This window comes from Giraffa tippelskirchi, chromosome 5 (assembly GCF_054371585.1).
Source record: "Giraffa tippelskirchi isolate mGirTip1 chromosome 5, T2T-mGirTip1v1.2.pri, whole genome shotgun sequence".
Classification (NCBI taxonomy): Eukaryota; Metazoa; Chordata; class Mammalia; order Artiodactyla; family Giraffidae; genus Giraffa; species Giraffa tippelskirchi.
In genome coordinates this window covers 95,395,735-95,451,489 of record NC_137279.1, presented here as the reverse complement: position 1 = coordinate 95,451,489, position 55,755 = coordinate 95,395,735, and the positions used below count along the sequence as shown (strand labels likewise).

At 48.8% G+C, this 55,755-nt stretch overlaps 5 protein-coding genes across 7 annotated transcripts; all 5 read right to left on the bottom strand.

Annotated features, from left to right (window-relative positions):
* Positions 1-19,459: 19,459 nt before the first annotated feature.
* S100A6 (S100 calcium binding protein A6) lies at positions 19,460-20,134 on the bottom strand. The gene is made up of 2 exons (XM_081494913.1): positions 19,999-20,134; positions 19,460-19,637 (listed from the first exon to the last, which is right to left on the bottom strand). The coding sequence occupies exons 1-2, from the start codon at positions 20,132-20,134 to the stop codon at positions 19,501-19,503; spliced, it is 273 nt and encodes a 90-aa protein (XP_081351039.1). The 3' UTR covers positions 19,460-19,500.
* Positions 20,135-22,467: 2,333 nt separating this feature from the next.
* Positions 22,468-27,452, bottom strand: S100A5 (S100 calcium binding protein A5). 2 transcript variants are annotated; one of them, XM_081493875.1, is made up of 4 exons: positions 27,369-27,452; positions 26,063-26,150; positions 24,458-24,616; positions 22,468-22,745 (listed from the first exon to the last, which is right to left on the bottom strand). In XM_081493875.1, the coding sequence occupies exons 2-4, from the start codon at positions 26,063-26,065 to the stop codon at positions 22,602-22,604; spliced, it is 306 nt and encodes a 101-aa protein (XP_081350001.1). In that variant the 5' UTR covers positions 26,066-26,150; positions 27,369-27,452; the 3' UTR covers positions 22,468-22,601. The 2 variants fall into 2 exon arrangements, with proteins under 2 accessions (XP_081350001.1, XP_081350002.1); XM_081493876.1 differs by having other exon boundaries at positions 22,602-22,742; positions 27,369-27,422.
* Positions 27,453-28,309: 857 nt separating this feature from the next.
* On the bottom strand, positions 28,310-31,750 carry LOC145507682 (protein S100-A4). Its single transcript, XM_081494912.1, has 3 exons — positions 30,711-31,750; positions 29,695-29,850; positions 28,310-28,608 (listed from the first exon to the last, which is right to left on the bottom strand). The coding sequence occupies exons 1-3, from the start codon at positions 30,945-30,947 to the stop codon at positions 28,444-28,446; spliced, it is 558 nt and encodes a 185-aa protein (XP_081351038.1). The 5' UTR covers positions 30,948-31,750; the 3' UTR covers positions 28,310-28,443.
* Positions 31,751-32,112: 362 nt separating this feature from the next.
* S100A3 (S100 calcium binding protein A3) lies at positions 32,113-35,485 on the bottom strand. The gene is made up of 3 exons (XM_081494911.1): positions 35,474-35,485; positions 33,086-33,225; positions 32,113-32,616 (listed from the first exon to the last, which is right to left on the bottom strand). Exons 2-3 carry the CDS (start codon positions 33,218-33,220, stop codon positions 32,452-32,454), a joined length of 300 nt encoding a protein of 99 aa, XP_081351037.1. The 5' UTR covers positions 33,221-33,225; positions 35,474-35,485; the 3' UTR covers positions 32,113-32,451.
* Positions 35,486-42,244: 6,759 nt separating this feature from the next.
* S100A2 (S100 calcium binding protein A2) lies at positions 42,245-43,939 on the bottom strand. Of its 2 annotated transcripts, none has more exons than XM_081494909.1 (2): positions 43,754-43,939; positions 42,245-42,489 (listed from the first exon to the last, which is right to left on the bottom strand). In XM_081494909.1, exons 1-2 carry the CDS (start codon positions 43,892-43,894, stop codon positions 42,337-42,339), a joined length of 294 nt encoding a protein of 97 aa, XP_081351035.1. In that variant the 5' UTR covers positions 43,895-43,939; the 3' UTR covers positions 42,245-42,336. The 2 variants fall into 2 exon arrangements, with proteins under 2 accessions (XP_081351035.1, XP_081351036.1); XM_081494910.1 differs by having other exon boundaries at positions 42,245-42,486.
* Positions 43,940-55,755: the final 11,816 nt, after the last annotated feature.

The window sequence follows — 55,755 nt, the reverse complement described above, 5'->3', positions numbered from 1 at the left end:
TCCTCCAGGGATAGAGAAAAATGAGAAATCAGGTTTAATGGAGAATATTTGGAGGGAATAGAGATTCGTTTTCATCTATACTTCGCTGAGTGCAGTGCATTCCATAAGCTGGTTATGTTTCGTGAATCACCTGCTCTACACCCCACATGGTGCTGGGAACGAGGGCCACAGCAGTGAACATATCCAGGGTTCTTCGTGGTCCTTCTGGCATTTACATGAGAGTGGAATTCCAGGCCTATGCCCATCCATAGCTGTGTTTCCCCACCACCCCTCCACAGCACGACTGAATCCTTACCATGTTTCTGAAAGGGTAACTCATGGATACCCTCTGCTTAGTATGTGCAGATTCAGGACCCACATGTTGAGCCTAATCTTGACTAATCAATTCCTCCATTCCCCTGCCTCAGAGCTGAACTTGTTCTCCAGCTTCAAGATGTGTGGCTCTGAGTTCTATGTAAAAAGTCTTATGCAGTCCCCCATTCCTAGCCCTTTATCCCACAACTTTCCAGAGTGTGCAAGTGTATTCATCCATTCGACAAAGATGTATGGGACACTTATTAGGTGGTGGGCTCTGTGCCAAAATAATGAGGATGACATGGTCCCTCGCTCTGAGTGGCTCCAAGTGTGAGTATCAGGAGAGGGGATGGAAGGAAGGGGAAACGAAGGAGAACAGGCTTATAGATAGGTGTTTACACTAAGGTGTAGGCAGGACTAGTATAGACAGGTGTAAGAGGTGCTATGGGAGTTAAGAGCAGAAACCTAACATGTCACAAAACAGGTGACATTTGAGCCTGGAGTGGATTTCCCGAGAGACAGAAGAAATGCCTGGACAAATCATGGGATGGACATGGCAAGATCTAGGGCCCAGGGCAAGTGTCCAGCATGTGTGCAGTGCTCCTTTCTACCAGCAGAGGGTATCTTCATAACAGCACCAATCCCATCCTGAGGGCTCCACCCCCATGACCTCATCCAAACCCAATTATTTCCCAAAGGCCCCAGCCTCCAAATATCATCATGTTGGGGATTAACATATGAATTTGAGGGAAAGAAACATTCAGTCCATAGCAGAAGTCAATATAGGGTTTTAAGCTACAGAATCAGCTTTATCAGCCAGAAAGACAAATTTGACAGCAATGTGGAAGACAAACTGGGTCTAACTCAATTTTTCCTTAGACTGTAGGGCTGCCCATTAGCAGAGCTGTGTGACTCAAACGTAAAGAGGAAGGGTCTGGCTTCTGATCAAGACATCTGGCCATCAGGTTCTCCCAGGCAATCTGTTGGCAAAATCTCACCACCCCAGGCCTCTCAGGCTTCACCGTATACAGGACCACACTGAGTGGAGACTGAATGGTCAGCAGGGGGCACCAGAGGACTGGTGATTGGACTGTCACAAGGCTGGTCAGAGCCTTCCCACCACGTGGTGAAAAGGAAAATCTTCCAGGTTCCAGACCCTGGCACAGCCTGATCCCTTGGGTCCCATCATTCCCAGCCTCTCCCACCCGTCACCCCAACCCCACTCTGACCTCAAATAAGAGATCAGAAAAGGAAGGAGGTGGAATTTTTTTTTTCCCCAAATTCAGGGCAAACATGCACACATACTTTTTTTTTTTTTTTTAAGGCTCTTCCCAGTTTCTTAGGAAGGTTTTTACTTACCAAACTCAGTAATTTCCTGATCAAGTTTTGGGTCATACTTTTGTGTGTTCCTAAACTAATGCTCTAAGCTGTGAGCAAGGACCCTTCTCAGAACATAAAATCACAAGCTAGAGCTGGGTGTGAGCCTCAGAACTAATTACAATCTAGTAATAATTCACACTCTTGAGAGTAACTTACAATTTAAATCTATATTTATTAATATATTTACCATAGGTGATCTGTAACTGGGAGGAGGAAAGGACCATCTAAATGTCCAAAATTAAGGGACACTAGCAAATGTGGAACATCAACAGGAACTGTGAGTCATCAGTAAAATGGAAATTATGTACTCGTAGCAAAATTTGGTAAGAAAGGAAAAACGCTTGTCTTTTCTTTTCTTTTTGTAGGGGAAGGGGGATGCACTAAAAGAGTTTTGACTCAAATGGCTATCATCAAAAAAATCCACATAATAAACACTGGAGAGGGAATGGAGAGAAGGGAGCCCTTCTACACTGTTCATGGAAATGTAAGTTGGTACAGCCACTATGGAGAACAGTATGGAGACTCCTTAAAAAACTAAAAATAGAACTACCCTGTGATCCTGCAATCCCACTCCTGGGCATATATCCAGAGAAAAACATGATCTGAAAGGATACATGCACCCCAGTGTTCATTGCAGCTCTGTTTACCAAGACATGAAAGCAACCTAAATATTCAGAGACAGAGGAATGGACAAAGAAGACATGGTACAGATATACAACGGTATATTACCCAGCAGCCATTTAAGATAATGAAATAATGCCATCTGCAGCAATATGGATAGATCTAGAGATTATCACATTGCGTGAAGTCAGAGAGAAGAAGAGAAATATCCTATGAGCAGAATCTGGAAAGAAATGATACAAACGAAGCTATTTACGAAATAGAAATAGCTCATAGACTTAAAGGAGAAATTTATGGTTACCGGGGGGAAGGGATAGTTAGGGAATTGGAGGCTGACAGGTATACACTGCTGTATTTAAAATGGATAACCAACAAGAACCTACTGTATAACACGGGGAACTCTGCTCTGTATTATGTAACAACCTAAATGGGAAAAGAATTTTAAAAAGAATAGATACATGTAAATGTGTAACTGAATCACTTGGCTATACACCTGAAACTATCACAGCATTCTTAATCAACTATACTTCAATATAAAATAAAAAGATTTTTTTTTAAAAAAAAAGTTTTTACTCATTCCTGGAGGCAAATGTAGTCTTCCTCCTCTGAGAGAGAGTGAGGGCAGGCAGAGGAGTATCCCGCTTGGTTGGGAATTTGATTGCTTGCTCGTTTATTTTAAAGAATAAGTGATTACAATGCCTGTTTTCTATATTTCTGTATTCTGGTACAATACAATACACAAATAGGTGCCAAACTATTAGCATTTTGTCAATATAGCAACATTAATTCAGTATTTTTTAAAACCAGAAGCTCTAACCATTTTCGTATTGAGTTGTATCTAAGAATTATAGGTTACATTAAAATTTCAACTCAAACAAAGGTTAACACTATTAGGAAACATTTTTCTAACCTCCATAATCTGCAAAAAGTGACAGAAAATGGCAATCAACAAAGTAAAAAATAATTCTTCTTATCCCTGAGCAAAGGATGTTGGACATTTTAGTGCTGAAATTGATACCAGTTCCTCCAAATTATCATCCATATTCATAAATGAAGTCAATAAGGAAGGCAAGGGCTTCCCTGGTGGCTCAGATGGTAAAGAATCTGCTTGCAATTCGGGAGAGTTGGGTTCAATCCCTGGGTTGGGAAGATCACCTGGAAGAGGGCATGGCAACCCACTCCAGTATTCTTGCCTGGAGAATCCCATGGACAGAGGAGTCTGGCAGGCTACAATCCACGGGGTCGCAAAGGGTCGGACACGACTGAGCAACTAAGCACAGCACAAGGAAAGCAAAGCAAACTGAATGTATATTCTTTAAAACAGAAACTGTACCTTACAATAAACAACAAAGACAGGAGGCCCTGAAAAAAAATTCAAAAGCATCTCAAGTTATTAAGCAAACAAACACATGAAAAGATGCTCAACATCACTCATTATCAGAGAAATGCAAATCAAAACCACAATGAGGTACCATCTCACGCCGGTCAGAATGGCTGCTATCAAAAAGTCTACAAACAATAAATGATGGAGAGGGTGCAGAGAAAAAGGAATCCTCTTACACTGTTGGTGGGAATGCAAACTAGTACAGCCACTATGGAGAACAGTGTGGAGATTTCCTTAAAAAACTGGAAGTAGAACTGCCATACGACCCAGCAATCCCACTGCTGGGCATACACACCTGGGAAACCAGAATTGAAAGAGACATGTGTATCCCAGTGTTCATCACAGCACTGTTAACAATAGCCAGGACATGGAAGCAACCTAGATGTCCATTGGCAGATGAATGGATAAGAAGGTTGTGGTACATATACACAATGGAATATTACTCAGCTATTTAAAAGAATACATTTGAATCAGTTCTAATGAGGTGGATGAAATGAGCGTATTATACAAAGTGAAGTAAGTCAGAAAGAAAAACACCAATACAGTATATTAAAGCATATATATGGAATTTAAGAAGATGTAATGATGACCCTATATGCGAGACAGCAAAAGAGACACAGATGTAAAGAACAGGCTGTTGGACTCTGTGGGAGAAGGCAAGGGTGGGATGATTTGAGAGAATAGCATTGAAACATGCGTATTATCGTATGTGAAATAGATCGCCAGTCCAGGTTCCAAGCATGAGGCAGGATGCTCAGGGCTGGTGCACTGGGATGATCCTGAGGGATAGGATGGGGAGGGAGGTGGGAGGGAGGGTCAGGGTGGGGGACACATGTACATGCATGGCTGATTCATTGAATGTATGGCAAAAACCGCCACAATATTGTAAAGTAATTAGCCTCCAATTTAAAAAAAAAGTTATTAAGCAAGAAATGAGGACTTCCCTGGTAGTACAGTGGTTGAGAATCTACCTGCCAACACAGGGGACACGGGTTTGATCCCTAGTCCAGGAAGATTCCACATGCTTTGGGACAACTAAGTCTGTTTGCCACAACTACTGAGCTCTAGAGCCCCCTCCTACCTCCCCAAGCCAAAGCTACTGAAGCCTGCATGCCTAGAGGCTGTTCTCCACGACAAGGGAGGCCACAGCAATGAGAAGCCTGCGAACTGCAACAAAGAATGGCTCCCTCTCCCACAACAACTCGAGAGAGCCCACGCAAAGCAATGAAAACTCAGTACAGACAAAAACTAAATAAAATTATGTTTCTGAAAAAGAAATGAGGTCATTAGGAGATGGAATCAGCTGCCCCTCACCCCTCTCAGTCTAGAGGAAGATGACAGTGCCTTCAGTAACTGTCAAACTGTCCACAAAATTACATTCACAGCTCAAGGACAGCACCATTGATGATGATTGCTTTTTAAAATTGTGTTCTTTTTTAAATTAAAGTGTAATTGTTTTACAATATTATATTAGTTTCAGGTGTATAACATAGTAATTCAATGTTACATTACAAAACGATCACCACAATTAGTCTAATTATCATCTATCACCATACAGAGTTATTACAATATTATTGACTATGTCCCCTATACAGTATATTATATCCCATGGGGATATAATTTCACATTTGCTTTTCACATTTATTTTTACATTATTTCATTCACATTTACTATATTTATAATTCTCACATTTTATTTCACAGCTAGAAATTTCTACCTCTGAATCTCCCTTATCTATTTCATTCATCCTCCCCTGATCTCCCTCCCCTGGCAATCACCAGTTTATTCTGTCAGAGAGGAAGACAATGTTCCCTGCCCTTTTCAGTTCTTCTGGCTGGTATGAGAATTAAATTGACATGAGACAGATTAAAGGGAAAACATCAAACAGAGATTTAATAACATACATACACAGGAAAGTCCAGCCTCTTGGTGTGGCCAAAATTAATTAATTAATTAAAATCTACAAGTATTTACTATAGTTTCTGTTGAAACAATTTTTTTCTAAAATCACCCTCATTTCTAAACAAGATAGCCAAATTAAGACTAATGTATTTGCAAAATAAATTTAGTTTCATTAAACTTGGTCTGATTACTTAACACAAATCCAGCAAGAATATCTATTGACCAACAGGCTCTTTTAAATCAGCTTGTTGAGAACTTTTCATAAGAAAGCTCCAGACTGACCTTTAAATGCCTCTGAGGCCAGGAAACCATGCCAATAACCTAACATCAGACTTGCCTGTGATTCCTACAAATTTAGGTGAATTCCTCTCTGAGGTCCCCCAAACATCCTGAGGTTCTTGTGCCTGCCAGGAAGTGATCATTCTTACTCACCTGGTAAGACTGCTGGGAACCCTGTAAGGAAGATTCCAGACTCTTTTTCCAAGGGGCTTTAAGACCCAATAACATCAATCTTAGATCCTTAAAGCTGTCACATCTGATTCTATGCATGTCTCCTTCAAATATGATATTCCAGTCAAAGTCTTCGTAAAATAACCAATGTTTCCAATTGTGTCCTATTACAAGAACAAATTCTTAGCAAATATATTAAATAATTATATTGCCAGGGCTTCCCAGGTGGCGCTAGTGGTAAAGAACCTGCCTGCCAATGCAGAGGGGAGACATAAGAGACATTGTCCGATCCCTGGTTCAGGAAGATCCCCTGGAGAAAGGCATGGCAACCCATTCCAATATTCTTGCCTAGAGAATCCCATGGACAGAGGAATCTAGCAGGCTTCAGTCCATAGGGTCTCACAGAGTTGGACACGACTAAGGCAACTTAGCACACACACACGTGTTACTGTGAAAATAAGAACACCCACTAAGAGTTGCCAGCTTCTGAAAGGACCAGGGAGAGAGAAAAAAATTAATGTTTCAATTGTCCTTACAAAGGTATAATTTACCAAATCGCTGTAAGTCATAGTTAGCGTAAGAGGAAAGGTATCCTTACAACTGAAAAACAAAGATTAAAAAGTCAGTAATATTCCAGCTATGGTTTTTCCAGTAGACATGTATGAATGTGAGAGTCGAACTGTAAAGAAAGCTGAGCACGGAAAATTGATGCTTTTGAACTGTGGTGTTGGAGAAGACTCTTGAGAGTCCCTTGGACTACAAGGAGACCCAACCAGTCAATCCTAAAGGAAATCAGTCCTGAATATTCATTGGAAAGACTGATGCTGAAGCTGAAACTTTGGCCACTGAATGCGAAGAACTAACTCATTGGAAAAGATCCTAATGCTGGGAAAGATTGAAGGCGGGAGGAGAAGGGGATGACAGAGGATGAGATGGTTGGATGGCATCACTGACTTGATGGACATGAGTTTGAGTAAGTTCCGGGACTGATGATGGACAGGGAAGCCTGGCATGCTGCAGTCCATGTGGTCAAAAAGAGTTGGACACAACTGAGCAACTGAACTGAAACTGAACTGAATATTCCAGACAAAAAGTTATAAAAACTAGAATTGTACTCATCAGTTCATTTTAGTCCCATGTAATTAATTCTTGTTGATCTCGATCTTTTGTTAGTATTTTTAGTATATTCAGAAAGCCATCAGCGTTTTCATTAGAGTTCTGTAATTTCTTACCTAGTTTCACTGGTATTATCTAAAAGTCATCAGAAACTTGTCTGTATTTTTAAAAAATGTCCTATCTATGAAGCTTGAAGCATTTCCCCAAAAACATCAGAGCATTTCCCCAAAAACATCAGATAATAACTCTATAAATGCCAAAAGACTTTAAACGCCACATTAAAGATCTGATTACAATGCAGTTGAAAAAGATATTAGGTCATTTCTGTGACATACAACATTTTAACATAATAACTAGAAATATAACTGATGACATAACATGATATATCCAACTTTTAGGAATTTTATATAATTTCTAGAATATTTATGTTAATGACATTTATCCATACAATATAACCTAAGAAGATTTGTCACTATTTATTTGATAATGTGTCACATGTAATTTAGCATGACAAATGAGACTAATTAGTTTAATATCTCTTTTGGAGATGTTTCAGGGGCCCTTTGATTCTCTAAGTTAGCTAGCGGTCAAAAGGGCTTTATTTAGAATTTAATTTGGGGAATTTTATCAAAGATTTTTTGGTCAAATAGGATCATAAGTCACTGTGAAACAATATTTATCCATTTAACCAAAGTTTCAATAAAAGATTTCAAAGACAAATACAGAAAGTTATAACATATTATTAATACTTAAAAGGTAAAGAAATTTGTACAATTTGTTACCAAAAAAAACATCAATAGGGAATTCCCTGGTGGTCCAGAGGTTAGGACTCAGCACTTTAAAATAGATCAATATTCCAAGAACATTGGCCCAAGTTCAAAATAGATCAATATTCCAAGAAAATGCTCTCCTGTTATTAGAGAGAGAAAACCAGATTCTAATTTTGTATCAGCTTACTTCTATATTAAAACTCATTCACTTAATTAAATTCATTTTACTCTTAGCCACCTTGACCATATATAAAACTCTTTTTTCCAAGTTTCCTTTTCCACAACTGTTCTCTAATTTAATTCTTTACATTCAGATTTTTATCCCATTCTCCTCTCTCTCTCAACCTCTCTTTAGTATAAAATTACTTTCTTTTCCCTTAACAAAATGCATTTCCGTTACTTTATACTTTTAAAATTTCTTTACATATGAGAATGTTTTCCTTCTTAATTTTAGTAACTTTAATTACATATGTTAATTAGAATTATTAACCCTTAGAAACCTTAATTTCTATTTAAAAGTAGGAAACAACCAATTGTAGACTGTTTGCTGTACCAGTATTTTTTCTTTGGCAAACTTACAAATTTTATAATTTCTAAAAATATACATTTCCTCATAGCATAACTTTTTTTTTCAGTGGTACATGACATTTTTCTAATAGACCCAAACATCCTTAGTTTTTCAATAATAAGAAAAAAGTAGATAAATTTAGACTTATTTAGCAATTAATGTTTCAGCATTTTAACTTATTTGGAAATAATCTAGGCATCTAATGAATTTCCATCATTTAACTTAGCAAAACTAAAGCATTAAGCTCCTGAAAGATATTGGAAACTATCTTTAGATCTTTAGATAATTTACATCTTTCTAAGTCACTTAAGTTCTAAGTCAGTTTTCGTTCCAATACCAAAGAAAGGCAATGCCAAAGAATGCTCAAACTACCACACAATTGCACTCATCTCACATGCTAGTAAAGTAATGCTCAAAATTCTCCAAGCCAGGCTTCAGCAATACGTGAACCGTGAACTTCCAGATGTTCAAGCTGGTTTTAGGAAAGGCAGAGGAACCAGAGATCAAATTGCCAATATCTGCTGGATCATCGAAAAAGCAAGAGAGTTCCAGAAAAACATCTATTTCTGCTTTATTGACTATGCCAAAGCCTTTGACTGTGTGGATCACAATAAACTGTGGAAAATTCTGAAAGAGATGGGAATACCAGACCATCTGACCTGTCTCTTGAGAAACCTGCATGCAGGTCAGGAAGCAACAGTTAGAACTGGACATGGAACAACAGACTGGTTCCAAATAGGAAAAGGAGTACGTCAAGGCTGTATATTGTCACCCTGCTTATTTAACTTATATGCAGAGTACATCATGAGAAACGCTGGGCTGGAAGAAACACAAGCTGGAGTCAAGATTGCTGGGAGAAATATCAATAACCTCAGATATGCGGATGACACCACCCTTATGGCAGAAAGTGAAGAAGAACTAAAGAGCCTCTTGATGAAGGTGAAGGAGGAGAGTGAAAAAGTTGGCTTAAAGCTCAACGTTCAGAAAACTAAGATCATGGCATCTGGTCCCATCACTTCATGGGAAATAGATGGGGAAACAGTGGAAACAGTGTCAGACTTTACTTTTTTGGGCTCCAGAATCACTGCTGATGGTGACTGCAGCCATGAAATTAAAAGACGCTTACTCCTTGGAAGGAAGGTTATGGCCAACCTAGATAGCATGTTTAAAAGCAGAGACATTACTTTGCCAACAAAAGTCCGTCTAGTCAAGGCTATGGTTTTTCCAGTGGTCATGTATGGATGTGAGAGTTGGACAGTGAAGAAAGCTGAGTGCTGCAGAATTGATGCTTTTGAACTGTGGTGTTGGAGAAGACTCTTGAGAGTCCCTTGGACTGCAAGGAGATCCAGTCAATCCATCCTAAAGGAGATCAATCCTGGGTGTTCATTGGAAGGTCTGATGTTGAAGCTGAAACTCCAATACTTTGGCCACCTCATGCGAAGGGTTGACTCATTGGAAAAGACCCTAATGCTGGGTAGGGTTGGGGGCGGGAGGAGAAGGGGACGACAGAGGATGAGATGGTTGGATGGCATCACCGACTCGATGAACATGTGTTTCGGTAGACTCCAGGAGTTGGTGATGGACAGAGAGGCCTGGCGTGTTGCAGTTCATGGGGTCGCAGAGAGTCGGACACGACTGAGCGACTAAACTAAACTAAACTAACTAAGTCACTTATTCCCAACAATTATGTTTAGCTACCCATGGAAACTTCATGAGACATTAGACAAAGACAGCCATCATCCGAAGCTATTTGTCTTGCTAACAAATTTTGTAATGGAGATAACATGAACTTTATTTGACTTTTGGAAAGCCTATATATTATAAAATTTTACATTTAATGCTAATAACTCTAAAGACACTCTTATTTTAATTAAACCAATACCTTTGTGTATATGTACCTTTTTTTAATGGCTGAGTAATATTCCATTGTGTATATGTACACAATGGAATATTACTCAGCCATTAAAAAAAAATACATTTGAATCGGTTCTACTGAGATGGATGAAACTGGAGCCCATTATACAGAGTGAAGTAAGCCAGAAAGAAAAACAACAATACAGTATACTAATGCATATATATGGAATTTGAAAGATGGTAACGATAACCCTATATGCGAGACAGAATAAGAGACACAGATGCATGGAACAATTTTATGGACTCTGAGGGAGAAGGTGAGGGTGGGACGTTCTGGGAGAATAGCATTGAAACATGTATATTATCATATGTGAAACAGAACGCCATTCCATGTTCGATGCATGTGACAAGGGCTCAGGGCCGGGGCAATGGGATGACCCAGAAGGATGGGATGGGGAGGGAGGTGGGTGGGGGGTCCAGGAAGGGGAACACATGTAAACCCATGGCTGATTCATGTCAATGTATGGCAAAAACTATTACAATATTGTAAAGTAATTAGCCCCCAACTAAAATAAATAAATTTATAAAAAAAAAAAAAACCAATACCTTTAAACTTGTTTTTATTTACTTACCAATGATTAATCCTATATCATGTGAACTTGAAAACATTCGGGTTAGTTTCTATTCTACTTTTGAGCTTTTGAAATATTTAATCTATAAGTGATTGCATTTATTTATTTAGGCCATGCCAATGGCTTGCAGGATCTCAGTTCCCCAACCAGAGATTGAACCAGGGCCACAGCAGTGAAAGCCCAAGACCCTAACAATTAGGTCACCAGGAAACTCCTGTAACTACTTATTATTAAACCAATTAAATAGAATACTTTTTCAAATCAATTTTGGTAATATGATTCTGAGATAGAAAAATATCATATCTATAATGTACACACCCTCTACCTGCCTAACATTTTTCTGTCTGGCCTAAGAGTTAAATTGACTTGAGACAGACTAAAAGGAGAAAATCAAAAGTTTGATAACATGGATACATGGGAGAGACCCAGAAAAACTGAGTAACTCACCAAAATGGCCAAAACACTCATCTTAAATACCATCTTCAGTGAAAGACAAAATAAGATGTTGGGGGTAGTGGTTTTGGACTTCAAAGGGGAAGAAGGTAATTCCCATGGAGATAGAAAAGCAATGTTTGGTAAACAAATATTTGCTGGGTCATTTAAAGATTAAGAGACACAGAGAGAAATTTTATCAGACTGTGCTAGGTTCCTCCCTGTCTACACACCTAGTCCATTTTTCCCAACACTGTTTATTAAAGAGGCTTTCTTTTCCCTTTTGTATATTCTCGCTTCCTTTGTTGTAGATTAACTGACCACCTAAGTGTGAATTTTTTCTGGACTTGATTCTGTTCCACGGATGTATGTGTTAACGCCCTCAAGGTCCATCCATGTTGTCACAAATGGCAGAGGTTCCTTTCCTCTCATAGCAGAATAATACTCCATTGTGTATGTATATACACCGCATCTTTATCCATTGAAATTCACTTAGATAGTTTCCAGATGTTGACTATTGTGGGTAATGCTGCAAAGAACATGGGAGCACAGATGTCTCTGAGAGATTCTAATTTCAATTCCTCAATAAACCTGTTTTAAAAAAGAGACAGACACGGCTAATTTTTCTTGTAATGAAAACAGTCCCTGGGTGAGGTGCTAGCCTCTGGATAGGGGACACCTATTAGACTCAGAAGGCACAGTGCTGAGGGCCTTGGAAACATATTCATCTCTTTTAAAAGTATGAGAAATCTGAATATACAAATAATGCATATATAATAGTGAATCCATTTTGGTTCACATTTGTCTTTATGCCAATATACAGTAAAGACGATTTTCATTATGCTCCTATGGAGGAAAGAGTTCACAGAGGCAAAAGTACTTAGAGCTCATGGAAGTCAAAAGCAGTCCCGTTTCGAGGTAATTTGTGAGGAAATTGGTCACAGCCTTCAAGCGCCGCAGGGAAAGAACCAGGGTTGGCGACGCTACTCCTCGGTCTGGAACTCTACCACCTCCCCTCAACCCTGAACCCTCCAGAGAAGGCAGAGCCTGGGCAAAAGCTCTATTAGCTCCCAAAGCACCAAGGGTCTGAATGCTGGGACACCCTTAAATAAGGAGAGCAGAGGAGTGTTCTGAGGGAGGGGTGTGACAACTCAGAGTCTGGAGGCTTAAAGAACTGTATGAGGAGGAGACCTCCAGGGAGGGAGCTTCCATGTAGGACTCCTCACCTGAGAGCCCTACCGTTGACCTGGAAAGTGAAAGTGTTAGTCACTCAGTCGTGTCAGACTCTGTGCAACCCCACGGATGGTAGCCCGCCAGGCTCCTCTGTCCATGGAATTCTCCAGGCAAGAATACTAGAGTGTGTAGCCATTCTGTTCTCAGGGGATCTTCCCAACCCAGGGATTGAACTCAGGTCTCCTTCATTGCAGGTGGATTCTTTACCATCTGAGCCACAAGGGAATCCTGGAGGCAGAATAGCCTCCTAAGGCTGTGAGTGTAGCCTTCCCAAGGAGAGGTGTGAGGGGGTCCCTCCAGACCTTCCCCACCTTTCCCCCTCCCTCTGAACAGAGTCCTGGGTTGCTTTCCCCTGGACTCTGGGAGGACACAGGCAGGGCCCTCAGAGGACAGGGGAAGGGGTCTGGTTGGACATCCCATTGAGCAATGACCGGTGGCTGAGTAGGGTTTCCCTTTCTCCCCTTCTCCTCCCCCACTCTCCCACCACACCCTTCCTACAAGAAGCCAGAAGAGCCACAATCAGCCCCACCCCTAACCCTACACACACCGCACCACCCCTTACCCAGCTCCTTTTTCAGGCTCCTCCGGGTCTGTCCCTACTAACCACCTGGGCTAGTTTATAAATTAATTCCCAAAGTGCCAGGAAGACTGGGGTGCTCACTCCAGGAGTGTCATCACAGACCACCTAGCCAATCACTGGGTGCCAACCTGGGGCATCCTAGCTTGTCTACAACTCCATCCTCACCACATATCCAGGAGATCCTACAGGTTCATCTTTGGGTAACTGCCTGCCCTCTTCCTGCCACCCCACCGCACTCCAGGTCAGACCCTCATTGTCCCACTCACAGGGGTCACCAGCTTCCTAGCCTCTTCCATGGGCTCCAGATCTCTTCGAAGTCCAGGCTTTCATCAAATCACCACCTCATTCAAAACCTTCAATACCAACTGCATACCCATAGTTTAGAGGCAGGGCTTTCAAACATTCCTTTATCCCTGGAAAGTGTTAGTGGCTCAGTCGTGTCTGACTCTTTGTGACCCCACAGAATGTAGGCCTCTGTCCATGGGATATTCCAAGCAAGAATACTACAGTGGGTAGCCATTATCTTCCAGAGGATCTTCCCAACCTAAGGATCGAACACTAATCTCCTGCATTGCAGGTAAATTCTTTACTGTCTGAGCCCACCAGGGAAGCCCTTTATTCTTGGAACCCTTTCTTAAAAGGAAACATTATGGAGGAGCCTGGTCTATGAAAAATACCAAAAATAGGGCTTCCCAGGTGGCTCAATGGGTAAAGAATCTGCCTGCAATGCAGGAGGCACAGGAGATGTGGGTTCATTCCCTGGGTTGGGAAGATCCCCTAGAGAAGGAAATGGCAACCCACTCCAGTATTCTTGCCTGGAGAATCCCACAAACAGAGGAGCCTGGCAGGCTACAGTCCATATGACTGCAAAGAGTTGGATACCACTGAAGCGACTGAGCACACAGCACTGGCTGAAATGGTAAGTGGTCAGAAGCTGCACCAAATGAGAATCACCCCACCATGGGCAAGCCCCTAAATCACCTTTGAGGACCCAAGAGAGCTCTTGTAGTTCCAAATCAACTAGATCCTATCAGACTAGCTAAAACTTTTTAAAATGATACTGCCTAAGGCTGTCCAGGATGCTGAATCATTTACCACTAGTGGGAAGTAGGAACTGTTACTGTCATTTTGAAAAGTAATATAGTAATAGCTATTTAAATTAAATATGTATAACCCCTTTAACCCAGCAATTTCACTCCTGAGATTCCGAACTAAATAAAACCATCAATTCTTAAAAATGTGTATACAGAGATGTTTATTCATCAATATTATTATTGTTTATAGTGAAAAAATTGGGGGTAGAAAATGCCCACCACTAGGGAAATAGGAAACAGGAAGCACCAAGCACCACTTGATGCTTCTGTAATATGGAATAATATACAGCCATTAAAAAGAAGGATTTAGACCTCTACTGGTTGACTTGAAAGGATTTTCATGATATATTGGTAAATCGAGAAAAATAAAATGAGAAAAACATATACAAATCATGATGCCATTTTTATAATGCAATTATACAAAACATCTCTTATATGTGGGACTGCATTTATATATAGTAACACAGTCATAAACAAGCTATGGAATAATGCATTCTAGTTTATTAACATTACTTGTTTGAGTGTGAGAAAATAAAACTTCAGTGAATGTCTCAGTTCCCCAGCACAAGCCCTAGCCTCCTGGTGTTGCAGGAAGCAGGACCCCTTCCAGGGCCCAAAAGTGGGCTCTTGTCTAACACTCAGAAATGAATTGTCCAAGGAGACACATGTGCTGACAAAGCAAGAGATTTTATTGGGAAGGGGTGCCCAGGCAGAGAGCAGTAGGGTCAGGGAACCCAGAAGGACTGCTCTGCCATGTGGCTCTCAGTCTTGGGTTTTATAGTGTTGGGATTAGTTTCTGGGTTGTCTTTAGCCAATTATTCTGACTCAGAGTCCTTCCTGGTGCTGCACGCCTTGTTCAGCCAAGATGGATGCCAATGAGAAGGATTCTGGGAGGTGGTCAGACACATGGTGTATCCTTCTGACCTTTCCCGAACCTTTCCAGTTGGTGATGGCTTATTAGTTTTGTATTCCTTACCAGGACCTACTGTGGAAAACAACTCGTGCAAATGGTTACTATGGTGCCTGGCCAGGGTGGGCGGTTTCAGTCACTGTGCTTCCCCTAACCACTGGGACTCTTCACATACCTTGAGAATTAAACTTGCAGGCATTCTGTACTTAATTGTTTTGCTCCAGAGCTTCCCTGGTGGCCCAGATGGTAAAGAATCTGCCCACAATGCAGGAGACCTGCGTTTGATCCTTGGATGGGGAAGATCCCCTGGAGTAGGAAATAGCAACCCACTCCAGTATACTCGCCTAGAGAATTCCATGGACAGAGGAGCCTGGCCAGGCTACAGTCTGTGGGGTCGCAAAGAGTCAGACGTGACTGAGCAACTAACACTTTCATTTTTCTTTCATTTGTCTCCCAAAGAGAGAGTCAAATGCTTACTGCCTGTGGTAGGTCTCAAGGTTAAGCTCCAAGGCGCTCAAGAAAACAAAGCTATCTCTCTAGGTATTTATACTTCAAAAGAGATGAAGACCTGGAATTTAGAGATCTCTAGTATCTAAAAACTGGAGACTCCCGGAACTATCTTCTTCCTAGAGAAATTTTATTTATATTCCAAAGGGTGGTGTTAGGATTTAGGCCAGTGACATTCCCAAGGAGACCATTCCAGAAGAGAACAGGTTCCCCTTCCCTCCTTACAAGTAGTGAAAAATCATCTTTCCTTGTCAATTGTCTTTGAAAGTCTGGTCCTTGAATGGGACCTAGCCCAGGATAAGACCCAGACCAAGGCAACTCTGACTCACTGATTATTTCCATAAATCATTTTGTACACTCTCAATATGTTGAAAACATTTAAGAGAAAAACATGAAAAAGAAATAGCCAAAATATGTCACGATGCGATAAGCACTGATGAACTGGCAAAGAGAATGGAGAGGCCCCAGTTCTGAATTTAAGTTTGCCCAGGGTGGAGGCACTTACTCCTTTACTGGTCTTTTCACTTGTCAAACGAGGTTAATAATTCATACTACACATGAATCTTCTGAGCATCACAAGAGACAATGGATAAGAAAGTGCCTTGTAAAACTAAAAGTGCTATACAAATATACAGCGGCTTTATTCTCCACTGTACTGGATACACTTGGCAGAGAACAAAGAGCTACATACGGTGACTCAGTCCTAAACTCCTTTGATTGGGGCCCGCCCCAGCTTACAGACATAGGTTATGATGCTGCTGTTTCAGCTTCCTGGGAGTCAGGCTGACTAGGTTATAGGATTAATTCCTGTTTATATACTGAAAGGGAAAAGGGAGCCTCATCAAGGGGCATGGGGGAACACACAGCCACTTCCACCAGAGGCCTGGATCAGCCTCAGCAAAGGGACAAGGTGTGAAGCCCCCGGCTCACATCTGAACATTTCCTGCTCTAAGCACAGATCCCCGTTCTACAGCGTGAGCTAAAGGCTTCACTTCCAACCTTACATCAGTTGGAAGCAAATGCAATAAAACATGACCAGTCTGTTCCTCCCCTCCGCACCCAATCCCACCCTCTGAGTAGAGCACCCACCAAATTTCATTGTAAATGCTGCTGCCTCCCACTGCCCACCACAAAAAAAACTTAAAAACCATAACTTCAAAGCAAACAGAAGATTTGTTATTTGTTTGCAGTTTTATTTTTTAAATCTGTGTTCCTATTCTCCTCCACTACTATGGAAAGACAGCTGATAAACGACACATCTGTTAAGGTGCAGGTGAACTGTGCATGTTTATTGATATCCTTCGGCCTCATGGCCTGCCCACCCACCAGAGCTCCCTGAAGATGCAGGGCTGAAGGCCTTGTCTGAGTAGCCCCTCTCCCTGCAATGAGTCTTCACCCACTGAAATGACCCCTCCTCCCTCTTTGTATGAAGGTCTTCTTGGCCTTGAAATTGAGGGAGGGGAAAGGAAGTGTTCAGATTCTATTTGTCTTTGCAAACCGCCTTCCTTTCTCTGACTTGCTGGTGGTAGGCGTGTCTTAGATGAAGCTGAATTGCTTTATTTGAGGGCTAAGTTAGGTTTGTGTTTGTTCAGTCTCTAAGCCATGTCTGACTCTGCAACGTCATGGAGTGCAGCACACCAGGCTCCTCTGTCCTCCACTATTTCCCAGAGTTTGCTCAGACTCGTCTGTTGAGTTGGTGACACTATCTAACCATCTCATCCTCTGCCGCCCCCTTCTCTTTTGCCTTCAGTCTTTCCCAACATCAGGGTCTTTTTCAATGAGTCGGCTCTTTGCATCAGGTGTCCAAAGTATTGAAGCTTCAGCTTCAGCAACTGTCCTTCCAGTGAACATTCAGGGTTGATTTCCTTTAAGATGGACTGGTTTGATCCTGCTGTCCAAAGGTTAGGTGCCAGGAGCCAAAAGATCACCCGGCTGACATTCCCTGAGCACCAAGTGGTTTCCTTCTTCACTGGAAGGGCTCTACCACCATTGGCCCCTCCCCAGGGGCTGGAGAAAGCCAACCCCACCAGTCTGCAGCGTCCTGCTCTCTGCCCACAAGAGGGCGCTCGCTCCACACCCCAATATGCTGGCCTCTGGGGTTCTGGGACGGTACATTTCCAGGTGGTGGTGGATGCAACCAAGGCTGTGTAGCCTGGGACCTCAGGCCCTGGGTCTCTTCCTGGTTCCCAACTGTTCCAGTCACTACACCCTGCAGGGAAGGAGAGGCCACTAGAGAAGGAGGGACACTAAAAGATAAGGTTTCCAGTCCTTTTGAGGCTGTCCACTCATCCCCACCGCATGGAGGAAGAAGACAATGCCACAAACCTGGGCCCTAGGGAAGTGCGGAGGTAAGAGGAGAAGGAGGATATGATTTCCCTTTGAGGTCCCCAGAGCCTACAGAGGAACTTGCCTGGGGCCCACCAGGCCTGGAGGGGACAGAACTATGACAACTGCCCCATCACCCTGAGACACAATTTACCTTCTTGCCCCCACCCTCACCCCCCATGTGAAAACACTAATGCAAACAATGAACTCAGACAATAATTCAGAGAGTTACTCACTTTCCCTGTTGGGGGCTGAGAATGAGGCTTGGCTCTAATGGAATAACTGGGGTGATTCATTCTGCTAAGGCTGTAGGGATTGGCTGGATCAATATTGACAGAAAAGCTTGAAGCCGTGGTTGTCCAGCCCTGGGATCCCCACCTCATCCTGGGGACCCCCCACTCCACACCTTTCACTAACACCCCATGATTCATATATTCAGACAGCTGCCAGCTTCTCAGACCACCGCCCCTAGTACAAAGAACCCTGCCCTTGAATGCATGGACAGACTCCTAAAGCATGCTTCCCAGCTTCGACCACCCAGGGCATAGGAAGCAGAACAGAATTCAAGCATCTAGTGTTCTGTTCGTCTGTGGTGGTCTCAACAGAATGACAGAACACTCCCTGACCAGGCGCTGGGCATGTCAGTGGCGCCTTCTCTGCCCCCACTTCACTGTGGTGAGAACGTGGACCAGCCCCACCCCCCAGCACTTGTGGCCCTTCCACTCTGACCACACCCAGAGCAAAAATAAGTCTTCATCATCAAGGACCTTGCTAGGACTATCTCTGCTCCACTCTGGGCTCAACACAGCCTGACTCAAGCACCATTTCCTTCTCCAAGCCCATCCCAGAACCCACTCTACTGGGGACCACTTGTGTGTGTGTGCATGCTAAGTCACTTCAGTCGTGTTCGATTCTTTGCAACTCCATGGACTGTAGCCTGCCAGGCTCCTCTGTCTATGGGATTCTCCAGGCAAGAATACTGGAGTGGGTTGTCATGCCCTTCTCCAGAGGATCTTCCTGACCCAGGGATCGAACCCCCATCTCTTATGTCTCCTGCATTGGCACCACTAGCACCAGCTAGCACCAGCTGGGAAGCCTGGGGACCACTTGAGCCTTTCCTTAAGATGGCTTCACCCAGAGTGGACATCTTTTCTAATTCACATAAAAGCCAACTTATGAGCTCACAGCCACTCTGTTAGGGTACATCCACCATCTTGTGAGCCTTCCCACCAGTTTTCCTGGCCTGGTGAGTCACTGAGTCACTCCCAGAGGTAACTGTGAGAAAACCTTCTGATGGTTGATGCAGCATCAAGCAGAAGAGGAAACAGAAATCACTGGGAAGCCAGGACACAGGGGTAGATTTAACCAAAAAATAATAATAAATTTAGTATACAATTACCACCATTAGACAGACCAGATAGAGGGTGTCTCCACCTCCCAATTTATTTTCAGTCCCGGAGAAGTTCATTGTAGATCACAGCCAAGGCCCCCAGGAAGGTGACATATTCTTGGAAGTTCACCACCTGGTCCTCGTTCTGGTCCAGTTCGTCCATTAGCTCTGCGATTTCAGCATCCTGCATCTTTTAATGTGTCAGAATGGGAAATCCAGACTCAATGGTGATGAGACCTTGAGTTCTCTGCATTTCCCCCTCCAAGGCAGCCCTCTCTCATACAAATGTCTCTGTTCTCACTTGTCACCAAAGATCCAATTCCACCTTGGGTTCACTTGGCTTTACCTCTACTCTGTTCCTCACTCAAGGGGAGGGAATACAAGGCTGAGAGTATCCCCAGCCCCTCAGGAGTGTGAACCAATGGTAAGGCATGTGGTCTAGGGCCCTGGAATGTGGACAGGGGTGAGTCAGATGCACCTGGCACCCCGCCCTCTCCCAATCCTGCTGCTAACGAGTGGGAGGTGAGGAGAGGGGGCCTGGGAGGCTCACTCATCTCCCCAAGGGTGAGCTCCTTCTGGACAAGCTCTTTCAGCTCCTTCTTGCTCAGGGTGTTCTTGTCGCCCTCATAGCCAGAGTACTTGTGGAAGATGGCCACCAGGAGGCTAATGGCCTGATCCAGGGGGGTCCCCATAGCTAAAGACTGGGCTCAGAGCTGCAGGCAGCGGGACAGGTCAGCACCCTGGGCAGCAAGGCCTTCTCACTTACCTACACTCCTCAAGACCACTGTCAAGCAACCCCTTCAACTCCCTTTGACTAGGGTGAGGTAAGCCTTGGTGGAGAAAGGAGAAAGCCCAGGGCTGGAAGGGGAGGGGGAGGGCAGACTCTAGGGCCAAGAGATGAGTGCCCTGCAGAGAAGAGAACCAGAGCAGAGGTGGTTCAAGGACCCTAAGGAATAAATAGGACCACAGTTGAGAACTCTCCTCTAGGGATTCCAAGCAAGTTGGGGAGTATATTGGGAGTGTGGGATGGAGGCTGCACACTCAGCCCCCGCAACACACACACACACACACACACACACACACACTTCCTCACAGGACCACATACCATGGCAGTGACACATCCCACACCCGAGACACACCCTCTTGCGCCCTACAAGGCCCGCTGAGGGGAGCTGCCCCACAGGCTGCCTTAGCCCGAGGCCAGCCTGACAGGGCTTGCCTCTCCCCGCCATCGGCCTACTCTGAATGCGGGCGGACTAACCCGGGAGCGCCGTCCCAGAAGGACCGGGGCTGCCCTGGTGAGAACTCACCGCTGGTTGCAGCGAAACGAGAAGGGAGCGACCGAGCGGAAGGCTGTGTGGTCGGCCAGTCCGCCTTACAGTTGCGTTGCGCGTCAGGGAAGCCGGTCAGCGAAGGCCCCCCGCCGCCCACGTCCCGCCCCACGCCCCACCCTGCCGGCTCGGCTTTTCGGGGGCTCCGTGGGGTGGGTGTGAGGGGCTTAAGGAAGACCTGCACTCCCTCCTAATCTCCAAAACTCAAGTTTGTCCCCCATGTCGTGATGTGACAGGGCAAGGGGAGGAGGCGGAGAACCGGGCAGCGACTGTGTCTGTGTGTGTGTTTGTGTGTGTGTGTGTGTGTCTGTCTGTCTGTCTGTGTAGAAGTAAGGGGGTGACGATGCAGGGAAAACCCTAGATGAAGGATAGAATGAAAGGGCATCTGGAACACCCATCCCACTAGGGAAAATAAATTCCTGCCACCACCCCCGCTCCCTTCCCCCACCCCACCCCCCTCCCGAATTCCACTCGGAACCTCTTGCCCTTTAAAGTGCACGCACACCAGAGCAGAGCCCTGTGTCATTAGTTATTTACCCTCCACTGCAAAGTTTTTCAGATCCTCTCCTAAGAAAGGAATTTGATATGGAGAGGTGGGGAGAGCAGAAATCTCTGGACCCCAGAGATGATGGGGGTGGTGCTCATTGCAAAGGGGGAAATGGAGGAGAAGGGGGCTGGCATGGAGGTCAAGGCCAGACTCTCTTTTCTTAGTGTGTTGGGGGGCTGGGGGGAGCCTCCTGTGAGCCAGGGACAAGTCATTCTGGCCTGCCCACCACTGCCCTCAGGAACCACATCCCAGCTGCCTCCAGTGATAGGGACAGAATAAAGGGGCAAAGTAGTGGGATAGTTAATCCCACTAGGGGACTATAAGTAGAAAAAGTATGAGACCCCTATGAATTGATGATTACTCAAGAAAGTGGGTTTGGTTAGCCACAAAACCAAACAGGCTTGCTTAGCAACGAAACAATGCATCAGAAACATAAGACATACCCCCAAACAACAAAACAATGATGGCATGAGCCCCACATACTGCCCAATGAGCTCAGTAAGTTAATGATCCCTAGGTCATGCTCTCTGTACACATAAAAAACAGTAATTTGTGGACCTAACTTGACCATGTAGAGACAAGAAAACTCCCCTGCTCAACCCAGAGGAGGAGCTAATGATGGAAGCATGAGGTCTACTCAAGAAAGACAAAGGTCTCCTCCCACCCAACCCCCCACTTTTCCTCTGATTGTGAAATTGTAGCCCAGTAAGTTCTTAGGGCCCGGCATCTCTCACTCACCCACTTGTAAGCCTCACAATCGCCCTCTTCCAATAAATCACTTCTTAACTATCACTTAGTCTCTTGCAGAATTCTTTGCGGTGCTGAGATATAAAGGGCTTTGGTACCAGAGCTCTCTGGAGCTCCTGAAACAGCATGTAAGGATTTCACCGGTGTCCTCATTGCCCCCAGCAGCTTTCTCTGCATACTTGCAGCATTCCCTGGAGGCAAGCAAAAGGCTGGCCCCACTTCCCCATTTTTTTTTTTTTGAAGGGCAAGACTAAGCCTGGATAAGATTAGTCACATCCACTCTGAAGGAAACCCAGAACCCTAACTCCCAGAGGTTGTCCACTTACTCAAAGAGAAGCTCTCCCTGGCCCCATCCTACCCCCAGCCAAGGTGGAAAAGAATCTACCAAACCAGCCCTGGACACCTGGAATGGAAAATCTTTATTCCTCTGCTGGAAGGGAAGGCTGAAGCAGAGGCCATCTGGGAGGGAGGGGAAGGCAAGGGGCCATGGAGGGTTTGTGAGCAGAGCTGCAGGGGCCAGGGATCAAGCCCCAGTCATTGGTTCTCCTCCAGAAAGAAATCATTGTAGGCCATGCACAGCGTGGTCAGGAACACCGAGTACTCCTTGAAGTCAATCTCCTGGTCGCTGTTCTTGTCCAAGCTCTTCATCAGGTTGTCGATGCTGCTCTCCTTCATCTTCTTCGAGGGCCCAGATAGAGAGACAGGTCAGCCAGCCACCTCTCCCAGCCCTGCCGTGCCCCGTGGGAAGATGGCCTCAGGCTGATCCCCAGCTGAGTCAGCAACACGGAGCATCTCAACCCCCAGAGTCTCCCCACAGGCCACAGCCAGCATGGGATCTGACACCAAGCAGAGCCTCTGTGACCTGACTCCTGAATCTGAATAAATGACTAGAGTGCAGGCTAGTGCAGGCACCCCTCTTCCTCTCAACAGTTTCTACCATTCAAAGAAACAGCCAGATTTCTTACAACACCTCATAGAAACAGCTTGGTGACTATATTGGCACTGAGCAGAATCCAAGTCTTAACTCTGTCCCTGTTGGGGATCATTCAGAACTCAAGCAGATCGCACATCCCTCCACGAGAGCAGTGGTTAGAGCTCTGTGTTCCCTAGCTAGGAGAGCCTGCAGGACAGCTGTATGGAACGAGTGCATGGCACCCAGGCCTGCTCTCTGTCTGGTCCCCTGCCCTCCCAGCACAGCTCCACAAGAGGAAGGAGACAGGGCACTTGGGAACAGGAAGAAAATATAGGCACATCCTGCCCTCTCCTCTTCACTGCCCTCCACTCCAGCTTTGCCACAGGAGACAGGACGTCAGGACATACGGAGATGGAAACAGCCTCTCTGTGATGCCATCCTTGTCCCCAACTGGGCTCCTGTTATAGCCAGGCCCTCCCCAGGGCCTCTGTCTCCCTGTAATTAACCCTGCCGGACCCATGGCCCCTCCCTCTGCCCTCATTAACTCCAGGATGCAGAGAAGTAGGCAGGAAGGCCAGAGGGGAGGCCTGGTGACACCCACACCTGCTTCAGTCCCCTTTCCACAGAGACACATTCCCACTTTTCTCTAGGGAGGTCCACTAAGATTCAGGATGCCACAGGAGAGTCCCCCACCACAGGCTGATTTTAAAGGAAAGAGGGAGAGTGATACATGCGGCTGGCCTGGAATTCCAACCTCTCGCTAGCTGGAGATTATATAATGTATCTGAGCCTCAATTTTTTTTAACTGTAACAATAATATGATGACTACCTCATAGGCCTCTCCCTCTGTCAGTTGCCTCCCTCCCACCATCTCCATCTGGTCAGAATCAGTTCTGCTTCCTTCCAACCTGTGTTCACAAACTAGCAGAATGGTCCTTTTGGGTCCCATGTCAGCATCAGCTGAAAGCCCGGGCTGTGGCGGACACAAAGAGTAGGACCAGGTGGGAGCCCTCCCTTTGAGTTATGCATAGCTGACCTGGACCCCTGAATCCCCTCACCCACCACCCACCCCATTCCTCTCACAGATTTCACAGCTGCAGGAACCAGCCTCAACCTGGAAGTCTCCTTGATCTCCTTCTCTGAATCCCTCACCCAGGCTGAGGTCCACCTTGCAAACGCTGCTCTTCTCTGTTCCCAGTGATACCTGATTCATCCCTCAGCACTAGGTCTAGAGTTGTATGCGCCCAAGATGTTCACTGTCTTCCTTGGGTCTCCGTCCCTACTTTTGGCCATCCAGTCCTGGCTGAGACTAGTGTACCTTGCAGACAGACATGTGTCCCCTCTCGTGGGGCCTCCCCCCTTCATGCTGGGGAGCCCCTGGCAGTGGCATCCGTGCTTCCTCTTCTTTTCCCCCCTTCCCGTACCATGCCCAGGGAGCACTGGGACTCTAGGGTGCAGGGGAGGGACCAGAACATACCTCACCAAGACACAGCTCCTTCTTGATCAGTTCCTTCAGCTCCTTCCTACTCAGAGTAAGTTTGCTGCCCTCTCTCCCAGAATATTTATGGAAAGTGGTGACCATAGTGGTCAGGGCCTTCTCCAGAGGGGTCTCCATCACGGTGTGCAGATCCAGAGGCTGAAGGGAGAGGGAAAAATCACATTCCCCAGGAAGCCGGACCCCATCACTAGCCCCTCTCCAAGCTTCTCCTTCAAGGACCAGTGACTAGAATGCATGGTGAGACCAAAGTCTAGCAGGTGGACCCCAATGTCTCAGGATAGGCTGTAGTGAGACCCACAGCAAACTTGGAACAGCCAGAGCCTGACCAGCCCTGGAAGGAGACTGCACAATCTCCTGCTTAGAAAATGTTGAAAAAAGGTCTAGGGGCAGAGGGATTGACAAGCTGACCTCGCCAGAAGAACTGGTGGCAGATGGTGGAGCCAATGAAGGGTCAGGATTTTCTTCCGGCCTGACCAAACTTGGGCACTCATTTTCCAGAGATCACCCTCCTTGGCCCAGGAGCCTGAACCACCTGCTATCAGGGAGTGTCCCATTACAGAAGTGGGGGACAGGGCAAAGAGAGAGTCCAAGAGTTGGAGGAACCTTGGGCTGAAACTGGAAGATAAGATCTCAACAGGAAGCCAGGAGGGGTGACAGGACTTGTCCAGCTGGTCCCCAGGCTCCAGCCCAGAGAACTGTACACAACCAGTCATGAGTCAGTGAAGGAAGTGGGCCTCCTCTCCAGGGTCATTGTGAGGGCTGGATCCAGAGACTGGGTCCGATGGGGCCCACCAGTCCACCAGCACAGCCACACACCCTTCCAAAGGAAGAAGCTGTTGGAGCTCCTGTGACTCAGACTTGGAAACCGCTTCCCCCTTAGGCAGGAAGGAGGCAGCACCCAAGGAACTTGGGGGCTCCAGGTAAATCTGTGTAGGGTCCTGAGCCAGGAAAAGAGGAAGAAGCTGCTGTCTCCCACCCTCAGTCTGAAGCCCACCTGGCTGTTCTTGAACTGGACCTGTCATTCATCTCCTACCACTCCAAACCCTCAGCTTCTCCCCACCACCAGGAGACTCAGCCAGGACCACAATGGAAGGCAAGGGTCTAGGCAGTTGCAGCAGCCTCCTGGCTGGTTCTGATCCCCACCTCCACCTCCAGAGCCACTTGTCAGGAAATTCTCGTAGCCATGATTCCAAATACCTGGCCCTTTCCTCTCTGAGCACAGGCCCACTTATCAGACCCAGTCTTTCTTGGTGGAGGTCACCAGGGCTTGTCAGCCTCTGGCCTCATTGCCCAGCTTGCCCTACAGTATAAATGAGCAGGGAGATCAGAAGGAAGGACTCACCAAGGAAGGAGAGAGCCAGAGAATTCACGCGGCAGACACAGGCTGCCTGCCACTGCTCTCTGCCTTTATTCCCTTGTTCCAGTCCCCAGAAAACCAGGGGAAAGAAAGGGCCAATAAGAATGGGCCAGGGACAAAGAGGCCTAGGTCAGAGCCTCCTGGGACGTGGCTGCAAGGAAACCCCCTTTTGCCAATCTCACCTTCCTTGTTTCTAAACAGAGGGGATGGGAGCATACTGAGCTTACCATGGTACATATATTTTCAATCCCAGAAGCTTTGTCTTTCCAACCAAAACCCAGAAATCACAATCTGATGGGATGACAGCCAGGATCCCTGGAAAGAAGAATCAGAAGGTATGCAGGGTATCCACCCATACCCTAGGCTGCCCTTTGTATTGGGGCCCTCGCACCCACCCCAAGAGCAGAACAGATGCATCTCAAATGGGAATCAGCGGGGGAAGATGTTTCCTGCCAAGGGCATGGTCAAGGTCATTAGCGAGTATGGAGACTAAGATTTTTAAAGGGCTTTTCAATGATGATTTCTTCAACACCTCACTGGTCACCATGGGAAAGGATTGTCAGAGGCTCTTGGGGAACTGAGAATCAGGGAGACCACGGTGGAAATCGGGGAAAGGTAGGGCTGGGTGATGGGGTAGAGGCTGTGGACTCTGGGGAGCAGGTTCAAGGTGCAGTAATGACCAGGGTGTGGGTCAAGGAGATTTGCCTATATCCCAAGAGAGACTCAGACATTGTTCTGTGATTAGTTGCTCAGTCATGTCTGGCTCTTTGCAACCCCATGGACTGTAGTCCGCCAGGCTCCTCTGTCCATGAGATTCTCCAGGCAAGAATACTGGAGTGGGTTGCCATGCCTTCCTCCAGGGGATCTTCCCAAACCAGGGATCGAAACCGGGTCTCCCACATTGCACGTGGAATCTTTACCGTCTGAGCCACCAGGGAAGCCCAAGAATACTGGAGTGGGTAGCCTATCCCTTCTCCAGGGGATCTTCCCAACCCAGGAACCATGTCAGGGTCTCCTGCATTGCAGGCAGATTTTTAACCAGCTGAGCTACCAGGGAAGCCCAGACATTGTTCTACCACGAACCAATTCAAGAATGAGAAGAGAAAAGAGTTAGGGGCTTAGCGCCTATGGCTGATGCCGCCTCACTCTAGCCTGCCTAGATGCTCCCTGCTGCCCCCAGTTCCACTCCCACCCCCAGCTGCCAAAGGTAAAGAGGCAGCAGGGACTGGTCGCTAAGTAACAGGACTTTCCAAAGTAGAGAGCGATGCAGAAGGAGACTCAGGGGAGGGCACTCCAGTGGAAGATGGGCAGACCGGGGCGGGGGATGAGGGGGAGAAGGAAGAAGTGGCAAACTTTTTCCTGGCTCAAAATTCTATCCAAGTCTCTGTAGTCACACTCTGAAGGAACATCTGAGTCACCTACCCCACTCCTCTGCAACTTGAGAGAAAAACAATGTGATGAGTAGAAAAGGAGAAAGCTTGAAAGGTCACGGGAACCAGACCTTCTCTGTCTCTGGACCTGCCTTCTACTTACCTCTTCATTGAAGGTCCCTGTACCAGTCAAGCAAGGCCTGGAAATCTAACCCCCACCCATTGCAGGCTGGAGCCGCTGGTCTCTAACCTAAAGAGAAGCACTATCATGCCTGATATTTTTGGGACGGGGGGGGAGGAGGGGAGGGGAGTCTCAATTCACTTATCAGATCTCATGCCTAGAATTTTGTCTCCAAAACTCTGGTCACCTCCCACTATCTCCCTCCCTCCCAACTGTCCTCCACTCATCAGTTCCAAAGTCCTTTGTCCTCCTCTGATGGAGCATGACTGTTAACTGGTAATGAATCTCATCCTAGGGCCTCCAGGAGAGATAGGGTTACAGAAGGGCGATATTCTAACGCTGTGGCCAACAACTTGCCCTTCCTCCATATCACCTCTGACCCTGGACAGGAAGGATTCATCTTTCCTGGGGTTTGAAGCCAGGGCACTGGAACAGGTGGCAGGCAGGGCCCAAGCTGTAAATGTCAGCATTGAGCCTTCCTCCCCATTCCACTCTGGCCTCACTACTTCCTCCCCATGACTCAGCTCTTTCCCCACCACCCCAGGGAATCCACATTCCATTCCAGACCCCAACCAGGAGCAGATGTGACCTTCAAATCCATCTCAGCCTCAGTCAGAGGTCCTGCCAGAGGCAAGGCTGGAGAGGTGGGATGGGGGACAACACTGGCTAAGATCCTACAGCTGGGATGTTCCAAGCCTCTGGGGTCCCATTCCCTGCCTTTGATCCCATCCAGAGTCGACTCTGTCCGCCACACACATGCAGTCACCCACACCCCTCTCCCACCTTCAGTAGTCTGCTCTCCACTCTCCACAACACTACAATTCAACTCCCAACATCCTCCATTACCCCCTCCCCACTGCCCCCACAACGTGTCCCTCAAGCCCCACCCCACACCCCCAGAGTTTCTCAGACCATCAGCCTCATAGCTTTCAAGAATCTTTATTGAACTTGTTCAGTATTGTGCTCACGTCTGGAGGAGCCAGGGTGAGGTGATGTGCCCACCACCAACAGGGAAGACTCCAGCTGGCAGCCCCCACCACCCACACCTGAGGAGCCTTCACTTCTTCCGGGGTTGCTTATCAGGGAAACCTTCGAAGAACTCATTGCACATCATGGCAATGCAGGACAAGAAGACGCAATACTCCTGGAAGTCCACTTCGTTGTCCTTGTTGCAGTCCAGGTTGCTCATCAGTTTCTGGAACGCAGCTTCATCTGTCCTTTTCTGCAGGAGGAAGAGGCTACGGGTAGAAACCGGAAGCGAGGTGGGGGTGGGGGAGTGGGGCAGAGCTAGGACTGGATGAGGTTTGCACCTCCAGATGGGAGCTCAGGAAGGCACAGACACCCCTTGGCCTTGGACCTTGGACCACCCCTTGGCTGGCTTTGGACCTCCAGCCCTAGGGGCTAAGCTACCCCTCAGATGAAGTCAGAGGACCTGGGTACAACTGGATAAAGCATCTTTTGACAAGGTCATTTTAAGAGTCCAATTATACAATGGTCATGAAAGCAATATATAAACAGCATCTTCTGACAAGGTCATTTTAAGAGTCCAATTATACAATGGTCATGAAAGCAATATATAAACAGCGTGAAGGTTGATACAGACGGCATCTGGGATTGCTCAGGAAAATTCTGTAGGTGTGTGAGTGTCTCCAGAGAACTATATCTTCACGTCCACAAGCCAAATAGAACCTCAAAAATGGTTTATGCGGCGGGGGGATGGGGGGTAAAATAGGAATATGAGATTAACAGTACACACTACTGTATATAAAAGAGATAAGCAACCAGGATTTACTGTATAACACAGGGAACTGTATTCAATATAGTGTAATAACTTATAATGGAAAAGAATCTGAAAAAATAGATATGTGTATATATAGCTAAATCACTTTACTGTACACCTGAAATGAACACGTTGTAAATCAACAATATTTCAACTGAAAAAAAAAAAAAGGCCTACAGCTTTCACAGAATCTTAAAAAAAAAAAGAAGTTCATTGCTGGAGTGATGGCAAGAGTTCGACCATGCTAGTTCATGATCTCAGCTTTAAACACTGACTACCTTGGGAAGTTACTTAGCCTCTCTGAGCATCAGTTTCCCTCCAGGGAAGTTGTACAGAGCACCATACCCTACCTGCTCACTCTGCCCTCTTTCTGAGGGTGCTAAGAAGTGAGCGGTGAGTGCTCACTGTGCTTTGGCCCCAGGCAGCCAGAGTAAGCTCTCTGCCTGGAAATCGCCCATGTCAGCAGTAGATGCCAGCTGTAGGTAATGCTGAACAGAGGACGGGTGCCTCCCAGGCAGTATCACTCACCCCCAAGAAGCTGGGCAGCTCCCGGGTCAGCAGCTCCTTTAGCTCAGACTTGTTGAGCTTGAACTTGTCACCCTCCTTGCCCGAGTACTTGTGGAAGGTGGACACCATCACATCGAGGGCCTTCTCCAGAGGGTATGCCATGGCAGCAGTCAGAAGCTGGGGGCAGGGTCACAGAGACAACCTTATTTTCCCCACCCCACCCCCAGCTATGTATTGGGAAATGCCCCCCACTCCCATCCCTCAGGGAGCACATTGGTGACACTGCTCCCATCCAGAAAGGGGTTCAGCTCCTAGCAAGAGTGGGAAATTTATGCTTGGGGCAGCGAACCCCTGCAGGGCCTGGTGCTCAGGCTCTGGGTTCCAGGCAGCCAGCTCCCCAGGAGCACTTTCTCCACCCCCACTTGGTCCATTTACTCACTCCTATGCTCAGCCCCCAGCAGCCCCACCCCAGCCCATTCTTTGCCCCTCCCAGCACTGGGCTGGGCGAGGCTGCTGGAGGCTTGCCCAGGGGCCTAGCGGAAAAAACCAGTGCATAGGGAGGGGCAGGGTGAGGTGGCAGAGGCACGGAGGGAGGGACAAGGAGGCCACCCTCCCTTGGGCCGGGCTGCTGTGTGCAGGACCGAGGCTCCTAGGACATAACCAGCCAGAGTCCACAGTCGCCTTCTGCCTTCACTGTGCTTTCCACATCCAAGTGTCCCACCCAGCAGACACCAGCCAACGTGCACACCCACCAGTCACATGCACCACAAAACATGCAGCAGCAACAACACACGCAAGCCCCAGCATCACAGAACCCCTCAGACAGTTCCCATCCAGCCACCTGCACACTTGTTGTTCTTTCTTGAATGCACACGCACTTGTGCACAGCCACACACACACCCCCCCCCCAGAGCCTCCACATCGGAATCTCACATCTGGACCCGTTTAGCACCTCTGGCCCCCACCCACCTCCCTTTCTCCTGCCCACAGCCTTGGCCTGACACCCCTTGCATGCCAGTCAGGCGACCACAACTCACCGAGAGAGAGGAAGTGCTGGGGAGAGATGATGGGGAGAGAGGAAGAATGGGGAGAACACAGCAGTCTGACCTATTTATACCCGGGCCAGGCCCTGCCCATGGCAGGGGATGGGGGAGAACGGGACCCAGCCCTCCTATCGTGGGCTGATGTGGTGAACGCTGCGGCCCCCCTCCACCCCCCTCCACCCGCCCAGCCTGGAAAGCCAGCTTCCTGCCCCAGCAGGCACAGACAGACATGGGAGAGCCCCAGGGGCACAGGCGGGGGCCTGGAGGGTGGGTGTGTACAGTGTGAGTTTTAGAGAGCTAGGGGAAGGGACAGGTTGTGCCTGGGGCAAGAGGGACAAAGAGGACGTGGTCCCATCAGGCAGCCAGCATAGAGGGGTGGTAGGTGGCAGGTGGGAAACTGCCCTGGAACGTGGCAGCCCGAGAACACAGGGAGGGCACCTCAGGTTCGGTGCTGGGGACGACTCATGCTGCCCTGCGCCCCTCCCCAAGGAGCTTCCTACTATATTGAGTGAGCCCCTGGACGGGAGCTGGGGGTCTGGGAGGAGGAATAGGCTAACACCCAAAGGAGGCTTGGGGACCCCCACAGGCACATCCTTGGAGAAAGGCACTGGATGCAGGAGTGATGGAATGGGGAAAGAAAGGCATGCCTTGGGCCTCAGGGATGGACTAAAGAGACCAAGAGCGGTGGGGTGGCAGAGGGCGTTGGGAGGGGGCTTAGATTTGGGCTGGATGTCAGGGATGAAGAGGGCAGGTAGCGGAGGAAAGTTAGAGGTGATACAGCGCAAAATGAGGGAAGGCAGAGATCAGGAGAACCTCCCAGGGTAAGGTATGAGCTCAGGAGTTGAGGGAGGGTCAGGAGTCGGGGGTTAAACCCCTCAGGTGGCTGCGGCTTCAAGGAGAGGGGTCTGCCTGAAGGTCTCTCTCCTTCCCCCTTCAACAGCAGGGCACCCCTCCCTAGATGATCAGGGAGCAAAACCCTAGTCCAACCCCTAATCCCGATTAGTGCTGCACTCTGGGCTCTCACAGCCCAGGGCGGGGAACAGACCGGCCCTCTCCCCTACAGCCCCACCCTCCTCCCAGAACATCCGGTCTGTGGGGTACTGAGTCTGAACGCCCTCTCACTTCCTTTACAGCCCAAGGGAGCTTCTTCTTCAGAGACCTGCCCGATACAGACAGACAGACAGACAGAGAGCCCACCCCCCACCAGCCTCCCATGGACATTGTCCCCGAGTTGACCCCATGCCTTCCTACTGGATATTGGGACCATTTCATTTCCACAGGGTCTGAAACTGCCCTCAACCTCCTGTCCTCCAGCAGGAAAGTCCAGGGAGGAATGACGCCTCAGTGGGACTCTGTCCCCAGGCCGTCCTCTCAGAAGAACCAAACAAAGCCAAGTGATGCCAGTTCTTTATTAGGAACAAAAGAGGCCTTTGCCGCCACAGTCTCTCTCCCAGACATGCTCTTCTGGGCCTTGACAGCCAACACTGCTGTGGCTGGTGGAGGGAGGCAGCGGCTAGCTGCTCTTCAGATCACTAGCTGTGATTCTGGGGATGGTCGTCTCATGTCTCCTGGACTCATGGGTTGACACACCAGGGGCAAACCTGGGAGATTCTAGAAGGAGGGACCTGGGAGGCTGGGAAGGGGAGAGCTGACGTGCCCAGGATGACCTCGGGGCAAGGACGGAGCTGGTCTCGAGAGGACCCCGACCTCTGCCCTCTGACAGTGGCCCTGCCCCTTACTGGGAGCAGGAGGGCTTCAGGGGGCTGTCCTTGAAGTACTCATGGCAGTAGATGCAGAGGCAGGCGAGCAAGCGCATGTACTCCACAAAATCCACCTGGCAATCCTTGTTGGTGTCCAGGACACTGATGAACTGCTTGTAGTCACACTCCCGAAGCGTCGTCTGTGCGGGGTGGGGCAGGGAGGGATGAGGAGGCAGGCTGAGGAGGGCAGAGCAGCCTGGTGCACACATCCAGCTTCCCTCCCCTCCATGCCTCCTCCCCTCAGTGGTCCCAGCCATCAGCAACCCATGCCCCTCTGGGGTCAACCTCAGCCTCCCTGTTCTGAGGATTCACCGTGTCAGTTCCCCTCCCAAATCCTCTTTCTCAGCTCATTTACGGACTGCCGACAGCGTGTCGGGTGTTCTTCACAGATCCCTCACTCAGTCTTCCCAACTGCCCTGCCAGACAGTCTGGGAGGTGGTTTTCTTCCACTTTACAGATGAAGAAACTGAGATTTCTGTTGCGCCCATTTCCCTCCCAACATCCCTCCCCGCAGTCTAACCTCCACCCCCTTGTGCACCAGACTCAGAGCAGGGTCTCTTCCCAGAATTCAAGCAGTGCTTCCCTTGGGGGCTCAGCCCAGGTGCTCACCGGGGTCCAGGTAGGCAGCTCCTTCTCCAGGAGTTCCTTGAACTTCGCCTGGCAGAGAGGGTTTCCAGAGAACTGTGAATATTCCCGAAAGGTGTTCACGAGAGTAGCCAACGCCTGCTCCAGAAGACTGGCCATACTGCCTGTCATGGAACAAAGGTGGGACTCATGGCAGAAGCCAAGACAGCCCCTCTTCTCACCTCTGCACTTTGAGTGTCCCAGAGACTGAGCCCAGACCTGGATTAACCCCCTACACGCTTCCGACCCCACAAGCTCCCCTTCCTCTGAGCAGCCCTCCTTGACTACACCAGCTCCTCATGTATTTTCCGACCGCCCCCCCCAACACCACCACCACCACTTGTTCTGTCTCTGAACAGAGGCCTTAATTGCCCAACATCACTGCAAACCCCTCAGGGAGAGTGGCCCACCCATTACCTCACTCCCCCACAGTGGTGGTAGTTTAGTCGCTAAGTTATGTTGGACTCTTTTGTGGCCCCATGAACTGTAGCCAGCCAGGATCCTCTGTCCATGCGATTCTCCAGGCAAGAATACTGGAGTGGTTTGCTATTTCCTTCTCCAGAGGCTCTTCCCAATCCAGGGATCAATCCTGCCTTGCAGAAGGGTTCTTTACCATCTGAGCCACCGGGGAAACACCCACTTATTGTCTCCATCTTTTCTCATCTGACACCCAACAATGGCTCAGTCCAGCTCTGCATCACCCTCTGAGACACAGCCCCCTGACCCTAGAATCTTCCTACCCTTCAGGACCCCAGAGCCCCTTCCATAGGAACCCGCACAGAGATCCTTGCTCTGGGCTCCTGGCCTCAGGTCCTTGGCAAAGCTGAGCGCCCTTAGAGAGAGTCAGGTCTCAGAGGAACCCCTACAGTCTCACCACCACCCCCTCACCATCCCTTCTGCCCTGAACTCAGGGAAGCTGCATCCAAAGATCTACTATGCCTCTGACTAGCTGTGCAGGTGAGGATGAGCCATTTACCCGGTCTGGGTCTCAGGTGCCTTATCTGTGAAATGGGGTTAATCTCACCTCACAGACCTAATCAGGGACCTGAATCAGATGGTCTCTGGAGACAGCCAGCTCTGGTAGGGACCAATCTGTGATCTGCCCCAACTATGGCCATTCCCCTGACCCCTGAGAGTCTTGAGACAGAAGGCTCTGCAGACAAGTACCCCCTTCTGTTAGAGGGGAAGCCCTCCCCAGAATTGCCCACCCACCCCATTCCACTGGCCCCCCAATGCCCTCCTGGGAGATGCCTCCAGCCTGGGGAAACCCTAAGGCAGCCAGGAAGGCATGTGTTGTTTCCACGTGAGCTGAGTGACTCACTCCTGGTTCCCCCAGGGGACAGGAGTCCTGCAGCATGTGGCAGCCTGGGCCAAGGCTCTCTCCCTCCCTAATGATTTGTCCTCTGCTGGGCCCTGTGGATGGTCAAGAGTAGGGAGAGAGAATGGGGTTAAGTGCTGCCTGGGGTTTAACGCTTTGTGACAGCCCAGGATTGGAGCAGAGTTCCGGGTTCCCAGGAGAGGAAAGGGCCATGATGGCAGGGAATTGGGAAATGCAGAGGGGCTGAACTGCCCTTCTGGGTTCCTGCCAGCCTGCCTGGCGCCACCACTGTGGCTTTTTCAGGAGCTCGGTGCCTGGAGACTAGAGGGAATCCTCTCTTGCCTGCCTCCCTGGCCCATCTCACCCCCCTGGCAGGAATGAAGAGAGCGGGTGAGGGGGGAATTAACTGAGGGCAACAGCAGTGCTTTAAGCCCATCGTCCCCATCCCTCGGCCAGACCTCAGCTCTGCACACCCCCTAAACCCAAGGTCCCCAGCATCCCCTTACTGTGCCAGGGAACCCCTGAGCCTATCATCAGGCTCCCTTCACCTCATCAGTCCCTGCTGTGGTCATCCCTCTGCCCCCAAGCTCAGACCCTGAGCCAGGAGACAGAACTCGGGCTGACCAACACCCAACCCAGGGCAGGACCCAAGCAGCTGGCACTCACCACTGATGTTGGCGTTTCAAATGGAGGAACCTAGAGACAGGACATCCCTATTTGTAGCCTCCCGATGAAGGAAGGGAGTAATTATGGGGAGATCCAAGTAGGTCAAGCCCAGGATGCCCCCCAGGGGCTCCCCTGCCTCCTTCCCTGGCAACCCCTATTACAAGCCCCACTCACACACCTAGCCATGCACACATCAAAGGCTTCAGACACCACCACCTCTTCATTTTCCTTCTGCCCTCCCCCAGCTTTGGGAACAGGGCATGGCCTCCTGTCCATCTCCTTCCTGCATGGTTAGAGGAGACAGGTCATTCATCACAGCCACCCCCTATCTCTTCATGCTGAAGAGGCATCCCAGAAGAAGACAAAATGAGGACACATTTTTGCCTCACCCCCAGAGAATGTCTGTGCCAGAGAGGATCTTGGTGAGCCTCTGGTTCAGCCCCCCATTTATGGTGAGACCACTGAGTCCGTCAGACACTCTCCCTGCTTGATCCCTAGACTGACAGTCTTTGTGATGGGGTCATAATCCTGGTGGCTGAGATGGTAAAGAATCTGCTTGCAATGCAGGAGACTGGGGTTCGATCTCTGGGTCGGGAAGATCCCCTGGAGTAGGAAATGACTACCTACTCCAATATTCTTGCCTGGAGAATTCCATAGACAGAGGAGCCTGGGGGGCTGCAGGCCATGCGCTCACAAAGAGTCAGATACAACTGAGCTACTAACATTTTCACTTTCAAAGGGACAAAATAGGTGATTAAATAGGTAATCCCACTAGGGGATGGTAAGTAGAAAATATATGGAAGACCCTTGAATGTTAATGATTACTCAAGAAAGCAGGTTTGTTGTTGTTTAGTCACTAAGTCATGTCCGACTCTTTGCAACCCCATGGACTGTACCCTGCCAGGCTCCTCTGTCCATGGGATTTCCTGGGCAAGAATACTGGAGTGGGTTCCCAGTTCCTTCTCCAGGAGATCTTCCTGACCCAGAGATCGAACCCACATCACTGGCAGGTGTATTTTTTACCACTGAGTCACCAGGGAAGCCTGAAAGCAGGTTTGCCTAACCACAAAACCAAGCAGACTTCCTTAGCAACAAAACCACACAACAGAAGCACAAGACATCCCCCAAAACAATGAAAAATGGTAGCATGAGACCCACACACTGCACAGAGAGCTCAGTGAGTTGATGATCCCTAGGACATACTGTCTGTACACATAAAAAAAACAATAATTTGTAAACCTAGCTTGACTATGTAGAGACAAGAAAACTCCCCTGCTCAACCTGGAGGAGGAGCTAATGATAGAAGCATTGATGTCTACTCAAGAAAGACAAAGAAGTTCTTCTCCCCCTCCCCTCTTTTCCTCTGATTATAAAACTGTACCCCAGTAAGTTCTCACGGTGTGGCATCTCTCATCCTCCCGCTTGTAAGTCTCACAAGCATCCTATTTCCTATTCCAGTAAATCATTTCTTCAATATATCACTTCACCTCTCCCTGAATTCTTTTCTGTGCTGAGACATAAAGAACTACGGTACTGGAGCTCTTTGGAGCCCCTGAAACAGCACCTAAGGATTTCACTTGGACACCTTGGGCTGAAAACTGCTTGCTTCCCTGGGGGGATCATCAGTAGAATGTCTTTGAGACCCGGGAGGAAGGTGTGCTGCTCCTAGGGGCCCTTCCAGAAGTCTAGGCCCACCTCACCGCACCCCACCAAGCACAGACTCACACCAGGGCAGCCTGGAGCTACAGCTCTGAAGGCTTGTTTCCTGTCCTCCTGGCTCCACATGGCACCAAGGCCCAGTTCCCTGAACTCCCATGGGGTGGGGGTAGGTTTCCTCTGGTTTGGGGCTTAAGGGTATAGCCCTTTGGGGTCCCAGCATTATGTGGGGTGTCCCCTTTGCCTCCGCTCCTCAAATGAACCCTTCCTCTTTCCACAAACAAAGTCAAAGGTCACTTTGGCTCAGTTTAGTGATGTCCTCAGGACAGGAGGGGCCCGGTGCCGGGCTCTCTTCCTGGAATCTGCTTTCACTTAGATTTTGATCTCATTCCTTACCGCCTTGTGAGCTCTTTAATGCTCTGAAAAGCTGTTTTTATTCTCTCCAGCACTTTTTGTTGTTTTTAGCTGGAACCGGCACAGATCATCATATTACCAGAAATGGAAATCCCTTCATATCACTTCTCTCCTCCAGTCCCTCATCCCTGGGCCCGAGAGACCCCTCCTCATTTCTCGGAAAGAGAACTCAAGATCCAAAAGAGTGTGGAATGGGGAAGAAACCCTAATGCTTATGGGGCAGCCAGAGAGTTCATGACACTTGGCCTCACTTGAGCCCCCCTGCACCTGAAGCTCAACCTTGCCGTCAGCTCCCTGAAGACTCAGCCCCTTTAGATGAGGGAAGCAAGCAGTGGGAGGGCAGGGAAGGGAGGGCTGTGATTATCTCTGTTTTATAGGCAAGGAATTATGAGGAGTAGGGGACAGAAGCAGGGGGCCAGTGCGGACCAGTGATTAATTCAGTTCTGGGTCAAGCATTTGTTCCCACCTGTGCCATCCCAGGTATGCCACCAGCAGCCACCTTCCTTAAGCAGATCACCTCACCTCTCCGGGCCTCATTTTCGTCATCTGTGGGTGACCAAGGAAAATAATGGTCACCATTTCATAGGATTACTGTGGGGCATAAATGAGTTAATATGTACACAGCTCATAGACAAATAGCACTGCCACGCTGGCACATGGTAAGCGTATAAATGTTAACTGAGAGGCAGGCAACTTGCCCAAGTCACACAACTAATTAGTGATGGGGTAAGAGCCATTCATTACTCATGTCAATATTTATTTTATTTTTTTAAAGTATACTTATTTTTGGCTGCACTGGGTCTTCGTTGCTGCACAATGGGCTTTCTCTAGTTGTGAGGATCGAGGGCTGCTCTTCACTGCAGTGTGAGGACTTCTCATTGTGGTGGCTTTTCTTGTTGCAGAGTACGGGCTCTAGGCACACACAGGCTGGGTGGCTCCGTAGCATGTGGAATCTTCTCAGACCAGGGATCAAACCTGTGTTCTCTGCATTGGCAGGTGGGTTCCTATCCACTGCACCACCAGGAAGTCCTCATGTGAATATTTTGAAGCACCTCTCCTAGGCAGTGGAGGTATAGCCATAAAGAAAACAGACAAAATCCAATTTCTGTGGAAAGGACCCTCTAACTCAGGCAACAAACAGTAACAAACATATGTATGATAGATGGGTAACATAAATGCAACGAAGAGCAAGAAAACAGGGCTACAGTGGTGGGGCCTGGGGTACTTTATGTGAGCAGTCAAGGAAGAGCCAGGTAACCTGCTCCCAGTCTGAGTCCTTATCTCCCTGCCCTTCCTATTTCTCAGCCTGGATGCACCTCCCTGGGACTCCTCGCCTTTGTTTGCCCAGACTGAGGCAGGCAGGAGCTCACCCTAGGAGGTGACAGCTGAGGGGAGGGTGGGTGGACGGGAAGGTCTGGGTGGAGCTGCTTTGGGGCTGGAGGACCGTCATGAGAAGACCCCTTCACTGAGCCCTCACTCAGCTCCAGCATCCTCCTCCCTCCACCTCGAGCATGTCCTTTACCTTGTTTGGGTCTTGATTTTTTTTTTTTTTTTTTTGGATATGGAAGATTCCTGCTCTGAGACTTCAGTGTGAAAGTTCTTCATATCATTTGATGGTCCTGTGGAGTGTATGAGAGCGGAGGACCCCCACGTCTAACACAGCAACCGCATGCAAAATCCCCCACTCGATGGGGGTGGCAGGAAGAGAAGCAGATGCTCTCTGACCTGGCAGGACTGTTCCTCCTCTCCATCTCTCCTCCCTCCTTGCCTCGGTCCCCCACTATCACCACCTTCACCTTATAAAGGCCTCTGGGAAACCCCCCTGCCCCCTGAAGGTCAGTGTCTGGTTCTGTATCTCAGGGAGAAATAAGATGAAATGTGCTGGAGCATCCCAACATTCTTGTGCTTGTGCCACAAGGACCTGGGCCCAAGGGACAGGGTGACCCCACCCCAGTCTCCTAGCCCGGTGGGGGTCAATGAACCTCTTCAAACTAACTCATCTCCTCTCTCTCATCATCTGAGCCCAGTGTGGAGAGAGTGTGGAAAGGGGTATTTGATTTACCACGTCTGGAGCCAGGGAGGCCTTTGCTACAGAATTAGGGAATGGGGGTGAGGAGAAAATCTGAACTGGGATCAAAGAGAATCTGTAGAGCTTATACCTACTACCTCTTTTGAGTGCCTAGTCAATGCCTGCCTGCCCATTTCCTGGATGGGAGCCCTGAGTTGGTGAGGAGTTCAAGTGACCTAAAGGTGGGAGCATGGGGAGCCTTATTTGGGTCACTCCTATTGAAGGCAGGAGAAGGGAACAACAGAAGATGAGATGGTTGGATGGCATCACCGACTCGATGGACATGAGTTTGAGCAAGCTCTGGGAATTGGTGATGGACAGGGAAGCCTAGAGTGCTGCAGTCCATGGGGTCGCAAAGAGTCAGACACAACTAAGTGACTGAACCGAATTGAACTCTGTCTCAGAATCCACCTTTGCCATCTGTCCCTCTTTTCTTGCAGGACAGACCTCGAAGAGCAAAGAGCAGAGTCACAATGGGACACAATGGAAGCGGAGATATGTTTCCCTGGGGTTCTCCTCCCTGCCCTAATTCCAGGAGGAAGCGAGGGAGAATCTGGCCAGCAGGCCCCTGAACAGCAAGCACCTTTTTTCCAGACCCCCCTGATCTCTGCCTTGGCACGGAGGTTTGCAGGGAGCAGTGGGATGAGGGAAGATTACTGAGACCAGCTAGGAAACTCATATGTTTGTTAGTTTGTCAAATACACAGAAGGAAATGTGTTCCATTCGGTGCCTAGTCAGTCGGGAGACAGCTCCAGAGGCAGCCAACCACGGCCAGTCTCCACCAGCCCAAACAGCCCCAGAATCTGGGACAGAGCGCCAGCAGAAGCCAGGATCCACTGCAAGCAGTCACACTATGGTCATGCGATCACCAACAAGTGGACCCACTTCCTCATGTCTTCAGGATCAAGAGACCAAGAGCATCTGGACTCTGCCCATCCAGGTCCCCTTCATCTCACACAAAGCCCAAGAGGAAGGAGAGGAAGGCCCAGGCTGTCGCCTGCATGTCCCATAAGCAGGAGACCCTTTCTTGCAGACTTGGGGCAAATTCCAATGCCCATCTCTGAATAACTTCTGTTGTTGCTGTTCAGTCACTAAGTCATGTCTGCTGCTGCTGCTGCTAAATCACTTCAGTTGTATCCAACTCTGTGTGACCCCATAGATGGCAGCCCACCAGGCTCCCTCGTCCCTGGGATTCTCCAGGCAAGAATACTGGAGTGGGTTGCCATTTCCTTCTCCAATGCATGAAAGTGAAAAGTGAAGTTGCTCAGTCGTGTCCGACTCTTAGTGACCCCATGGACTGCAGCCTATCAAGCTCCTGCATCCATGAGATTTTCCAGGCAAGAGTACTGGAGTGGGATGCCATTGCCTTCTCCTGACTCTTTTGCAATCCCAAGGACTGTAGCTCCTCTGTCCATGAGATTTCCCAGGCAAGAATAGTGGAGTAGGTAGCCATTCCCTACTCCAGGGAATCTTCCTGACACAGGGATCAAACCCATGTCTCCTGAATTGCAGGCAGATCCTTTACCACTGGGCCATCGGGGAAGCCCATATTTAACCTCTCCCAGCCCCTATGTCCTCCTCTGTGAAATGTGGAAACTAGTAAAACAGCCCTCATACAACTGCTGTGAAGAGTCAATGGGATGTTGCTCCAACAGGCTATCAAAGAGCCTGGCCAAAAAGAGAGCGCCTTGAATGGCAGACGCTTCCTCCTCTCGATTTCATTATCTGTAAAAGGTGCCTAATGATAGTTCTCTGGGGGTTACCATGGGGCTGAAGAAACAGTGCATGAAAGCAGCTTTGGGAACTGCTGTGGAAATGTTAATTACCACTATCATACATCCCTGACCTGTATTCACTGGTTCCTTTTCCTACAGGGTATTAGGAAATAGGGTTAGGGCTCCTCTCTTTTCATTGCTCAGCCTGCCCAACCTTGCCCAGCACCAGCCCCAGATGTGCAGTTAAAGCAGAACAGTGAGAACAACCAGGGTGTCCCAGAACCTTCTCACTCCTTATTTTGGGGGAGCTTTTGTCTGAGCTACTCTGTAAGCAGTTCCCAAGCATCAGAACTTCCCAGGGAAGTGAGAAAAGTAAGAAAGTAATTCACAAAAATATTGTCTATTACTTATCTACTATCCATCCCCCCTTTCCTTATTGTTAAAACTCTTTTTCACTCCTCGCTTCCACTGCAGGGGGCATGGGTTGGATCGCTGATGGAGGAACTAAGATCCTGCATGCTTCATGGTTCAGCTCTTCAATTTGAGTAGAATTTAGAGAAAATATAGAGGGCCCAGGACAGTTGTAGTACAAGTTCATGTTAGTTGCTCAGTTGTGTCTGACTCTTTGCGACCGCATGGACTGTAGCCCACCAGGCTCCCCTGTCCATGGGATTCTCCAGGCAAGAATACTGCAGTGGGTGTCCATTCCTTTCTTCCAGGGATCTTCCTGACCCAGGGATTGAACCTAGGTCTTCCACACTACAGGCAGATTCTTTACTGTCTGAGCCACCAGGGGAGCCCCAGACAGTCTTCCCAGACAACAGATGCTCTCAAAGTAATAAATGGCCTTGGGGCAAAGATCAAATCCTTGGCCCTGCCAAGGAAAAGGGCCTCAGGGTAAGATAAACTCAAAGAGGAGAAATTTCATGTGGACTTCAAAAAGATTTTTAAGGGCAAGTCTCAGTCTCAGATATATAATATGTCTTCTAATAATTTTAACAGTGTGTCTTCTTGACCCTTTCAGACAAGAGGGTCTTTAAGAATCATAAGGACATTTTCTCCCAGCACCCTGACTCTAAGGTGGAAAGGGCCAGTCTCAAAGAGATTTATAAATGTGGCTTTTGTCTAACTGAATTTGTAAGTTGATACACAGGAAGCCCGCAACATTTTTAAAGGAATTGTATCATCTTGCATTGAAAGGGATAGAGACAGCTCACAACAAAAAGCAGCTTTGGGTCTTTAACTTTCAGCACAGCAACTGGGCCCGCCAGGTGATAGGGCAATACTGAGCAATGAAAAAACTGTCAGCCAGCAAAAAAAGTTTATTGAGTAAAATTAAAAAAGATAGAGAGTCCTCCTGGGCCGAAGAGACCCATAGCAGGGAGCCAAGAGCTCTGCATCAGGACCGTGCTGGGGAGCCCTGGAAGAAATCATTGCACATGACAGTGATGAGAGCCAGGAAGACGGCGTACTCCTGGAAGTCCACCTGCTGGTCACTGTTCTCATCCAGATCACCCATCAGCTTCTTCAGGCCCTCCTCATCCACCTTCTCCTGAAAGCAAGAGACAGTCAGGCCATCTGCTCTCATGGGGCAGAACCCAGCTTTCCCCTCCTCACTGGACAGCAGGTAAGCGGTGAGCAGGGAGCATCTGGGAGTGATGGTGAGCAGGGAGGTCCTGGGAGCACTAGGGGGCCCTGTGAGTTGGGACACAGGGAAGTGCATGAGCCAGAGCCTCCAGCTCTCCCTGCTGGGGTATCTCCAGACCCTCCCTTCATAGGATCAGCTCTGCTCCCCACAAGGGCCCAGCAAGATGGGCATTACCCACATCCTGCTGGTGAGGAAACTCAAGCTTTCTGAAGCCACCACCACTCCTCATCACCAGAAAAATGAATTCCAAAAAGGCAGACTCTTTCCCATACCAGATAAAATGAAACCAAATTAGAAAAGTATGATCAGAAATATTTTTTTAAGAAAAAAGGACATGCCTTGTATGTTCAAAGCCTGAGATGTGACTTTGGGATTTGTTCCAGCAGCCAAGACTCCACTGGGATTTGGTCCCATGCTAAGACTCCCTCTGTCCTCACTCCAGTGCAGCCAAATAAATAAATATTTTTTTGGTGGGGTGGAGGAGGAGTGGTGCACTTCTCAGGTGGCGCTAGTGGTAAACAATCCGTCTGCCAATGCAGGAGACATGAGAGACTCAGGTTTGATCCCTGGGTCAGGAAGATTCCCTGGAGTAGGAAATGGCAACCCGCTCCAGTATTCTGGCCTGGAGAGTTAGATGGACAGAGGAGCCTGGAAGACTACCGTCCCTGGGGTTGCAAAGAGCTGGACACGACTGACCAACTGAGCGCGTGAGCACACATGAGGAGCTGATTAAAGGGAGGGCAAGGGGCAGACTGAGAATTGATGGCATTTCTCTCCAAAACATCTCAGGGTGTGTCTTAGCTGAGCTTTTCTCTCCCTAGATCCCTTCTTAGTTTGTTTGGCAAGGGAGAGGATGGAGGGAGGAAGAGAGAGAAGGAGATCACAAATGAGAGCTGTGTGATCTTGAGCTAGTCACTTGCCCTCTCTGGGCTCTGACAGCATATTTGTTCTCCGGAAAGCTGCAGGGAAGAGCCAGCAGTAGAGTACCCACTCACGCATTCCCACAAAGGCTTCACTCTCACTCTGGTGAGGTCATAAAAGGCTTGACCCCACTCTGGTGTCTGCATCCCCAGACCCCCCAACCCCCACCCAGGGAGGAAGAAGAGATTCATCCCATGCCCCCACATCATACACCAGGACTCTCTCACCCTCAGTCAGACCCACTCACCCCCACAAAGCTGGGCAGCTCCTTCTGCAGAAGTTCCTTCATCTCCCCCTTACTCAGCTTGAACTTGTCTCCCTCTTGGCCAGAGTACTTGTGGAAGGTGGCGACCATCACAGCCAGCGCCTGCTCCAGGGGACTGGACATCTTGGATCTGAGGCTACAGGGGTAGCAAGTGAAGGGAGATGCCTCAGTCCAGCCTGCAGGACCGTCTGCTGCCCTTGTGCCCCAAGCTGCCTCTCCAAGTCCCTCTCTGAATGGGGAGGCAGGGCTGCGTCTCCTCCTCAGCCTGTGGCTCCCTGGCCAGAAGCCATACCTCCATCTCACACTAGGTGGGTGAGGCAGAGGCTAGACCTTCCCCTATGTTTGGAAGGGCCTCATGTCTCCTCCCACCATACTTGGGGCCCAGAGCGTCTGTGGGGAAAAAAAAAAATGGCAGGATGGCCAGAGTCCCATTCAGGATCCTTTCTGGCAGCTTCTATCATAGGCCAGTGGGCTCTGTGCCAGGGCTGCAGAGACAGGCGTCTCCATGCGCTAGTTAGTGGGGCTCACTGGGCTCTGGTAGTGGCCTTGGCTACAGCCCAGGGGTACAAGGTTCCCTGAGGAGTGAATTCCTCCCTCAGCCAGAGGGCGTCGTTCTCCCACCTAACTGGAAGCTCCCTTGGGTAGATTGTATCCTCCGTCAAACCAGGGGCTCTCACCAGGTAGGGAATGTGTCTCCCCTCACGCTGGAGGCACCGGAGCAGGGGTACTGGCAACTGAACACCCTCCCTAACAGGAAAGGGTCTGGAATTAAAGAAATTAAAAGCCCAGTACCCCAGGATCAGGACAGAATCTGAGACCAAGGACAGAATTTGGAGGTCATCCTTTCCAAAGCCCTGCCTCTCAGAGCGGTCACACCAGCCTCGGAGGATTAGGCAGTTCCCAGGTTGAGGCCAGAGGCGTAGGTGCCAGAGGCAAGAAGCGCCCTGGGCCCATCCTGCCAGCCTTGCCTTCAGGAGGTGGGAGAAGACAGGAGGCAGCACAGCTAGGCCGCTGCTCAGGGCAGAGACCCAGGCAGGCCCACTCGCTTGAGATCCTTGGCTGTTGGTCCTGCTGGAATCCAGGACTTTTCAAAAAAAAAAAACCCGGATTCTCCTTAAAGCACCCCCCTCAATCCTCCCACTACCACACACACTTCATATGCCTAGACCCAAACCCCCAAGAAGTACCTCTAGACCGACACTCAGACTGAGAGATGCAAGACAGAGCCCAAGAGTAACCCCTAAATCTCACAGAGGAACTGGAAAAAAGCCTCTATCTGACACTTCACAGGAGGTCCCCCCAAATGCAGAGACCCACGGAGGCCCCAGGCCTTCCACCAAGGGAACCAGAAGGAGACAAAGAGCAACATAAGGGGACATACCGCAGAAACTAACACAACACTGTAAATCAGCTCTGCTCCAATAAAAATCCACTTAAAAAAAAAAAAAGCCAAAGGGACAAAGGCAGAAACGCATGGGGGTCTTGCCCACCCAGCCCTGTCCAGGACAGAGGTACTCACCAGACCAGAGAGCAGAGAGAGACTCTGAGAAGGAAAGCAAAGGGCCAGGTGCCCAGAGTTGGAATTTATATGCCAGCCTCACTGGCCCTCAACTTTGCATTTTAAGGAAACCAAACCTGCCCCAACCTGATCCCGCCAAAGCCTGGCCTCCTGCCACCCCCACACACCCCTTCCCAGTCCCTCCCTTCCTGAGAATAGGCTCCTGGGCAGCCAAGGGCAGCCCTCCCCCGGCCCCACCCTGGCCACAGCGGGAGCAGGAGGTGTTACCGGGAAAAGGTATTCTGGCCCCTGGGCGAGGGGAGGCAGCCCCTGCTCATGGGGCCTGGAGATTCAGGCCCAGCCTTGTTCTCATGACAAATGCCTGCGAGTCACAGTTCACTGGAGTGTCAGAAGCTGCAGGTGCAGCTGGGACTTCATGGGCCTATGTATGTGCTGGGAACCAGTAGGCAGCTGGGGGCTATCAGGAAGAAGAGGGCAGGGGTGACCGCAGGGAATGAGGGAAACAAAGTGACTTTTAATAGCCGGCACTAGAATAACTTTCAGTGATGTACTGAGGCAAGTGGGTGTGCTTTAAAATACCTGGAAAGGCCCCCTTTGGGTAGGAAGTGGTCTGGCAGGAGACAGGGAGGCAGTGAGAGGTGGAGATGGCTCTGCTATAGTCAGCTGGGGTGAGCAGCAGTCTGTGTGTGTAAGAAAGCCCCAGGAGGGTTGAAGGAAGAAGAAAACGCGAGTCTCCTCCAGCTTGGGAGGTGGGCAGGTGAGAGGGGGCCGCACAGCTTCCCAAGCCAGGAGGCCAGGCTGGGGATGAGGCCACAGCCTCGGCCTCTCTCACCCACTCGTCCAGTCCCCTCCCCAGAGAAAGGCAAACACTGAGGCCTTTTAGGACCCAGCCCAGGGGAGGGCCTTTTGGAGAAGAGCAGACTTCACACTGCCCCTTCCCAGGCCCCCCTTGCCTACTGCCTCAATCCAGTCCAGGCACCGCCCTTCCTGTATGCCAGCTCCCCTCCCCCCTCCAGATGTCCACCAGCTTCTTTCCCCGCCTCTGGCGCCCCTAGTCCTAGGTGACTCACCCGCGGTTCCAGGCCCAGAGGCTCAGGCAGTGACTCAGCGGCACCGCCCTCCTCCCCCAGGGCTAGGGCAGCTGAAGTCACAGGGCAGCAGGTGGAAACCCCAACCCAGCTCCGGCAGACAGGGCACTGGAACAGAGACCCCTCATCAGGCCCACTCTGGGGAGTTTTGGGTTATGACACCACAGAGAAACTCAGACTGAGAACCCACAGAGGATCAGACATCAAGCTAGGCTGCTCTTTCCCTGGAGGTCACTCGCAGTGGGACTTGGGGGCGGCCTGAGCAGCATAGATGAAATCAGGCCTCGGGGAACCCCAGTACCCTCTCCTACGCCTCTGCAAAGCCACCCAGTGTCCTTCCTCCCCAAGGCGCTTGGCCCCCTTGTTCTACTGCTCTTCCCTGTCAAAATCTATTTCAGGTCAAGCTTGGAATAAAAATTGTTCTTCCCGAGGGTAAGGATCAGTGGGGTGCAATGCATTGCTTTTTCAGCACTTCTTCCATTTTAACTGAGGACTTCAGCAGATGGCACTTCTGCTCAGAAACTGCAGTGGCGTCCCCATGGCCCTTGCTGGAAATGAGGTGCTCGGGCTCTGGCCCCTACCTGCATATCCAACCTCTCCTGCACATCTCCTAACTGCGTGCTCACTGTGCCTGAGCACCTGGAGTGGCCAAGACTGCCTATGCCCATCCTTCTGCTCAGAATGTGCCCACTCACCACATCCCTGCCTCCAGAAGTCCCGCATATCCTTTAAAGGCCAGTTCAATGCCCCTACCTCACAGAGCCGCCCCAGGGCTAACCAGAGTCTGTCTCCACCTGCTCTGTCCCACATCAAGCACTCCTTTTGTGCTCAGAGCATTCTGATCTCGATTGAATCACTCATGTGCCTGTCTTCTCTCGCCCTTACTCCCACATGGTGAGCTCACTGGGCAGGGACCACATGAGCAAAGGGTCTTGCCCACACCCGGTGTCATCCCGAGTTTATGGTTGGCACCGTAGGGGGTGGGGTGCTGGGGACAGTACCAGGGGGCCTTCCCACCTCCCAAAATCACATCACTGATTATGCTACCAAATCATAACTTCTCTGTCGGCTCCCAGGAGTGGAACTGAGACACTAGGTTGGAAAACAGAGCTTCAGAGAGCTATGAGTCCCTGAGGAGTGACTGCAGGAAATATCTTGCTCTGGGGACCCAACGAGGGAAGGAGCACAGCAAAGTCCCGCAGGGCAGGGATGGAGACAGGAGGCAGACAGAGGAAGAGACGAAGAGGCAGTCAGACAGAAACTGGGAGAAAAAGTCAAAGAAAAACAGAGTCACGGAAAGTGTGAGGGAAAAGGGAAGACCAGAGAGATAGAGAGAGCGCCTCTGATGCTAGGGGCAGCATCTGGACACTTGTCCCTAAACTGAGACCAGGGCTGTGCCCATCAAGGAGCCATATTCCTGAAACTGATGAAAATCACAGTAATTTGCCACTAACTTGCTGTGTAATCTAGAGTAATTCCTTCCCCCTTGCAGAACAGGAGGGTTGGATAGGCTGACCCCTCAAAATCCAATTCCATTCTATGCTTTCCACTTCTTCATGAAGGCAGAGAAGCCAGGACTCAGGCAGGCAGTGGACACATCCTGGCAGTGACTGTGCCGGTGCCCAGCTTGGGAAGCTGGGTGTCCTCTTCCCCTAGGTGTGGTTCCAGGTGCCAAAGGTTTCCATCAGCAACTCCTGGGCTTTCCCCCTCTTGTTCATGCCTCCTGGTGGTTGAGACGTGTCATTGCAGGCTTGTCTCTCCCTACTCTTCTTTCCCTCCCTCCTGTCTGGGTCGGCCAGCCCTTGCCCAGCCCTGCTCCTGACTCAGGCAGGAGAACACAATGCTGATTCATCTGCAGCAAGCCTTCCCACACCCACACCTCTCACACCTGCATGACGTATGAAGTGTTTCCAGGACAGTTCCTGCTGAGACGCCCAAGTGGACTTTTGAAATGGAAGTTGGATGCCTGTAAACAGTTTAAACGGAGAAGGCAATGGCACCCCACTCCAGTACTCTTGCCTGGAAAATCCCATGGACGGAGGAGCCTGGTAGGCTGCAGTCCATGGGGTCGCTAGGAGTCGGACACCACTGAGCGACTTCACTTTCACTTTTCCCTCTCATGCACTGGAGAAGGAAATGGCGACCCACTCCAGGATTCTTGCCTGGAGAATCCCAGGGACGGCGGAGCCTGGTGGGCTGCCATCTATGGGGTCACACAGAGTCGGACACGACTAAAGTGACTTAGCAGCAGCAAACAGTTTAAAAGCCATAGGGAGGAAGCAGGAAGGAACTAGGTGGTAGAAGTGAGGGGCTGAACACTGTCAAGCTCTGTCAACCTCCCCACCATCACTGGGGCAGTTCCAGGGAAAGAGAAATGGTCTCGCTGTTGGGGCCCTAGGGCCCTTGCTTTCCCCTGACTTGGGGAAGTTGCACCAACCTCTGAACTCAAAATTTTTCACCACAAGGATCCTTTTTATTATTCCTCTGCCCTCCCCGAATCTGCTTTGAGATATTTTCTCTTAACAAACTGCACGAAATAATTTATCTAGCTATCCCCTGATGGGGCTTCCCCAGTGGCTCGGTGGTAGAGAATCCATCTACCAAGGCAGGAGACACAGAGGACGAGGGTTCCATCCCTGGGTCAGGAAGATCCCCTGGAGGAGAAAATGGCAACCCGCTCCAGTATTATTGCCTGGGAAATCCCATGGACAGAGGAGCCTGGCGGGCTACGGTCCATGAGGTCACAAAGAGCTGGACACGACTGAGTGACTGAGCACAGCACAGCACATCCCCTGTCAGCCTACTCAGCATGAGAGAACCTACATTATCACACTGGGTTTGGGTCATTCTGGATCTTCCATGTGTAATGGATTTGTCATATCCTTTGCTGGAGGAGTCCAGACTGACATTATGAGGCACCTACTGTGTGCTGAGTGATATCCATTTATCATCCCATTTAATTTACACAAAAATCCCGGAAAGCTGGTATAGTCTTACCACCACTTTGCAGAGGAGAAAATTGAGGCTCAGAGAAGTTTTCCCAAGTTCACACAATTAATGAGGCATGGCTTAAACACAGGTGGTCATAATGGTAAACTTCCCTAGAAGAGCCAGTCATCAAGAATCCCCTAGGGACTTCCCTCACGGTCCATAGGTTAAGACTTCACCTTCCAATGTGGGGGATGTGGGTTCAATCCCTGGTCAGGAGCTAAGATTCTGTATGCTTTGTGGCCAAAATGCCAAAACATGAAACCAAAGCATTTTTGTAACAAATTCTATATAGACTTTTTTTAAATGGTCCACATAAAAAAAAAAAAAAAAGAATCCCCTAAAATCCTAACCTTCTGATTCCTACACAGACCAGCCATACATCCCCTCACATTATACCCAACCTTTGAGTCTTATTTCTGGACCTCACACAGTACCCAGGAGCCCATCTCTCTGCCTGCTCTGGTCTAACATCTTCAATGATCCCTCTTCCTTTCCCTCCAAATGCACTCTGGCTTGAATCTAAAATAAGCTTAAAAAAAAAAACCTTTCTCATATCTGCCCAGAGAAGGCAATGGCAACCTACTCCAGTACTCTTGCCTGGAAAATCCCATGGACGGAGGAGCCTGGTAGGCTGCAGTCCATGGGGTCGCGAAGAGTCAGAGATGACTGAGCGACTTCACTTTCACTTTTCACTTTCATGCATTGGGGAAGGAAATGGCAACCCACTCCAGTGTTCTTGCCTGGAGAATCCCAGGGACGGCGGAGCCTAGTGGGCTTCCGTCTATGGGGTCGCACAGAGTCGGACACGACTGAAGCGACTTAGCAGCATATCTGCCACCTCCCTTGACTCTTACTGTTGCAACAAATAATACCTCTATTCACACAGTTCAGTTCAGTTCAGTTCAGTCGCTCAGTCGTGTCCGACTCTTTGAGACGCCATAAACCGCAGCACGCCAGGCCTCCCTGTCCATCACCAACACCCTGAGTCCACCCAAACCCATGTCCATCGAGTCGGTGATACCATCCAGCCATCTCATCCTCTGTCGTCCCCTTCTCCTCCTCAATCTTTCCCAGCATCAGGGTCTTTTCCAGTGAGTCAGCTCTTCGCATCAGGTGGCCAAAGTATTGGAGTTTCAGCTTCAACATCAGTCCTTCCAATGAACAACCTTTAGGATGGACTGGTTGGATCTCCTTGCAGTCCAAGGGACTCTCAAGAGTCTTCTCCAACACCACAGTTCAAAAGCATCAATTCTTCTGTGCTCAGCTTTCTTTATAGTCCAACTCTCACATCCATACATGACCACTGGAAAAACCATAGCTTTGACTAGACGGACCTTTGTTGGCAAAGTAATGTCTCTGCTTTTTAATATGCTATCTAGGTTGGTTATAACTTTCCTTCCAAGGAGTGTCTTTTAATTTCATGGCTGCAATCACCATCAGCAGTGATTTTGGAGCCCAGAAAAATAAAGTCAGCCACTGTTTCCCCATCTATTTGCCATGAAGTGATGTGACCGGATGCCATGATCTTAGTTTTCTGAATGTTGAGCTTTAAGCCAACTTTTTCACTCTCCTCTTTCACTTTCATCAAGAGGCTCTTTAGTTCTTCTTCACTTTCTGCCATAAGGGTGGTGTCATCTGCATATCTGAGGTTATTGATATTTCTCCCGGCAATCTTGATTCCAGCTTGGGCTTCATCCATCCCAGTGTTTCTCATGATGTACTCTGCATATAAGTTAAATAAGCAGGGTGACCCAAATCAAAAACTTGGCTGTCTTCCTATCCTCCCCTTACTGCCCTCCAGTTACCCAGTCAGGCGACCTGACCTTCTAAATACTGCTCAGTTCTGTCTACATTGCCTGAGATCCCACTATATCACCTTGCTCCTAGGCTATTGTAAGCACGTGTGGACTTTTCCCACACCTCTAACCTTGTCCTCCACTCTGACCCGTTCTCAGTTCTGCCACCAGGGTGATCTTCCTAAAATTCAGATCTGGCCATGTGACTCCACAGGTAAAAACACTGAGTGATCTCCCTTAACTTTAGGAGAAGGCTACCCAGTGTGACACACCTTCCTAGGTACCCAACTGCCTTGAGGCACATGCCATGCCCTTCCGTACCTCTGAGCCCTTGCCCAAGCCATTCATTCTCCCAAGAAGCCTCTTCTTGCTTTGTCCCCCTGTCAATCTCCTGTTGTTGTTCAGTCACTCAGTCATGTCAGACTCTTTGTGACCCCATGGACTGCAGCACTCCAGGCTTCCCTGTCCTTCACTGTCTCCCAGAGTTTGCTTAAACTCATGTCCATCGGGTCGATGATGCCATCCAACCATCTCATCCTCTGTCGCCCCCTTCTCCTCTTGCCCTCAATCTTTCCCAGCATCAAGGTCTTTTCCAATGACTTAGCTGTTCACATCAGGTGACCAAAGTATTGGAGCTTCAACTTCAGCATCAGTCCTTCCAATGAATATTCAGGGTTGATTTCCTTTAGGATTGACTGGTTTGATCTCCTTGTAGGCCAAGGGACTCTCAAGAGTCTTCTCTAGGATCACAGCTCTAAAGCATCAATTCTTCAGCAATCAGCCTTCTTTTCAGTCCAATTCTCACATCCATATGTGACTACTGGAAAAACCATAGCTTTGACTATATGGACCTTTGTCGTCAATCTCCTACTCATCCTTTTTTTATTTTCAGCCACCCTGCGAAGTATGTGAAACTTTAGTTCCCTGACCAGAGATCAAACAAGTGCCCCTGCATTGGAAGCTCAGAGTCTTAACCACTGGACCGCCAGGGAATTTCCTCCTCAGTTCAGTTCAGTCGCTCAGTTGTGTCCGACTCTTTGAGACCCAATAGATAGCAGCACACCAGGCTTCCCTGTCCATCACCAACTCCCAGAGCTTCCTCAAACTCATGTCCATCGAGTCGGTGATGCCATCCAACCATCTCATCCTCTGTTGTCCCCTTCTCTTTCCACCTTCAATCTTTCCCAGCATCGGGGTCTTTTCAAATGAGTCAGTTCTTCTCATCAGGTGGCCAAAGTATTGAGGTTTCACTTCAGCATCAGTCCTTCCAATGAATATTCAGGACTGATTTCCTTTAGGATTGACTGGTTGGAGCTCCTTGCAGTCCAAGGGACTCACAAGAGTCTTCTGCAACACCACAGTTCAGAAGCATCAATTCTTCGGCACTCAGCTTTCTTTATAGTCCAACTCTCACATCCATACATGACTACTGGAAAAGCCATAGCTTTAACTAGATAGACTTTTGTTGACAAAGTAATGTCTCTGCTTTTTAATATGCTGTCTAGGTTGGTCATAGCTTTCCTTCCAAGGAGTAAGCGTCTTTTAATTTCATGGCTACAGTCACCATCTACGGTGATTTTGGAGCCCAAAAAAATAGTTTCTCACTGTTTCTATTGTTTCCCCATCTATTTGCCATGAAGTGATGGGACCAGATGTCATGATCCTAGTTTTCTGAATGTTGAGTTTCAAGCCAACTTTTTCACTCTCCTCTTTCACTTTTATCAAGAGGCTCTTTAGTTCTTCTTCGCTTTCTGCATAAGGGTGGTGTCATCTGCATATCTGAGGTTATTGATATTTCTCCTGGCCATCTTGACTCCAGCTTGTGCTTCATCCAGCCCAGCGTTTCTCATGATGTACTCTGAATATAAGTTAAATAAACAGAGTGACAATATATAGCCTTGACATAACCCTTTCCAGATTTGGAACCAGTCTGTTGTTCTATATCCAGTTCTAACTGTTGCTTCTTGACCTGCATACAGATTTCTCAGGAGGCAGGTAAGGTGATCTGGTACTCCTGTGTCTTGAGCAATTTTCCACAGTTTGTTGTGATCCACCCAGTCAAAGGCTTTGGCATAGTCAATAAAGCAGAAGCAGATGTTTTTCTGCAACTCTCTTTCAATAATCCAATGGATGTTGGCAATTTGATCTCTGGTTCTCCTGCCTTTTATAAATCCAGCTTGAACATCTGCAAGTTCACAGTTCATGTACTGTTGAACCCTGGCTGGAGAATTTTGAGCATTACTTTGCTAGCGTGTGAGATGAGTGCCATTGTGTGGTAGCTTGAACATTCTTTGGCATTGCCTTTCTTTGGGATTGGAATGAAAACTGACCTTTTCCAGTCCTGTGGCCACTGCTGAGTTTTCCAAATTTGCTGGTATATTGAGTGCAGCCCTTTCACAGCATCATCTTTTAGGATTTGAAATAGCCCAACTAGAATTCCATCACCTCCACTAACTTTGTTTGTAGAGATGCTTCCTAAGGCCCACTTGACTTCACACTCCAGGATGTCCGGCTGTAGGTGAGTGATCACACCATTGTGATTATCTGGGTCGTGAAGATCTTTTTTGTATAGTTCTTCCTACTCACCCTTTAAATTTAGCTCAAAGATCAACTCCTCTGTGCAGTGTCCCTGGATCTTCTCCCCAGTCTCCTCACATACTAGAGCACGTGCATGTACATATGTGTTCATGTGTGCACACACAGAATGGGGTGTTGGGTTAAGTTAGGTGTCCCTCTGACGTACTTCTGCAGCCCTTTGCCGATCGCCCTGTAACAGCACATTTTATGTGTAGTTGTGGCCATTTATGTATGTGCCTTCCCCAACTAGATCAGGCTGCTGGGACATGGATGCTGAGTAAGGTCAACTCCTAGATCCCTGGTGTTCAACACGGAGAAGTGTCCCGTGAAAGGCCAGAGGAGGCACAAGCACAGTCACTCATTGCCACCACCCTTTCTCCTCCCTTTGACCCCACATTCCCAAGACTCTAAATCCTCTACCCCCATCCCTGAACCTTCTAAAAGCTGACTTGCAGGAATTCCCTGGTGGTCCACTGTTTAGGACTCAGCACTCTTACTGCCAGGGGCCTGGGTTTGATCCCTGGTCAGGGAACTAAGATACTATAAGCTGCAAGGCGCAGACAAATAGACAAATAAAAGCTGACTTTCTACCATCCTACAAATCCAGCTGTCTCCATTGTCACCAGAAGCAGCCTTCTTACAAAAGCCAGTTTGAGGGAGGGGGCAATGTAACAGCCCACTCCTCAGAAGGGAGGGGCCGGTCCACGCCTCCCCCCAGCACTCCCTTCCAGCTCTGATAGAAGAGGCCACACTCCTAGCCTGCCGCTCTCTTTTTCCACCAGCGAGCCCTATCCTGTCCTCACATCCCTGGTGACCACACTACCCCCAGGGGCAGAGGCAGGAGGGCAGCTGCCCTCTGTGATGAGATGGGGCAGGTCAACTCAAGAAGCAGCAGGAGAAGAACTTAAAGAGCTTTGGGCTCCAGTTCTAAATTATATTCTCTGGTCCATTTTCTCCAAACTCATAAAGGAGAGGGCTGTGAACAATTAGTACCCTCAGAAACCCCAGTACTTAGGTCTCCTCCTTCTTGGCCCTTCCACTGCCATCTACACCTTTTAACCAGGGTCATTCCTCGGGGGTCTGGCCCCTCCACCTCCAGCCACCCTCACCCTCATTTGTGTCCTCATGAGAGCGGGCTCCCAGGGGCACAGGCACCTTCTGGGCCATTCCCCCGCACTGCTGGACTTCGGGTTTGGGGACTTGCCTCTCCGGCCCACAGCTCCTTACAAGGTCAGAGTACAGGGGCCTGTAAGTTGCCAAGGTCTGATGCCTGACTCAGGGGCCTAGATTCTGGCTGTCCTGCTGGCAAGCACTCAGGCCTGGGTGTCAGACAGACCCAGGTCTGAGGTGGGGTTCTGTCATTTGCTAGAAGATGGGGCCGCGGATGGAAAATATCACTTGGTGAAACTGGTGCCAACCAGAATCAACACAAAGGGGAGGGATTAACATTCTTCCCAGAAACGCTCAGCTTGAGAGATGCATTCTGATGTGTTCTGATAAATCTAGGAACTTCCCAAATCTCAGAAAGGAGCTAAAGACAGTTTCAGAGAAAGAAAGGTGACTCAGGAAGGTGAGCAGTTATTTTTAAAAGCATAGGGTATTGCTCATGAGGAAGTGGTTTAAAGAGAGGTGTTCTCAGAGATCAACATATAATACTAGGAAATGGTTGTAGCAAAGAAGTTAAGACATTGGAGTCTGAGATTGAATCTTAACGCCACTATATTCTAGCTCCATTGATCAAGATCTTTCAGCCATAAGAGATGGCAGTTCAAGGCAAGCTCACTGAAGAAAAAAGGGGACATACTGTGTTACATAACTGGTAAGATCACTGTGATAATCCACAGGTCAATGAACCACAGCCCTGGGACCCAGAACAGGGGTCTTAAGACCATCCATCTATCTGTCCATCCTTATCTCATCACTGTCTCTCTGCATGTTGGCTTCACTCTTACTGTAACAAGGTCTCTCTATATATCAAGGAATGTAGCCACAGACTGTTTCAGCTTTTAAACC

Coding starts and splice junctions, on each gene's coding strand:
- S100A6 (XM_081494913.1), bottom strand. CDS start 20,134: ATGGGGACCCCCCTGGATCAGGCCATTAGCCTCCTGGTGGCCATCTTC. Junction 19,638..19,998: donor GAAGGAGCTCACCCTTGGGG/AGATGAGTGAGC, acceptor TTCTGACACATT/AAAAGATGCAGGATGCTGAA.
- S100A5 (XM_081493875.1), bottom strand. Junction 22,746..24,457: donor AGGAGCTGTGTCTTGGTGAG/GTATGTTCTGGT, acceptor GGGCCCTCGAAG/AAGATGAAGGAGAGCAGCAT.
- LOC145507682 (XM_081494912.1), bottom strand. CDS start 30,947: ATGTCTGTCTGTGCCTGCTGGGGCAGGAAGCTGGCTTTCCAGGCTGGG. Junction 29,851..30,710: donor CCAGCACTTCCTCTCTCTCG/GTGAGTTGTGGT, acceptor CCCTGCCCCCAG/CTTCTGACTGCTGCCATGGC. Junction 28,609..29,694: donor AGCTGCCCAGCTTCTTGGGG/GTGAGTGATACT, acceptor TTCCTCCTGCAG/AAAAGGACAGATGAAGCTGC.
- S100A3 (XM_081494911.1), bottom strand. CDS start 33,220: ATGGCCAGTCTTCTGGAGCAGGCGTTGGCTACTCTCGTGAACACCTTT. Junction 32,617..33,085: donor AGCTGCCTACCTGGACCCCG/GTGAGCACCTGG, acceptor CACCCCGCACAG/ACGACGCTTCGGGAGTGTGA.
- S100A2 (XM_081494909.1), bottom strand. CDS start 43,894: ATGTCCAGTCCCCTGGAGCAGGCGCTGGCTGTGATGGTCGCCACCTTC. Junction 42,490..43,753: donor AGCTGCCCAGCTTTGTGGGG/GTGAGTGGGTCT, acceptor TCTTGCTTTCAG/GAGAAGGTGGATGAGGAGGG.